Below are 72089 nucleotides of genomic sequence, written 5' to 3' on the forward strand. Positions count from 1 at the left end.
GTGGTCACCGAAGTTGTGGGTGTTATGGCATAAAACCAGATCCTATTAAATTTATTTTGCTTCATTCAGCTTGTACGCAAGAAGTTTTGTTGAAGGAAGCTCAGAGCTATTTCTAGTTTTCTATGTATGGAAGATTTGAAGAAGCTTTTGCATTATGTTTCTTCTCAAGTCTCAATTGGGGACTTGCAATTAGAAGGAAAAAAAATACGCAAGGACACTAAATAGTAAAGGACTCAGACATGAGGCTTGAGAATTTATATGCAAATATATAAATACCATATCAAGTAAGCTTCTGATGCTTAATTGAATTGAATTTTTATGTTTCTTTCTCTTGATTCTATAACACGGGTACTCAATATTTGAATAGTGTTAATGGTATCATTTAATGAAAACACTAAGCCTGGACAGTACAGCCGACAAGGTCAACTATCAACGGTTATTGAAAAAAATTCTGCTAGAAAATTTGAATTTTGAATAAAATTAGGCAAAAATTCTGAATTTGACTATTTTTTTCAAAAAGTCTAAATTGGAATGAAATTTGGTGAAAATTATAAAATTTATCCAAACCATATGAGAACATATATGTTGAGTGGTGCACCAGGGTCGACTGAGCTCTAGCTTCGCCCCTGATCACACATGAAGAAATCTCTAAATAAGGTAACTGACCAACAGTCGCTCCAGCAACCATAAACTGAGTTTGCATTTACCTGAAAAGAACATATTCAACAATATCATTATATTACTCATGGAGTTCAAATTTGCTAATTAAATTAAGAGGAAAATATATGGAAGTGCTTTTAAGGCAAGTTGATAACCACCAAGAACTGCAAATTAAGCAGAGATGCGCCATAGGCTGCTGCCTCGTTGACCATGGCCACGCTAAGCTTCAACTAGAACTGAGGAACACTATCATTCAACGGCCCCCAAAAATTCCTATCTGGTTTCAACTCGAACTTGGGACACCTCAAATTTCACAAATCAACTCGGTTTTTCAGAGCTTCAACAGTCTGAACTTGCGAACCAATATTGAACAAACTTTGAACTGATGAAATTTGACGGAGGGTTACCAGGATATGGGAAGCTACAAGGCAAACACGCGTTGCAGGTCGGGCCTTGATGGAGTTGAGTCAACTTGGACAGGTCGGAGGAGTTATGTCCGGCGAGTAACATTGCTGAAGCGCGAGAGGATGACGAAGAGCTTAGCTATTCGTCATCCTGTGGCTCCTGTCAACGACCAAACGAGAGGGAGACAGGGGGAAAATAAACTGTGGCTCCTGTGGCTTGGTGGAGGGGAAATAAGCTGGCATTAATAGATTTTTCGTTAATATATCTTTCTGAGTCCTTATTGGAGGTCATTTACATGCCGCGAATTGGGAAGTGTATTTAGAGTACGCATCAAGAGTGCGCACTGCATGGAGGACGTTACCCCATAATTTTATTTCGGATATAGATATAGTTACTAGCCTCATTTTTCTGCTGGTCTTTCTCAGTGGGTTTATTGAACAATCAATCTCAAAGAAATGAATAGTGCGCACTGCATGGAGGACGTTACCCCATAATTTTATTTCGGATATAGATATAGTTACTAGCCTCATTTTTCTGCTGGTCTTTCTCAGTGGTTTTATTGAACAATCAATCTCAAAGAAATGCATATGCACGAGTCCATGGCAAAAAAAGAAAAAGAAAGTGTTCACATGAAATGGATGATTCTCAGCCTACAGATTGTCAAGAAGTTACAAGATGAGTTGTTCCGTACTCCTGACTCATACATCAGTAGCTCACCACACCTCATCAGCAGACAGCAAACACACTGCTCTGGTCAGAACTAGTTACTGGCAGGGAGACACAAATCTCCTACCTGCTAAGAACTCGCACCTAAACAGCAAACGTTCCAATGAATCGTGTACAGAAAAGCCTATTTCAGTGACTCAGCTCAAGGGCGACGGGCTGCTCGCGTCTGTCCAGGCCCTCTTGACATGCATCATGATGCAATGACGTCATCCGGTAGTACCATGTCTTGCAGTAATATTTTCGCAATATGTGCGAAAACGCAAGTTGTCAGGGTGAGAACTTACAAGGCTCAGAAGTCCCATCGATCAAGCTGCAGTCTAGCTTCAGCCATATCCTTTGCGCCTTCCTTCGTCGGTAGAAAATTGGGCAATCCCGACTGCGATGATTGCAACAGAAGGGGTTTTGAGCTTGGTGAGTGAATATGCTCAGAGCTAACTCAAACATAGTGATAAACAGGTGTTGAATAAACGTAGTGATAAACCTTGTGCAGAGAACGTCCTGGTGTAGAGAGCCTTGGCACTCCTGGCATTGCGTCCATAGCCTCCCAAAGAGCATCTCGAGCTCTGAAACAGTGGATGTTAAAGTTCAATCTGTCATTAATCGGCTTCGACAAATAGTGTTGAGAACTTGAGAAACATTTGACAGGATATAGATAGTACCATTTGCTACTGTTTTGCAGTATAACTCTGCTTCTCTTCCCTTGCAATGTGAGCCAAGTGTCTGATTGGCACCACTGCAGGGAAAAAATGCAGTAAAATGGTTAGGAATTTACAGACATTGAGTGCATAGATATGTCCATTTGCACACTACTGCAGATTGGGCTAACACTGCGGGTTGCAAATCGGCCTTCACTACCGGTTACTACAGATCAGGCTAACACTGCGGGTTGCAAATCGGCCTTCACTACCGGTTTTGCTTCCGGTAGTGAATAGTAGGCAGTGAAAGTCGAGTGCTATCCCTGCCGATTGTGAACCCGATAGTGAAGCTGTTTCCCAGGGGAAAAAAAAAGAATCTAAGCTCGAGCGGGCACTCGAGTCGAAGCCACTCAAGCCCGCCACTCGCCGTCGTGGAGCTCGAGTCACCGTTGTGGACCCCGCCCCACACGAACCCCCCCCCCCCCCGCCACTGCCGCCTCCCGCGCCGTGGAGGGTTCACGTAGTAGAGGCCATCGTGGTCGATGTGCATGATGTCTAGTAAGCACCCGACACGTGTTCTCCATGGTGGCGCTCATCCGTCGTTGCTCGTCGGGTGCTGTCGTCTGCTCAAGCTCATCGTTCGTGTCCACTACTGGCCCCAGCTCGACGTCCTCCACCAGCTCGATGACACATGGACATCCAGATGTGGCGGCACGAAGGCTGCCACCACAGAACACGCCATGCCCCTAGCTCTCTGTCCGCACTGCACCACTGTCTGCTCCTGGCTCCAGCTCAATGGCTGCTATCTCTGCCCCTAGCGAGATCTATGGTTGGATCCCACCATGGATCCCCACTGAATCTCGCCGTGGATCTCACAAGAGGGGGAGGAGGAGGAGTGTGAGGAACGGTGACGTCCTCAGAGGGGTTGAATTATGACACTTAAAAACCTAAACCAAAAGGATTAAGAGGATTGCAACATACTCTAGCAAGGTAAATTGTAAGTATGTAAATGTGCTCTATATGGTTTAAGTCTTCCGAGTACCTTCGTACTCATGCCTGTGTTTTTAGGTGCTGCTGGTGAGTAAGAGCTGGTGTTTGGCTACTTCGTGCCTGCCGATCAGGGTGGCGGGCAAGAGTAGTTCATCCTACTCTCGGAGGTCGTGCTTTTGGGGTGGAGCCTAAGGACATGTGGCTCTACTCTCTTTTGTTGTATAGATTTATGTTTCCGCTGCGCATATATTGTTACCTTTTGATGTAAATTGTTGGAAATGGTTGCATGTTAAAGACTTGTAATATAAATGTTAATTACTTGCTCTTTTTTAAGCTATGTTCTGATGCTAAATATTGGAAGGCATGTGTTCCAATTTTGGGCACAAAACACGTGCCGGGACTACCGGGATGATATTCTGGTTAATCATCGAGGTTGTGATTATGAATAATGATCCTTCTGGTGATTAATTAGAATATTATTTGGATGGTTCCTCACAACGACTAGTATCAAGGTCAGATTAAGCTGTTTTGCTTTGGCCGACAAGATAGAGGACTCCCTATTGACTACGACTAGGGTTAAGACAGTGCTTCGACCCCAATATAAAGCGGGGCCCCAGACCCCCGAAAAAACAACTCCAACCTCTGAGCCATTTGCACATAGACAACTTGGCGCAAGCAACATCAAGCCCCTGGCATCCAATAATACTCGGAAACTTCAACCCTAGATTAGTTTAGATCTCATCTACTCCATTGTAATAGGGCTAGCCACATTGCTTGCACTTGAGAACAATTAATATACAGCAACATCCACACAGGACGTAGGGTATTACTCTAATTGGAGGCCTGAACCTGTATACACCGTGTGTCTTATCTCCTATTTGATCCCTGATCTCGCAAGGTGCCCCTACTTGATTACAAATATATTATTGATTATTAACCCTCGACATTCGATTTTGGGTGAGCGCAGAGGGAAAAAGTTGAGGATGGAGGGGATTGCGTGGGCTGCTAAAATAGTCAAGTCTTAACGGATAGCTCGAGATCGGCTTGTTTAAGCTTGCGAGCTTCAAGACAGGCTCGATTCCCAAATGCGCTGATCTCAAATCGAGCTTTTAGCGATACGAATTCGAGTAGCTCACGAGCCTCGAGCTTTTTTGCCAGCTCTAATTGGGTGGTGGGCAGGGTTCAAAAAACCGACGGTAATCGAGCGAAAATCGCGATAACCGGCCATCTCGGTCCGGCTCGGTTTCAGAAACCGAACGGTAACCGAATTTGAATTCAAAAAAATTCAAAAAAAAAGAATTTAAACAAATTCAAAAAAATCTTAAAAAAAACTAGACACAATTCTAAGACCTGCTGTGAAAAAAATTTCAAAAAAAAAATTCGTTTGCATCATATTCTATAGGGAGGAAGTTTGAAAAAAATGAAAAAAAATTGAAGTGTGCGGCTCAGTTTACATGTTAAGAAAAAGTTTAACATGCAAACACATATTTTTCTTGTATAGAACGTATCTTAAGAGGATCTTTAAAATTGATTTCATTTTATTTATTATTTTATTAATTTCTCTATGATTTTTACAAAGTTCACAAGCATAAAGTGAATATGTTAAGAAATAGCACTGTAATTATCTTTTTCATGTCTACTATTATTTTTTCTACGTAAATCATAGTATAAATAAAATAATAAAAGTGGTTTCACTAATTTTTGAGGTGTGATGAATTAATCTAGTCGCAACACATTTACACAATCCTGCATGTTATAATAACTAATTCATTAGTTTATGTATTTTTAAAAGACATACGATCATATAAGAAGACTAAAAAAATTAGTTTCATGATTTTTGGATTAGCAAAGAGTAAACTATGCATTTAACTTGATTTAAAAAATACATTTTCTCACAGAAAATTTTGAACTTTTTTATGAGTATAAATACTTTTATCATGTAGATCATGTTACAAGGAAACCAACAAAATTTGTTTCACTTCATTTGAAGCTAAGATGAATTAGTTATTGATTTTATAAGATTGAGATAATTTTTAGGTTTTTTTGTTAAACTTCACTGAAAATCGAGAAAACCGCTCCATAAATCGAGAAAACCGATCGGTTACTGACAATGCGGAAAATTCGAGAAAACCGCTTGATAAATCGCAAAAACCGCTCGGTAACTGGTCCAATTCGACCGGTTATCGAGTGGCTAAAATCACGATTTTTTCCCCGAATTTCAAATTTATTCAAATGAATTTTGTCCAATTTTTTTTTAAAAATTCGAACGATTACCGCGGTAATCACGATTTTTCGGTTAACGTAAACCCTGGTGGTGGGTGCTACGGTAGGTAATCACGATTTTTGGGGTAACGTAAACCCTGGTGGTGGGTGCTACGGTAGCCCTCAGGATGGAACAATAAATTCTTACCAGCCGCTTATTGAGTTCAATATTGGTCCGATCTGTGTTTGCATTGACAGGAAAACACATACAAGTCCTTTAGATTCAATAAAATTTGAATTAAGTTCTTAAAATTTCTAGCTAGAGCAATCTGTCTATTCAAAACACGTTGTTATTAACAAAATGCCCAAACCCAAAATGTATTTGGACATTGGTTTCCCAGTGGATAAACTGTCCAGCCGGATCTTGTGCGCGCTAAGTAGGTGACATGGAAAGAATGGAATCGACGTATTTTGACCTTGGTTCCCTAGTGGTTATAGAGTCCGGTTCTCGAGCCAGAAACGTTGTACAGTGACGGTAGGGAACTGTCTCTGCAGGTATCTAGCTTGACAGACAAAACAAATTTTGAGTCTCCTCATCATTGTCGCATGGAAGGCTTGGAAAGAATGAAATTGGCGTATCTTCGAGGCGCAGACCAAGAGAACAGCTGGACATATAGAACATTGAAGATGAGGCCCAGCCTAGGTTCAGTGTGGCCATAGTTTGTAACGTGTACCCTTTTCCTCTCGTTTGATGGAAATTGGAAGAAAACTGCTATTCTCAAAGACTAAGTATACATGGTTCGGAAAATACAAACACTCACCAGCCATTTAGTAGCATATATAACTACATTAATCTTTAGTGGCACAATGGAGGTTGCTGACCTTGTCAATAATGTGTTGTGGCAGTAGAGATTCCAGAGACTGAGGCACATTAGGGGCTGCAGAAGTGTAACAAACCGAGCAGCTCCTAAGTTAGCCATGGCGATAAAAAATCATGACACGTCCTTTCCCGCTGCATCACATTCCATGAAATGCATATACACATGTCTCATGACAGGTAGTCAAAGCCTCGTTCATCCTACTTTGGTTCTTCACAGAATTTTCAATTGCATAACAGAAACGGATGTTAGTCCAATTTGATGTGAGATCCAATGTGTTTGTATACCGCCCGTTAAATAGAATACTAAGTACTGCACCCTGAAGGCTTGAACCGTAGGCAGTGGCGTCTCTACATATATAGTGCCACTCCCTACTGACTCTTTTGGTCTTCCCCATTAGTCATGGCTCCAAAGTTTAGTTTTTATGTACATTGAGCAAATGGGCGGATCCACATTATAATAGAAGGGTTCTGTTGATCCTAGTGACTCGTTGCCGGCTCAAAGAGACAATCGTACATGTGTTATTACTGTGGTTCAGAAATGAACTATATCATGACTTCCAATATGCATTGGGCAGAGGACAGTCGTTGGTGTTAAAGCCACACTACAGATGCATCCATGTAAATGTTCCTAAAACAACGCTCAAATGCGGGAGTTTTTCCTGATTTTTTTGGGCAATGAGTAGTTTACTATGAATATTCCAAGATCCTCCCATTTGAAACAGGATCCAAAAATACTCATGACACATTTACTAGCATACAACTAAATTCATCTTTGGAGGCACATGGTAAAACAAAAATATTCTGTCATACAATTAAATTCTACACGCGTCTGCAAATCTGAATTTGTAGAACTAAATTGGAGACACGTCTGGATGTCATCATTCGTTCAATTCCTGCACAAATTTATGTGGCAGGCAAAATTCGTGGACTCAAAATCATGGCATAGATAGATGCTCTTAGTCTCAAATCAATCTGGATCCATCGTCTGCTAACTAGTTCATCCATGATCAATCTCGCCCTCATGCTGTTTCTGCCCGCACTGTGCAACTACCCGGAACTAGCTAGGCTGTCTGGCCATGGAAGCATATCCTCACGGCGCCAGAAAAGCATGATGAACACGCAGAACGGTTGATGACTCCAGCTTCGCACCGCCATTCCTTCTGCTGCTCAGCCAATAGGTAACCAACCACACGTTTCTCTATTCCCGGTGCGTCTCATTCCGATGCTGAGTATACATGACTTGCTGATTCATTGATACGTTGTTCACGACCTGCCATTTGGAAATTTTCAGCAACAGAAATTAAATAAGTTCAGCTGGACGAGGAAGCGACATAGAGTATTACTATTAATAATGGCGGATGAACTTGGCACCGAAGCCGAATAAATGTGCTCTATTGACAACATGTGCATCAACACCCGAGCTAGTCCTAGAACCACTAAACTTTTTTATTCTTTTCTCTAACTCCAAATATACTTTTTAATACTCCACCTAACTCGAAATATATAAGTCGATCTAGCCTTGTTAACTTTGTAATTATAACTCACCCTACAAATTCTTGATTACACCTGTAAATGAGCTCTTTTCCCATGCAATTAATACTTCATGCAGTGAGAAGTAAGATGAGAAAGAGTATATGTAAAAGATAGGGGGTGTTTGTTAGGAACGTAGCGGAAGTATCACCAGGATCATCAAGCCAAGCATAAGATCAACACACAAGACACGATATTTTTTAACGAGGTTCGGCCAAGTTGCCTACATCCTCAGGGCATGACTACGGGCGCTCCTCCCCAACTGTTTCGTCTTGCCATGATTACAACGGTGGTGCCTTCTATTTAAAGGCCCGGAATTAGGAGTTCGACTACAACTCTAATCGTAGTCCCACTCAATTACAACTCAAGTCTATCTGTAACCTACCATGTACACATATTCGACACATATTCCAACAAACTTCACCTTGACGAATATGCACGTCAACTTGAGTCTGCCATGTGTGAACCTCCGTGTACCTAGACTTGAGCCGTTTATCTCTGCTGCTCATCCTGAACAGTCCGACGAGAATGCCTCGCCGCTAGGAACGTATTCCGCAAAATTTGCAGCTCCCACCTTCATGACTTCACCTTTCAACTTGTATTGATGACCTTCCATCTTCTCACCTATCATCACAGTCTTGCCATCCTGCATCACATTCAAGGTCTTCTTATCTGGCATCGCCTGATATAGCCAACCTTCTCCATGCAGTAATCCAAGCGATATTAGATTCTTCGTAAGTCCCGGCACATGCCACACACCCTCAAGTAGCACTTCTTGTCCATCATACATCTTCAGTTTGATATTGCCGACTCCCATAACACGGTAACCCATGTCATCTCCCAAGCGAGCAAGACCAAAATCACCTTCAGAGTATGAAGAGAACCACTCCTTGTTTGATGTTGCATGATATGAACTCGCCGAATCTAACAGCCATGCTTCACCATAAGACTTTTCACTTGATAGTACGAGAAGATCACCATCACTATCCGAGTCACCTTTCTTGGAAACCACAATATTTGCCACGCCTTTCTTCAGTTCTGGACAATCTTTCCTTACATGTCCCCAATCCTTGCATTTATAGCACCGTGGCCCCTTCTTCTTCTTTTTCTTGTGAGTCTCCCTACCTGGATCACCTTTGACCAAAAAAGCATTTCCAGATGAACTCTCACCAGCATTGTTCTTCCTCCTTTGTTCATGAGCAAACAATACCGCAAGAATATCATCCACTTTGACTGCCTCTTTACCATACGTCAATGTTGTGACCAAGTGCTCATAAGACCTTGGCAAGGAACACAGAAGAATAATCGCCTTGTCTTCATCATCAATTGTCACCTCCACCTTCATAAGATCAGCAACAACTTAGATTAAAGACGTTTACGTGCTCAGCAAGATCTGACCCCTCTTGCATCTTCAGCCCATACAGTTTTTGCTTCAGATACAGCTTCCGAGTCAATGTCTTGGACATGAATTGATCATCTAATTTATCCCAAATCTTCTTAGGTGATGTTTCATCCATGACATGGTACATGATTTGATCGGAGAGACACAACCTTATTGTCGCCGCTGCTTGTGCTTGCATCTCTTCCCACTTGTCATCATCTACCGTGACTGGCTTCTTGTCGCTAAGAGCCTTCAGGATCCCCTGCTGCGCCAGCAAGTCCTTGACTCTTGTCTGCCAAAGCCCGAAGTTGCCAGTCCCGTCAAATCTCATCACCTCGAATTTGGAAGCCATCGACGCCATCTGCCTGTTGCCGCAGACCGCCGAATCCTGCTCACGTGTACCTCACGTGTGCTGAACGCGTCTTCGCACGTTCGTACCTGCGCCCCTCGTGGACGCACCGCCACGCACACGCCGAACCGCGCGTACGCCCGCCTCGTACACCGCCCGTGCACGATCTGCCGCTCTCAAGCCCCTGTCGACAACCACGCCGCTTGCACACGACGAAGCCGACCCGCTCGATCGCCGCCCGCCGTTCACCGTCAACCGCCACAAGCAACGGTTCACGAACAGTCTGATTGCAATTTTCGCAATCTCGTGGACTTCCTTCTCTGGTTGCCTTGCGTTCTGTTTCTGTTGCGCGCTGCACTCGCACGCCTTGTATTTATTACCCAGCCCAGTTGGCTCTTGACCAACTCCAAGTCGGTACCCAATCGGACACGCCCACCCAGCTCTCGCGAGTGCATGTCCAAGCCACCGAGCCGAACACGCTGCTGAAAGCGACACGAACTCCAGCATCACGAGCCCGCCTCTTTTTTAATGCCACAGCCGAGCTTCCTAGACCTCTGGAACCGAGCCGATCAACGCTGACTGCCGTGCGATACCAATTCGACCACCTGGACCGGCTACCTCAGCCATGCATGCTGCGTGGTAGAGCCCACCTGGGCCTTCCGTACCGAGCCAGCCACAGGCCGAGCGCCTCCTGCCCAGCTGCATAGTCTTGTGCGCATGATCTCCACGGGCTGTCTCTGTCCGCCACATCGCCTATGCTGGACCACCACCGACGCTCGTCACCACGCCTGGCCTGGCCGCCCATGTGAGCCAATGCCTGCTGGCCCTGTCCCACGCACCTGTCCGTCCGCGTCTGGCTTTGGCCGCCCGCCCGTGATGCCCAAGCAGTGGCCTGATCTGTGTTGAACGCGCCTTCACGGCTTGATCACCTCGCCACAAAACACGCGCACAAATCTCCTGGAGCTCCAGACCGTCTCGGCCTTATTCAAAGCCGCGTGCAAACTCCAGCCGATCACCATGCAATATTTTAATCCCATATGCATGCATGCTTTGCTAGAAGACACACATCACATAAGGCCATGCACGTGTGCCCTCCAAAGCCAATCACGCTGGATTTTTAAATCCAAATAGTGTGCATGTCTCCCATGCACCCTACATGCATGCATACAAGCTGTTGACCAAGCCTTGCCGATTTCCTTTTTTCTTTTCTCCGTTCCTCACCACCACGGCCCGCGCGCTGACTCCTGGGCCGGCCAGCTAAACTAATCAGACACCTGTTCGGCCACGTCTCGGAACCAGCCGCTTCCTGCTGCAGCTCCACGTGTTCCACCTCAGGCCAACACAGCCGAATGCTAAACGAGTCCGCACGAGTCCACGTCAGCCACGCCTCACGAGCCTCCGAAGTCCACCGTGACTTTCGCCATCGCTGTCGCTGCTCCACCTTGAGCAAACAACAGCCGCTCCGATCTAGATTGATCGCCCATCAATCAGACCGTGAGTGGAAGCCGCTGCCTTATCAACAACGTCTTCCAGCCGCACTGTCGAAACTGGCCGTCACGTCTGACTGACCACTATCAAACTACAGCCCCCAGCCGCTATCAACCTGATCTCCACGTCTGGACGGATCCCTATTGATGCAGCCCATCGGACGGTTCAAGCCGCCGCGCTTGAAGTGTCCGAATCCACCGACCGAATCGTTGATTGCCGCCATGCTCCACCTTGCGCCGTCCTTCCCCGGACTAGTGCAAGCCTTGCGCGGTGTGGAACATATCCTCGTGCCTTCTCTTGATCTTTCTTCATGGCTCTGGTACCACTTGTTAGGAATTTAGCGGAAGTATCACCAGGATCATCAAGCCAAGCATAAGATCAACACACAAGACACGATATTTTTAACGAGGTTCGGCCAAGTTGCCTACATCCTCAGGGCATGACTACGGGCGCTCCTCCCCAACTGTTTCGTCTTGCCATGGTTACAACGGTGGCGCCTTCTATTTAAAGGCCCGGAATTAGGAGTTCGACTACAACTCTAATCGTAGTCCCACTCAATTACAACTCAAGTCTATCTGTAACCTACCATGTACACATATTCGACACATATTCCAACAGTGTTGAGTGTTAACAACTTTTCAGAGGAAAGAAGAAAGATAATATATTGAAATTATTGAAACTGTATTGTCATTTGCCTAAATCCGTAATTCTAGTGTCTTAGTCTAGAACGGCTCACATTTCGAATTGGAGGGAGTATCAGGTGTCTTTCATAGCTCTATGAAGGATTATATTACTCAAACCAAGGGTGTGATGAGCCTATGGCTCCGCATGTTATTTCTACTTGGCTCGGTGAAAAGGAGTGCAACTCTTCAAATAAAATTCCTATTCAATTTGGTTCCATATGCCTATTTTATGAAGCAATAATGCGAGGAAACTCAAGCTGATGCTGCTGCTACTATGTCGAATAAGCTAATTTTTATTGGAGCAAATGTTTTGCGCAAGAAGGGAAAAAAAAGAAGCCTTGCATCCAGATTAGCACCATGCATATTGAGTTATATTCGGACTGTGGCTAGCTTAATTAGGAGAGTTAGACTAATATTAGCATGTGGCCGTACCATTTCAATATTTCTATACGTGAGTCTTAGCCTTTAGGATTGGTGCATGTGTCCAGGTCGGTTTCTTCGTTACGATGGAGTCCGATTAATTGGTCGAGTCCGAGTCGAGTCTAGTGCCTGCGTGCACATAAATTAGGCCGGCAGCCTTGTATCGGGGGGATGGAGTTTTTGGTGTGTGTTTGCTGTCGTTGACAGAAACCCTAGAGAAGGGCGATCCTCTCCTCGTCTATCGTGTGGTGATTATCTTTCCGATCCATCTGGGTTGTGAAGATCGTGGTCAAGTTATCAGGCTTGGGCACGTGTCGAATTCCATTGGAGTTCTCCTCTCTAGATCGTGTTCCTGGAATCACGGGTTGGAGAGCTGCTATCGCTGCTAGTTTACATCAATTCACAATATTTGTAACCCAAGTTATCTTTTGTCCTGCTATTGTTTGCATGGATTTCCCATCTGTTATTTGCGCAAGTGCATGTGTTTGTGCTGCTGGCCTTTGGTTTGCATCTATTACAATAGTTGCAAATCGGCCTGCTGTTTTCTTTCGCTACTGCTACTGCTGGTTCGGTTGGGAGTATTAGCTTCCGCCTTTGTTGCTAATTGGGAGGATTTAAGTACTATTTAATCTCTGATGCCGTGAGATCGTTACTGCTCCTTCGGTTTCTCATGTGCTGCTGTTGGTCCAGAGAACGGATTTAATATTACGGCAATACCAAAGCTAGGGCCTCATCTCGTACTGATCAGAAGATCTTCCGAACTGAATTTCAATCCCATTACCAATGGCTTCCTCAACACAGATATCAGGATCTGTGCGCATCAGAAACAATCTGTGATATTCTACCCAACCATGTATGTGTCCAATAAAGTTCGTTTCCCACTAGCCACTTGTCATGGCACCAAGGCGAGAGATGAAGACAGCAAGCGCGGGAGCGAAGCCGCTGAATGAGATCGAGCAATTGGGCTGAGAAAGGGAGCTCGGCGGGAACTAGTGAAATGGGCAAGTGGGCCGCCCGAAGTGGGCTAGCCGGTCGGCCTGTGACCGCGCTGATAAATACGTTGCTGTGCAACGCCCAACACATGACGAGTTCTGTGAATCACTCCATTCCGATATCTGTTCTTCTTCTTCCCCATGTGGGTCTGCGGACCGGCACCGTGGATTAGATCTACTGGTCCATGGTGGACTAGTTACACACCCGAAAGGGTATGTGATTTTAGTTGGAAATCTGAGATCCAACAGCCCAGGACGATTGGGGGAAGTCAGCGGTAGGCGGCGACAAGAGGATGGCAGCGCCGCCTCAGACATAGCCGGAACTTCACTGGTGACGCGCCATATCGAGCTATGGGCTAGGCGCAACAAGACAAGATGGTGACGGGGAGTCTCACCGAGAGCTTCACGGCAGCTGGAGAGGGCTCGGGGCGGCTAGCGATGGCGAGAAGGCGACGGCGGGGTCGGAGCTCGATGGGGGATCGACTGCTGGGATGAAGGCGTGAAATTGGGGGTTAGGGAAGCTTCCTCGGGGTCCTCCGGTTTCGAAGAATTTGTCAGCTGGTCTCGGGGTGCAACAGGGAGAGCTGGCGACGATGAAGGGGGAGATGCTCACCGGAGCTCACCATGGGTTGGCTTGCGGTAGCGGAACGGCGTTGAGAAGCGGCGGAGAAGGCTTCCCGTGCTCCTATGATGCCTGCGGCAACCTTAAACGCGATGGGGAAGGCCTTGGTGCGGCGAACGGCGCTTGCGGGAGCTCGGCAAGGCGGTTCTGCGCGATGGGGTTGAGCGGAGATGGGGAAAATCGGGAGCACGGTGGGGTTGGACGGCATTTATAAGCGTGAGGGAGTGCGTGCCGTTGCGGGGATGTGCGCTGACGGTTTCGGGCGAGCCAGTACGGCACGAGTACAGAAGCGAGCGCGGCGCGGAAGGAGCGGGAGGAAGGCGCTAACAGGCGGACCCGGGCTGTCAGAGAGAGAGAGAGGGAGGAGAAGCGGGCTGGGCTGCGCGGGGAAGACGGGCTGGGCCGGTGAAAAACGGGCGTCACATGCCACCACTCAACTGTGGGCTTCCCCCATGCCTCCACAGTGTAAGCATTTCCTTTGGCTTATCCATCGCGCTCGCCTCCCCACGCGCGAGCTCCTCCACCGCCGGCACATCACTGAGGATCCACGCTGCCCTTTCTGCTGCAGTGTCGAAGATCAGGAGCACCTCCTCCTCCATTGCCCTCACGCGCGAGCAACCTGGGAGTGCGTTGGAGCAGCTGAAGTTACCCAATGTGGCACCCTAGCGGATCTTTGGAGTGCCCCGGTCATTTGGAACTCGGAGAAGGGGCGCATTCGACATACGGCGATCACTGTCGTCTTGTGGAATATTTGGAAGAACCGGAACAGCAAGGCGTTTCGCAATGAGGTGTGGACCGTAACTCAAACGGCCCGTCAAGCAGCCGCAGACCTAGCCATGTGGGCTCATCGTGCTGCCAAGCCGCAAGTGATGAACTCTCTTAGATCGTGGAGTGACAACTTGTTTCGTGTAATTAGCTCTTTTTTATGCTCTCTTCACTCTCCCCCTCTTTTCACAAATCCTGGATGTACTGTACCTTCATCCATTAATGGCAATGTTCAGGTCCGCCCTGCGCCTACCGTAGTTTTCCTCAACAAAAAAAGAAAAAAAAGAAAGGCAACTGCGTGACATGTTGAATAAAGGAGTCATCAGACCGAGCTACAGTCCATTTGCATCCCCAGTATTGCTGGTGCGCAAAAAGGATGGTACATGGCATTTTTGTGTGGATTATCGCAAGCTGAACTCCATCACAGTCAAGAATAAACGCCCAATGCCTGTAGTGGAGGAGTTGATAGATGAACTTGCTGGAGCTCAGTGGTTCTCTAAGTTGGATCTTCACTCCGGTTCCCATCAAATCAGGGTAGCACCTGCTGATATAAGTAAAACAGCATTCAAGACTCATCAAGGGCTATATGAGTTTTTGTCATGCCATTTGGCTTGACAAATGCCCCAGCAACATTCCAAGGGCTGATGAACACAATTTTTGCTCCTCTATTGCGCAAGAGTGTTCTTGTATGCATGGATGATATCTTGGTGTATAGTAGCACTCCTGAGGATCATTTGCAACACCTCACTGGAGTCTTACAGATCTTACAACAACACTGCTTATTTGTTAAGCAATGTAAATGCTCTTTTGCTCAACAGTATCTTGAGTACCTTGATCACATTATATCTGGATAAGGAGTGGCAGCAGATCCTTCAAAAATTCAAGCTGTTCAGGACTGGCCAGTGCCCACAAATCTCAAAGAGTTAAGAGGATTTCTTGGTCTCACAGGATATTACAGGAGATTCATCAAACATTATGGGCTAGCAAGCCACTCACTGAATTGTTGAAGAAAGGCACTCAATTTGTGTGGTCTCCTCTATCTCAAACAGCATTTGATACTTCGAAGCAATCTTTGATTTCTGCACCAGTCCTTACACTGCCTAAGTTTCAGAAACAATTTGTCCTAGAAACTGATGCAAGTGAGTATGGAGTTGGAGCAGTACTCATGCAAGACAACCATCCTATTTCTTTTCTTAGTAAAGCTCTTAGTGTGCGCAATCAAGCTCTATAAGTTTATGAAAAAGAATGCCTTGCAATAATGATGGCAATGGATAAGTGGCGCCCATATCTGCAGGCCGGGCCTTTTCTGATAAAGACTGATCATAAAAGCCTTCTTCATCTAAGTGATTAGAGAGTTCATACAGAAATTCAGCAAAAAGGCTCTTCTAAAATTGATGGACCTTCAATTCACAATTGTATACAAGAAAGGCTCTACAAATCAGGCAGCTGATGCTCTTTCCAGGAAGCATGTTCCCTCTCCAGTGATGGCTATCTCAGTGAGAACCCCTGCATGGTTAGAAAATCTGAAAGCGGGCTATATGGATGATCCTTTCACCAAAGATCTCTTGACCAAACTCAATGTCTCTCCCGATTCTTCCAAAGGGTTTACACTGACTGATGGTATTATCAGATTCAAAGATAGTATGGATGGGGAACAATGCATTAGCACAGCAGCATATTCTTCAGGCTTTGCATGGCAGTGGTATTGGAGAACACGGATTTCATGCCACTTATCATCGAGTGAAACAGCTGTTTGCCTAGCCTAAGCTCAAGGACTTTGTTAATTAGACACTATGTTCAGTCTGCCAGCAAGCTAAGGTTGAACATGTTAAGCTCCCTGGTCTGTTACAGCCATTGCCGGTACCCTCTCAAGCATGGGAAGTTGTCAGCCTTGATTTCATTGAAAGACTACCCAGTGCTCAAAATTACACAGTTATTCTCTCAGTGATTGACAAATTTTCCAAGTATAGCCATTTCTTACCTCTCTCTCACCCATATACTGCACTGCAAGTTGCCAAAGTATATCTCAATCAAGTCTACAAGCTCCATGGCCTTCCCAGAGCTATCATTTCTGATAGAGATAAAGTTTTCACAAGTGCAGTCTGGCAGGAATTGTTTCGTCTCTCGGATACAAAGCTCCTCATGAGTTCAGCTTACCATCCACAAACGGATGGGCACAAATGGATGGGCAAACAGAGAGAATGAATCAATGTGTCGAGGCATTCTTGTGTTGCTTAGTCCACTCTTGTCCACACAAATGGGTTGACTGGCTTCCCCTTGCCGAGTTTTGATACAACACTAGCTTTCACTCTGCTCTGGGATGCTGTCCATTTGAAGTCTTGTATGGCCAGCAGCCTCACCACCTGGGTCTCTCTGATGCAGTCACTTGTTCAGTGCCCGATTTTTTTTCTCGAAACGGCGGTAGGAGTTCTGTCGTTTTTATTAGAGAAGGAGTAAAAGGTAGTCCGCAAAACAGAGAAGGAAAATACAGGCAAAGAAGACAACCGGGGCCTCAGAGGCTCAGAGCAGGGCACAGCTCGCTGCAACTACAGGGGGCAAGGGAGGAAAAACAACTGGAAGGGATCTACAACGATTAGCCTAGGATGAAAAAATCCAGGAGTAACTACTGGAAGCAACCCGCCCGGATCAACCTGAACAAAGAAAAAGCCATAACACAGCCCAGACGGCTCCCGGATCAACCTGAACAAAGAAAAACCTTAACACAACAGCATGGCCTTCTGAAAATCTTCAAGTTGTTCCGACGTTCTCTGAGCTACTAGGACAGCGTCTGCTGATTTGTTTTGGAAAGTTCTACGGTTCATCTCCTTCCAAATGTTCCACCAAAAGGTTTAGTGCCCGATTTGGATGCGTGGTTAAAGGAGCTATCACTATTGACAAAGTTGATTGAGCAGCAACTTCTGCGTGCTCAGCAGCGCATGAAGCATCAAGCCGACAAACACCGTTCTGAGCGGGAATTCAATGTTGGTGAGATGGCCTATCTTAGCCTCTCGCAATAATCAGAAGCTGTCCTTCAAATATTATAGACCATTCAAGATCTTGTCTCGCGTGGGGAAAGTGGCTTATAAATTGGAAGTACCACAATCCAGCAAGATACACCCCGTCATTCATGTCTCACAACTCAAGCGCCATGTGCCTCCTTCAGTTCGGGTCAGTCCCGTTGGATTCTATCAGTACTGATCCCTTTCGCGATGTCGTTCCTATAGCAGTGCTGGATCGTACTTTGGTCCCCCATGGCGGCCCCTCAGCGTACCGTATCAGTGTTTAATGGGACGGCTTTCCACCTCACTTGGAAACCTGGGAAGATGAAGCTGATCTGGTGTGCCCGTTTTCCGGCGGCACCGGCCTGGGGTCAGATCGGCTCTGAAGGGGAGGGGAATGTCATGGCACCAAGGCGAGGTGTGAAAACAGCAAGCGTGGGAGCAATTGGGCTGAGAAAGGGAGCTCAGCGGGAACAAGTGAAATGGGCCAGTGGGCCGCCCGAAGTGGGCTAGCCGGTCGGCCTGTGACTGCCGGTTGTGCAACGCCTAACATACAGGGATGTCAACGGGAAATTATCCGTTGGGGAATGGTTCCCTATCTCCGTCCTCAAATGAAAGAAAATTTTTCGTCTCCGTCCTCGCACCCGCTCACGGGAAATATTTTCTCTCCATCCCCGTTCCCGCGCGGGGAATGGGGACCCGACGGGGTCTCCGTCCCCGCTACAGCTCCCATGTAGCAGTAGGCCGTGCTCTGGGGCGTCTCTGCCCTGTAGCCCATGCGTCTGGGCCAACTCCCGTGTTGGGCCGCACCACCAGTCTCAGCCTGCTTCCACTCCCGCATGGGCCTCGCGCCAAAACCAGCTGCTCGGCCACCAGCCGAACGCCCACCAGACCACCCGCCTTGCTCCGCTCCCGTGCCTGGGCCGGCAGCCTCAGCTGCAGTTGGACCGCGGCCCTGCGGGGAAACGGGGACAGGGGGTGAGGAACCGTCCCCGTCCCCGCCATACCCAACGGGGGAACTTTTCCCCATTAAACCTCCCGTGGAAGGAAAATTGGTCCCATCCTCGTCCCCTAATAGAGGAATTCCCCGTCGGGGAATAGGGATCGAGGCCCATTGACATCCCTACTAACACATGACGAGTTCTGTGAACCACTCCATTCCGATCTCTGTTCTTCTTCCCTATGGCTCCTCCCGTGGTCTTCCTTTTCTTGCCCAATTTCCAGAGATTTATTCCCAGAGTACCTTGAATTGAGAAGAGGAACGTGACACCATTAATCACCTTACTGATCTTGCCATTGGTGTACCACTGTTTCACTGATTGTGGACCATGCCAAACCAAGGCCCTGTATTATCTTGAACCTGAAAAATACTTCTCTCCCAGGCACTTGTTCGTAAGAAAATTTTCTCTATCCTACCGGTCTACAGCCACCGCTACTCCGCACTCTGCTCGTGCAGTCGTGGTTGCTGTTCGTTCCCTCGCTGACATGAGAGACAAACGTGGGAAAAAAACTTCAATCAGACAGGAAATTAATTATCCGACGCGACCGAGAACAGGACCGAGAGGGAAGAGAGAGCGCACAGGAAAGAATGAGCCGTCGAAGAAGCACCCCCTGCCGTGCCGGACATGTGCTGCTACTGCCACCCAGTTTTCGCCACCACTCGAGCTAGACGTCCCTGTTGCCAGAGCCCAGCCGCCCCAGCTCCCCGGTTGCTTTCGCCACGCCCACGCACCTCTTTTGCTTGATATTGATATAGCTGATGTCGGCTCCGTCCCGGATGTCGTCTACGCCCTCGCTCTCTGCCGTGGCGACACCAACGCCTCCGCCTGCGAGAGCTGCGTCGCGACCGCCTTCCGGGGCGCACAGCAGAGATGCCCGCTCTTCAAGGACGTCACGATCTTCTACGACCTCTGCCAGCTCCGCTTCTCCAACCGGAATTTCTTCCTGGATGTTGACTATTTCGTCAACACGTACTACCTCCAGGGCTCCCAGGTCACGAGCACGCCGGTGGAGGCGTTCGACGCCGCCGTCCGCCTGCTCGTCAATGCCACCGCCGACTACACAGCGGAGAAGTCGTCCAGGAAATTCGGCACGGGAGAGGAAGGCCTCGATAAGAGCAACCCCAAGATTTACGCGTTGTCGCAGTGCACGCCGGACAAGACGGGGGACATCTGCCGGACCTGTCTCAGCACCATTATTGGGCAGCTGCCCAACTATTTCAACGGGACGAATGGTGGGGGAGTTTTCGGGGTGTGGTGCAGCTTCCGGTATGAGGTGTATCCTTTCTTTCTTTTTTTTTTTTGAACGGAGAGTGATCTCTGCTTCTATTGAAAGCAAAGGTGTATCCTTTCTTCTCCGGCCGCCCACCGCTGCAGCTTCCGGCGTTCGTGGCGACGCCGCCTGCGGCACCGGCGACCAGAATACAAGTTGAGTACAACAAACAGCAGTGTTTTATATTTATTTATGGAGGCAGATAACAAGCTTTCAGTATAGCAGCCCGCCTATTCTTCTTCCTCCCAAGTCCCACCTCCTTGTCCTCTTGCCAGCGTCTCCCCCTCAACCTCTGGCCCTGCCGCCAAGGTGTGGTTTGTGATAGCATGGCCAAAGTTAGAGCAATCTTTGGAATTAAAACATCATCTGAAGTATAAACTTTTTGTTTCCAAAAGGCATAGAACAAAAATCGCAAAAAAAATATTTAAGCAAATGGTTTATTATTCGAACTAATAAGTTGAAGTTCTAATTAATTAAGACTTATCCCATATGAAATTGACGGCATTATTTGCAGACAAATCGAGAAATAAGACAGGTATAGTCCTAGCAGTTGTGATGCCTACAACCTGTGCACTACTGGCCATAACCGTGATATGCTTTTGGAGGAGGAGAAGATCAGCAGCACAATCTTTTCCACCTTGTAAGTCCACTCAACCTTTTTAAAATATAAAATAATAGCAAGTCATAATATGGACTTAGCCGAATTTCATTCTTGTAAATCATTTCCAGAAATGCTTATGTAGTCTTACTTTGCATCATTATGTACATGTTTTCTGACAGACTCAACTAGCTCAGATGATATTCAAGGAGCTGATATGCTTCTTCTCGATTTATCGACACTGCAAACTGCTACAGAAGATTTTGCCGAAAGCAAAATGCTTGGTAAAGGAGGGTTTGGAATGGTTTATAAGGTAAAATCAAACCGTAAGTATTATAATGGTTATAATTTTTCCAATGATTCGGTATCTTATTTGGACAGGGAATCCTACCTGAACGCTGAAGGTTAAGAAATAGTGGTGAAAAGGCTTTGTCAGAGTTCTAGGCAAGGAATAGGAGAGCTGAAAAGTGAGCTAGTTCTGGTTGGTAAGCTTCACCACAAGAACCTTGTGAGGCTTATTGGTGTTTGCTTGCAAGAACATGAGAAAATACTTGTGTATGAATATATGCCCAATAAAAAGTCTTGATACCATTCTTTTTGGTAAATTGCTTTTCTAAATAATACTATTTTTCAATAAAAAATAGTCAATGGGGCCATTGCCCACCAAAAGCTTGGCTACAATTAATGCAATGTTAATTCTTGTTTGAATGACAGATTCTGAGAGAAACAAAGAGCTAGATTGGGTAAAGAGATTCAAGATTATCAGTGGAATTGCTAGAGGCTTGCAATATCTCCACGAAGATTCTCAACTAAAGATAGTGTCGAATATCTAACTATGGGGTATATACGCATAAGAAATACGCCGTATACGGACAGGATACACCGTGCATATACTTAACAATTTCGGATATTGCGGAACCAAATCTGCAATACATAATGCACCCTGAAATCTAGAAGATGTATACTAGGAAGGTCTCAATTGGTTGCCCAACTCGAGGACGACTAGTATCCAAGTCAGATTTATCTACTTTATCTTGGTGGATAAGATGAAGGACTGCCTATCGATTACGGCTGGGTAGGAGGCAGTATATCAGCTCTATATAAGGTGGAGACCCAGACCTCCGGAAGGGACTTTGAACGACGACTAAAGGAACACACGAGAGACAACTCGACGCAAGCAGACATCAAGACCCTAGCAACCCAAGGGACTCGGCGACTTCAACTCTAGATTAACTTAGATCCAATCTCTCCATTGTAATAGATCTAGCCACATTGCTTGTACTCGAGATAATACATATACAACATCCTCCACACAGGACGTAGAGTATTACTCCAATTGGGGGCCAGACCCTGTCTACATCGCGTGTCTTGTTTCCTGTTTGATCCCTGATCATCGAAGGTACCCCATTATTTACGGATATATTGTCGAGAATAAATCTTCGATGGTTGGCACGCTAGGTAGGGGCCTTCATCTGCTTTTCAAAGTCGATCATGACTCGAGCACATGTTCATACTGGATTCTCTAACGATGGCTTCTGCAACCACTTCGGGTTGGCGGAAGTCATCTACGCATCACCTCCTACCGGATCTGAGATCACTTTTGGAACTATGGTGTTTCACTGGAACGATCAAGGTAGTCGGATCCACACCGGTATCATCAAGTCCAGTCCTTTGGACGTATACCGCGAGGTGGGACGCCTCGACTGGGATCCCGAGGAGCCTAATGTTCTCCAGTGTATGGACACTGACAGCGACGGTGAAAGTCATGAAAATGGCAACAACAACTCTATTGACAGCCAAAGCAGTTGAACATATCGATTCATGTTTATGGCCAGAGGAGTCGAAATGCCACCCGCTGACCTGATGGCGGTAGATCCAAACGCTGTGGAGAATAATGGCGTAGAGATTCCCGAGGAAACGACGGCAGCTGCTGCTGCAGGACACGGCGCCACGAAGGAGTCACCGCCGGTTGTCGTCCCTGACATAGCTCTTCATCATCGGACCGCAAGAGGTCAGGCGCTTCCTGGTCTTCAACGACGACTTTTGGTGGGCACGCCTCCACAAGCAGTAGCTCCCAGATCGAGGAACGAACCCCCTCGAGACAGCCACCACGGGCCAACGTCGGTGCGACCACAACCAAGTCTGGGCAACGATGTTTTCAGTACTTTGGAGGCTAACATCCAGGGGGCTCATCTGATTCTAAGATCCTTCCCCAAGTTGGATCCAACGAATCCCTTAACCCCAGTGGTCAACCAAATCAAGACTTTACTCTATGCAGTACAAATCCAAATTGCTCAAGTAAACAATCCTAGCGACTTTAGGCACCCCAGCAGGCAAAGCACTGGTTCGAGGAGCCACAGACACCCCCAAGTTGAGGGGTTACAAGCAGGAAGCTCGGGTGGTCGAGCTCGAGCACGTCCATGCAGGTCGAACTGCAACTGCCCCCTTCATAGACGCAGGAACCAAGAAGACTTGAGGAATCTCATCCCTCAAGACAGACATGACTTATGGGAATTAATCAACAACAACCGTGAGGAGCGCCATGAAGATGATCGTCGTTATAATGATCGTAGATCTCCAAGATAGCATGGTCGACGTAACTCCCCTGTTCGGAGGAACAGGCGTGATAGTCCTCCACCATCACCTCCTAAGGATTTCGACGGAGTTCCGGTCGATACGATGGCCCGAGAAGTTTGAAGCAGGTTCAATCCAGAAGTACGATGGGAAGCTCAACCCCAACGAGTGGTTACAAATCTACACCACTGTTATTCGAGCAGCCGGTGGTGACAACAAGCTAATGACCAATTATCTGCTGACCATGCTCGATGGACCGGTGAGGTCCTGGTTGTTGAACCTACCTCCCAACTCGATCTGATCGTGGGCCGAGTTGAAGGCCCAGTTCATCGCCAACTTCCAGAGCACGTTCGAGCGCCCTAGAACGGAGAACAATCTTCATCAGCTGAAGCAAGGTAAGGACGAATCCCTTCGTGATTTTATCCGTAGATTCAGCGATAGGCATAACACGATCTCGAACATCTCCGACGAGTTGGTCATCATCGCCTTCAAAAGAGGCGTCAAGGACAGGGATCTGGTAGGGAAGCTGACTGCCCGAAAGATCCAAACAGTTAAAGAACTCTTCAAGTCGGCTGACAAGTCTGCAAAGCGTGCCGAAGCTCAGACACATGCCAAAAACCCTCAGCCTGGCAAGGACAATCCCGAGTCCTCGAAGAATGGAGGGAAGAAGGGCAAACCTGGTGACAAGCACAAGGGTCCAGACACAACTGTGGCAGCGGTCGATATGAGCAAGTCACGCAACACTGGAGATAACAAGGGCCAGAGTTGTGGTGGCAGGAAGTGGTGTATCGTTCATCGAACCAACCAGCACGACTTTGATGAATGCCATGTTATCAACAAGAAGCTCAATGAGAAGCTCAAGGCCGCTATTGCTGATTATCATAGCAAATAGGCCAAGCCATGTGCTGACAATGATGAACCCAAATTCCGCGGTGCCGATCAAAGCTTGGTACACATATTCAGAGGATCCACCATGTATGAGTCCAAGAGGCAGTACAAGGCGGTCGAAAGAGAGGTTAATTTGGTTCTTACAGGGCCTACTCAATACCTCAAGTGGTCGGAGGTCCCAATCACCTTTGACCAGACTGACCACACAGCCGCGGTTCTGCACCCAGGTCGATACTAGGTTGTGGTCCAACCAACCATCCTCAACATCAAGGTTCTTTGAACTTTGGTTGATGGCGGTAGCTTGCTCAACCTCATCTTCGCGAAGACGCTAGACAAGATGGGGATCCAGAGGTCAGAGCTCAAGGCAGGAGTCGAGCCTTTCCATGGCATAGCTCCCAACTCATTGACCATGCCTCTTGGTCAGATTGAGCTGCCAATTACGTTCGGCGAGCCTGACAACTTCTGCACTAAGAAGCTAACCTTTGATGTCGCGGATTTTGAGATGGCTTACAATGTGAATCAGGCACGTCATTCAATTAGAATTTAAAGCCTCTAATAATGTTGTAGAGTATGAAGGACTGGTAAACGGGCTCCGCATAGCTGCGTCACTTGGAATCATGCGACTTCTCGTGAAAGAGGACTCACAGCTAGTCGTAAACCAAGTGCAAAAGGAGCACCAGTGCTCGGACGACAACATGGCGGCTTACCTAAACGAAGTGCGTAAACTCGAGAAAAAGTTCAAAGGGCTAGAAGTAACACTCATCAGAAGGAGTGATAACTCTGGTGCGGATAAATTTGCTAGACTCACCTCTTCTCGATCACCGGCACCCATGGGAGTCTTTATTGAGAAACTCCTCAAACCATCTATCCCGACAGTTCGGCATACAGATGCTACCCAATTCGACCAACAGTCTGGTCAAGTCAGCGAGGCAGAACCAGCAGACACGGCTGCTGCACTACTCGAATGCGAACCAACTTGGATGACTCCATTTCGAGCCTATCTCGAAGGTCAAGACATCCCTGACGATGATGCGTTTGTAGAGAAAATTGCGCGTAAGTCCAAGTTATACGCTTTGGTAGGCTGCAACCTCAACCGAAAGGGGAGTAACAGAATCTTGATGAAGTGCATTACTCAGGAAGAGGGCAATAAGATATTGCTCGATATCCATGGATGAATGTGTGCTAATCATGCGTCTTACCGCACCTTGGTTGGAAAAGCTTTTCACTAGGGATTCTATTGGCTGACTCCCCTCCAGGATGCTTATGAGCTTGTCAAAAAATGCGAAAGCTGCTAATTTTTTGGAAGTCAGACCACTCGACCAACCCAAGCTCTGCAAATAATTCATCTTTCTTGGCCTTTCTCCGTTTGGGGTTTGGATATTCTTGAACCGTTCCCAAGGGCCCAAGGTGGTTTCAAATTCCTTTCGTGGCTATTGACACGATCACTAAGTGGATTGAGGCCGAACCCATGGGAAAGATAACCATAGAAGCGACCAAGAAGTTCATGAGGAGCATAATTACTCGATATAGTATACCGCATCAGATAATTATAGACAACGGTAGCCAGTTCAGAAGCGGAACCTTTACTGCGTTCTGTGATGAATTTGGCATTAAAACTTGTTTCGCTTCAGTAGCTCACCATCAAAGTAACAGACAGGTTGAGCGTGCTAATGGTATAGTCTTGCAGGGTATAAAAACTCGAGTTTTCGATAGGCTAAAAGCTTATGCAAAACGTTGGGTGAAAGAACTTCCCTCGGTACTATGGGCCATTCGTACCTCGACTAACAGGGCCATCGGTGAGACTCCTTTCTTCTTAGTCTACGAAGCAGAGGCAGTGCTCCCGACTGAGTTGCAGTTTGGATCGCCTCGAGTGGAAAATTACTAGGAGAAAGGGCAAGAGCAGTTATGAGTAGGCGATATCAATCTACTCGAGGAGTACAGAGATCAAGCATCCATTCGAGTGGCTAGGTATCAATAAGCATTGCGTAGATATCACAGTCAGAAGATTCAGCACTAGAAACTCACTATTGGGGACCTCGTTCTACGTAAGGTGCAGAAACAGGCCCGGCATCATAAGTTATCACCTAAGTGGGAAGAGCCCTATATAGTAGTCGAAGTTACTCAACCTGGATCTGTGCGGTTATCTACTCCAAATAGTGAGATACTCAAAAACTCGTGGAACATCGATCATCTCTGACAGTTTCATTCATAAACAAGATAAATTGAAGGTAGGTCGATTACATTTGATTAGACTGCCTACTCAATTACATAATTTTTCTTTTCCTTCTAACTTGCGTGGCTAGTGCAAAGTTGACAAAAAGGATTTTCCTAGCTCTTGCAAACAGTACAGGTCCTACTTGCCCTCGAACGAGTCAAGAACCTTTTCAACTCCTCGGGGTGACAGCTGATCGTTCCGGGAACCGGCCGCCATCCGGCATAAGGGCCAGGGAGAGTGGACGATGCGAAGACCCTACCCGTGCTGGAGCTACTAACCGACACCGACGATACCAAAGGACCCTCCGCGAAACGTGGAGGCAATCTGGCGATTGTCGACGGAGAAGACGACCACGCTTTCTTCATCGCCGGGGGCTCGGGGGGCTTCATCGCGGAAAACTTCATCGGCAACCTGGTCGATGATCTCATCAAGATCATCATTATCTTCATCCTCCTCCTCCTCTTCTCCCTGAGACCCTTCACTCAAATCCTCCTCGTCGGAGGAGATGGTGATAGTTCCTGGCGAAACTACAGCAAGAGGTTTGGGAGAGGGAGGTGCAATTTCTCGGTATGACTCAGGAGACGACGGTGGAGTGGAGGCCATGGCTTTAAGGTCTACAAGTTCTACTGAGCAATGTGCAAAAAAGAAGGAAGGAGTCTGGGGTGAACTCGGACAGCCTTGTGTCCCCTCTATTTATAGTCGTGGGAACGGGTCGAATTGTTGAAATGGAGCCGTCAAGATCCGATAGCACCAGGCGTGATAACGAGGTCACCTCGGTTGCATGGCGCATCTGGTGGAAGTCGAGGCATCACAGAAGTGTTATGGCTTGTCTAATCTCTGCAAAGTGGGATGCAACGTTATTATGATGCGTCAAATCAAAGGTTGCAGTGAAAATGAGCACGACTAGGAATGGGTTTTAAATGCTCACCTACCCGACTGTTCGAATTCATTTGATAATTGTGATAAAAATTTTAGTCGTGTGCTTGGGGGCTGACGCCTTCGAGCGCATGGTTGGTGCAGCAAACATGCCCTTTGGAAAATGGTAGCGTTACATCTTAGGGCATGTGTGTGATTTTGGTGATTAATGACAACATATCAATGGGACTAATATGTTTGTCAAATATATGTTTTAGTAGGTCTCATGGATGCTATACATAAAGAAGTCACCATAGCCGGAACAAAATTTAATTGAATTAGAGAAGTCCCAAGGAATTTGTTCTCACCGGATGTTCCGGTGTTGAAGGAGTTGCACTCACCAGAGCATTTTGTCCAGAAGCAAAGAGAAAGCTGAAGACTTCATCGAAAGGTCTAGTGTTGGCGTTGTACACACTGGAGTATGACACCAGAGCTTTTCTTTGGGACACATGTCCGAGAAAAGATGAAGTGTAACACCAAATGGTCCGGTGCTCTGCGTGTTAAACTTACCGGAGTGTTTCTAACAAAGGGGAGAAGGCTAAAGGACTCACCGGATAGTTCGGTGCTCGGAATGTACACACTGGATTATTACACTGGAGCATTTCTTACAGAAAAGGTTGTAGCCAATGAAGATTGAAGGTTAACTCACCGGATGGCCCGGTGCTTGGATTGTAAACACCGGATGGTTGCACCGGAGCATTTTGGACAGAGAAGCCGGGACAAAGAGAGAAATGAATCGGACTTGTTCCATGAATTTTGATTTGATCAAATGGGATGGATTTCTGTACAATCATGTAGAGCTCTTCACAAGCTTTCCATAGAATCCAAGATCATCAAAATCGGAGTTCGGAGCAAAAAAATATGCCCAAAATATGAATTGCTAGTCGGCTGAAAATATACACGGTGGAAATTCTGGCGTGCACAATTTGAAGAGCAGAGGATATTCCGGTGTTCAAAAAAATGAACACGCTGGATGTTCCGGCATTCACAAGAAGTTTTCAGCGGTTTGTTTTTTCTAGAGAGCGTCCAAATGGGGTCTAATACACGCCGGATGTTCCGGCGTTCACAAGAAGTTCACGCCGGACCATTTTTCTCAGAGGGGTTGCAAAATGGCTCGGTTCACGTAGGATGTTTCGGCGATCAAATAGGACATCACGCCGGACCTTCCGGCGTTCAAAAAAAAGTGGAGTTCCAACAGCTAGTTTTCTAACAATACACGCCGGATGGTCCCGCGATTGTAATGTTGCACACGCCGGATCATCCGGTGAGTACAACAAAAATGTTGACTGTTAGAGAAACGGCTAATCCACGGGGTTGAGGCTATAAATACCCCCTCCACTCGTCCATTTGAGGTTGCCTGAGTGTGCTGGAGTCCAGAAGAGCCCTTAGACACTTGAGAAGACATCCAAGCCACAAAAGTGCTTAAAGTGATCATCCAAGGTGATTAAGCACAAGATTAGTGAGTGATTAATGTTTAGGCCTAGAGAGAGTGTTGCTAGATGATAGCTGCCTAGACAAGGGATCAAGGAGTGATCCTAGCTTGTACCAAGAGGTATATCGGTGCCTTAGAGTCTTGGTGACTCGTTGGCACTTGGGCCTTGGTGGCTCAAGCTTGTTGACCCTCCGACTTGGTGTGGAGCGGCGGCAAGACACGTATACTGGGACACGAAGACCCTTGCCTTGGTGCTCAAGCTCCGAAGTGATCACGACAGCAAGTGACCGAAAGAGAGACTTGTGGTGAGATCTTGCCTTGGTGGCTCAACCTACTTAGTGGAGCTCCAACGTGGACTAGGGGTGGCATTCATGCCATCGATACCATGGGATAAAAATCACTTGTGCCGAGTTTGCTCTCTCTATCTTGTTTACGTTTCCGCGTTTACATTCTTGCAATTTACCTTCCTAGATAGGTTGCAATCTCTTTTGAACGGTAGAGTAGACACACTAGATAAACCTAGAGCACATTTAGATAGAAATTGATATAGCTTTATCTTATGTAGTTTTTGGAGCCAGCTAGTTTTTTAAGTGTCCTAATTCAACCCCCCCTCTTAGGACGTCGCCGATCCCTACAGTCGGGAAGATGTAGTTGATGCTTTTGCTCTACTCTCCGCTCGATCCAGTCATCGAGTGGATAGTCGGGGGCTACATCATATATTTTCGATGCTTATGCTCTACTCTCCACTCGATCTAGTCATCGAGTGGAGAGTCAGGGGCTACATCATATATTTTCAATGCTTATGTTTCACTCTACGTTTAACTATCATGTTAACCAAAGAGCCGGGAGTTACATTGTTTAATGCCAAGTGCTTATGCTCTTTTCTCTACTTGAACTCAGTTATTGAGTGAAGAGTTAAGGGCCATGTCGGGTATCTCATGATATTAAAACTCTACTCTCTGTCTTGATTATCACATCAAACAGAGAGTCAAGGGCTACATCGCATACTTTCGAGGCTAAGGCTTTACTCTCCACTCGATCCAGTCATCGAGCAGAGAGTTGGGGGCTACATCACATATTTTCGATGGTACATGTATGTTTTTTCATACTCTCCGATCGATAAATCTTTTCCTCGACCAGAGAGTCAGGGACTACATAGTAATACCATATTTTTTATTTCGTAAACAGATGATTTTTGCAAAATTTTATTTGGCTTTGCGTCGATCATGTTGGATAGAACCAACGGAGGTATGTGTTGGGTCGACGACGGACAACTACACCTCATAAAGCATAACGGCACAAGAGATTATCAGACATCTCACGCCTAATAGCCAACAAGGTTCTAAAGTCCAAGTCGGTCACGTATGTACTCTCTATCAAGTTCATGTTCGTATGCTGATTACATACGCAAGTTTGTAAAAAATTGCAAATAATCATCATGTTACTTCCTTTTCTAGTTTTCTACTGGTCTTTTCCTATTTTTTGTGGGTTCCTCGAGTGGTTACTCGAGGGCCATGCATTTAATGACATGTCAAGTTAAGTTTTCAGGTGTCAACAGATATTCAGTCAATTTCGAGGATGATCATAGCATGTACTAATCAGTTTTGTATCTACTTATGCTAACTCTATTTCATTGATAAGGAAATAGTAGGCAATAGCATATTAGACAAGTAAAATAATGGTAATGTTTACAGGCTTCCCCAGATCACGGAACAAGTTTCAAATGTTTAGAGCCAGGTCAGTTCGAAAGACTACCCTCACTCTCGTCGTCAGGCAAGCTAAGCGCTAAAGCTTCGACGAAGGTAGGGATCACAGGCTCGACGGTTTCCATAATTTTTGCTGCCTCCTCTGCTGGACATCCGAACCCCTCTGTCACTACAGAAGTATTGAGGTTGGGGTCGTAGTTCTTGAGGAGACCAAGCATCATCTTGGCGCTTATGGTGGCCGACTGGTTCATGTGATTGAGGGTTTGATCCCTCAACTCTTGAAGCATTGTCATTGCAATGTTCCGATTGGTAGCTGCAGCGTCTCGATCATTTTCTGCTTTCTTCAAAGCATCAGCCATGGTGTCTCATTCGATAGCCATTGCCTTCCTTTCGGTTCTCGCTGTTTGCAAGTCGCCCATGAGTTTTTCCTGATATTTGGAATTATTATCGATAGTCTTCATTGCCTCATTGATAATAGCTTCCTTGTCCTTGATAATGACCTCGAGAACTGGGAAGGCAAATGAAAAATAATTATCATCAGTTGCCCAATGTTTGAGTCACATACTGGTGATCTATGGGTAAACTAACCTTCAATCCTCTCCAGTTGAGAGGCCAGTAGAGCATCCCTCTCCTCAAGGGCCTTTAGATGACTAGCCCTGACGATTGCTAATTGAGCACTTGCAGCCTTGAAGAGATCCCCAAGCACTGCCCAAGGATCTTCCGTTGAGGTTGATGCCAAGGCCTCCACTTTGTCGGCTTGCGGGCTTGGCTCAGGGGCATCCGTTGAAGGTTGCTCTACTCGAGAAGGCAGAGGCGGCGCGACAGTAGAAACTGGAGCTGGTCGATCGATTGAACTGCTTGTCGTCTGCTCTTTTGACTTCTCTAGCGAGTACGGTCTGCAATTAACAGGGCCAAGTAAGGAAAAGAAAGCCGCAGATCAAGACGAATATTCACATCTGACCTCGTGGCAACCAGGATGTGTGCATGAACTTTTGACTTCTGCTTCTTGATTATTCTCTTCCTCATCATACCGGCAGCAGGAATTGGTTATGTAGGAGGAATGGTCTGAGGGTGCGATGAAGCCAAAGCTATCATTGCCTACAAGAAACCAGCCCACGATGATCTGTCATCATTCTGGACTCATCGAGCCAATGCTCACAAGAATGAGTAGTGTGAGAGGGGCAACTTGTTGAGAGTTACCGCTCTTACCTAGTCATCAGACGTGTCGGTTACTCGAGGAGGCGATCGAGGAGGGGCTCCGGCTGTCTCCTGTAGAAAGGCCACCCACATAGACCAGGCATCAACAGGGAAGTGTTTGATAATCAGAATAGTGGCTAAAATAATCACCTGGCAATTCGATGTCACTGCTAGTTGGCTTCTCCTTCGTGTGCGCTTGAGGGGCTCCGGATCGTATAGCAGAGATGATCTCTTGGATCAAAGAGACCCCTTTGGCTCCTGATCGATTTGTTTTTTTCCCTTAACGTCGGCGCTAGAGGAGGAAGTGCCATCACGATCAAGGACCTCGGTCATGAGGATGTGTTCTTGATGGGAGATTGGAACCTATGATCAAAATGACAAATTAGATCAATCAAGCCACAATCAGTACTGCTTTTCTTGCTAAAAAATTATCACCTCTGGTCGAGGATTCGTGAGGGAGTAAGGCTGAATAGAGCATTCTTGTGCCTCTTCAGAGAATAGCTTGCTCAATCGAGCAACAATGTCTTGCGGAGACAGCGCTGAGATAGGAAAGAGGAAGTCACTCGAAAGAGCCCTGCAACATCAGAAGCAGCAAATTACTATATAAAACTTACATCCAATTGTGTCCCTGGAACTATCCTTGTCTCCTGCATACTCCCAGGCAAAGCGATCCCGCGCTTTCAAGGGGTTTGACCTTCGATTGATGAAGTCTTTGGCCACGTGCCACCCGGTTAGGCCGCTCTGCCTGAGTTCACCAATCTTTGTGACATAATAGGTGGTGTGGTTGGACTCGCGGTGCCTTTTCGACCCGGACGGATTTTGGTGGGGGAGAAGGCCTTTATATGCTAAGGGGAAATGGATTGGATCAAGATTAGGGATATAGAACCAATGCTTTTTCCAATCTTTTTGCCAGGAGGAGGTTAGAGCAACTGGGATGTAAGAATTCTTCATTCCAGGCCATAGCTGGAAACTACAGCCTCTGACACACTTGTTCTCCTTATTCTGCTTCAGGTGGTAAAAGTACTAGAGCAAGTTTAGACTTGGTTCGATACCAAGGAAGGCTTCACAAAGGTGGATGAACACACTAAGCATCGTGATCAAGTTCAGATTTAGATGGTGGAGCTCGATTTGGTAGAACTCGAGTACATTAAGCAGAAATTTAGAAGGGGAACATTGAATCCGTATCGAAAAAAGGATTCAAAAACCACAAGCTCATGATCAAATTCATAAGGAAATTCCTCACTCGACGCAGACCTCTAGCCAGTCAGTACACGAGGAGGAACGATACCTTCGCTTTCAAGTTCCTGGAGCTTTGATTCTTGCATCATCGAAATCACCTAGATATCAGGTATGAGCCTCATCTCGTCCAGCTGTTCGGGTGAGGCGCCGGAGGTCTTCGCATCGGATTTTTTCTCAAGCAAGGTGGGAGCGGCGATATCTGCAGTTGGGTTGGAAGCCATGGATCTAGGTTTTTCTTGCGGCAACGCGCGCTTGAGTAGAGGAAGGCGAAAGCTTTTGGAGGAAGATTGACAGCAAGAGGGCGAAGGAATGGCTACAGTCCAAGTTCGTACGGATAAATAGCCCAGGACTTAACATTTCTTTGGTAACCACTCACGTTACTGTAGCACCTCGTTCGGCGTGAAAGGTGGGTTTATAGCGTCACGCGAATCTTAGCACACCCATCAGCACGCATTAAATGGTGCCATACCCAATGGTTCAAATTTTGAAAGTTTTTTTAACTCTACCTAGAGTCGGGTGTCGGTCAGTCGAGTTTTAAGCCTTTTTTGAGTTTCGAGTGCAGTTAACGGCAAGGCGCTCGACCCAACTACGTTTCCACTCGATACTTGGAATCAGACCTATTCTATTCGATTCTTTCGACCGCAAGTCTGATCCTCCTTACTCGACCAGGCCTAGCCTTGGTGGCATTCGAGTGGGCGCTTATGGAAACCCTTCATACTGAGCAAAGTTAGGGGGCTACTGTCGAATATCTAACTATAGAGTATATACATATAAGGAATACATTATGTATGGACAGGATACACTGTGCACATACTTAACAACTCCGGATATTGCGAAACCGAATCTGCGGTACCTAATACACCCGAAAATCTACAAGATGTATACTAGGAAGATCTCGATTGGTTGCCCAACTTGAGGACACTAGTATCCGAGTTAGATTTATCTCCTTTATCTTGGTGGATAAGATAAAGGACTCCCTATCGATTACGGCTGGGTAGGAGGCGATATATCAGCCCTATATAAGGCGAGAACCCAGACCCCTGCAAGGGACTTTGAATGACAACTCAAGGAACACACGAGAGACAACTCGATGCAAGCAAACATCAAGACCCTAGCAACCCAAGGGACTCGGTGACTTCAACCCTAGATTAGCTTAGATCCAATCTCTCCATTGTAATAGATCTAGCCATATTACTTATACTCCAGATAATACATATACAACATCCTCCACACAGGACGTAGAGTATTACTCTAACCAGGGGTCCAAACGTGTCTACATCGTGTGTCTTGTTTCCTGTTCGATCCCTTATCATCGAAGGTACCCGTTATTTATGGATATATTATAGAATAAATCTTCGACAGATAGTGCACCGGGACCTAAAAGCAAGTTACATATTAGATTTCGATTACATACCTAAGATCTCTGACTTCGGCCTAGCAAAGAATTTTGGAGGAGACCAAACAGATATGTCACTCATCGTATTGCTGGGACATAGTAACTACGTTCAGCCTTCTCCCTAATAAGATTTATCAAAATAATAGATCGGGCTGTAAAGTTATCCTCTTGTCACAGTGGATACATGGCACTGGAATACGCCATGTGTGGTCAGTATTCAATCAAGTCAGACGTGGTTAGCTTCGGTGTTTTGGTTTTAGAGATTGTTGCAGGAAGAAGAAACAGTAGCTCCTATAACTCCGACCAAGATGTTGATCTCTTAAATCTTGTGAGTACTTGAAGACTGCACGTAAACTCTTGATGCCGCTAAATACTTATCATAATACTCATATGATTTTCCAACTTGGTACAGGTGTGGCAGCACTGGATCAGGGGAAATGTCATGGAGCTGATCGATCCATAACTGAGCGACCATCCTCCCTATGAGCAGATGTTGAAGTGCATTCACATCGGGCTACTGTGTGTTCAGAGAAAACCTGCAGCTAGGCCGATGATGTCGTGGGTAAACATCATGCTTAGCAGCAGCACGGTACGTCTCCCTTCTCTTTCCAGGCCAGCCTTCTGCATCCAGGACCAGGAGGTTAGTGCGAGTGACAGCTCGCGTTCGTATTCAGCAACACGGCCAGGAGCATCAGATAATTCAGTGGTAATGTCATGTAACGAAGCATCAATCACAGAGCTCTTCCCACGATGAGTCTTGACTCTTGAAGCAGATGATTGCTGAATCAGTGCGTGCTAGAATTTGTCACACCCGTTTTAAGGACAAAACCAGATATGGCTATATTTGTTCCCAGGATCAAGTTACACAAGCAGGACGTCATAAGTGGTAAAGCAGCAGCAATACTTTAAAGTACATCGTTTAACCCATACATCGTCTTAACTGAATGTAGCAACCGAAATAAACTAGACTAAGACAACTAAATAGTAGCATCTAAGATAATTATGCAACTATAGCAGCAGAATATAAATGTCGACGTCCAAAGCACTCCACATGCACCGACTGAAAGACACACTCCTAGAATGATGGATCATCCTCTTGATAGTCTTTGAAATCTTCTACTGAGCAGTCTTTTTGTGATTGGAGATAGCAAGAGTAACTATATATCATACTCAACAAGTGTGAAAAAATAATAACATGCAGACTTATATAAAAAAGACTGATATATGGTATATTTGCATGAATGCGAGTAAAGTAAAAACAGTTAAGTAAAAGTAACTTAATTAACTATGTGAAAGTCATCCCATAACCAAAGCCATTATCAAAGGTTCCATCCACACGTCATTAAAAAAACAAAGGTTCCATCTACCTCAACAACTAGGTTCCATCCACCTCAAAATCTAGGTTCTATTCACCCAGACCAATCATTAGCCATAGTTCTCACCACCACGATTAACCAAAATAACATAACCAATATCTAATCATGCGAGGGTTTAAGTATCTCATGACCATGAGCACAGCTGATATATCAGTTTTACACTCAAAAGAGTTGTATAAATTTACCCACGAGTAGTGATTCATCCCCCGCATTAACAGGTGGCTAAAAACCTCCATTGTGCCGTGGTTGCAAGCCATTTGCACACTACCTAAGGTGTGCTACCAAGAGATCACTATGAAGCCTTTAAAAAAAACCCATCCAGCACATATATGTCTACTAAGGTTGCAACTGCCAGGTGAAAATACATCCTTTTCAACCTAGAAACCCCCTCTTGTGCCTTAGCTTTCAGAAGTAAATCCCTTCCTTAGATACCCAACCAATTGACACATACATTACTGGACAGAACCTAATTAATTAGCCAAGTCTTACCATATCAGTCTTGTGGTTAGTATGGTACTGCTTGGATGGTCGCTTCATAAACTAGTCCTTAGATCTAGAGCAAGCTAGTCTAATCACAAACCCACAATATGCAACTGCACCAGCCAAACATCCACTTGCTCAGATCCCTAAATTCCATATTGCTAAAACAATTATCATATTAATCATCAATATTACATATGTCTATTAGTCAAGTTTAAGACACTTCCCAACATCCCATAATAGCAAGGCTAAGCAATTTTACCCATGACTCAACCATAAGCATCACTTAAGGCTTCAAGGAATATAAAGGAAGAATCTAATAAACCCTAACAATAGGTAACTACCCATCAAACTAAGACACTGCATGCAATTTGATAAACAAAAGCATTTAAAATAAAACATAGGTTTAGAATGATCAAAGGCACTTACCTTCTCCTTGCTACTCAGCGTACTCAAAATCTTGGTCTTGAAGTCCCTCATATGCTTCCGGAACGTTATCGACTAGTTGCACAATTACCGACAAAGCAAACAAAAAAATATACTAAAACAGTATAAAAAACAGAGGCAAAATAATAAAAACTAGTCTAGAAAGATAGATCATCAAATTTGAAAACCAATGGCGCAAGAATCACTTAAAAAAGGAGTTAAAACAAAAAAATTATGATAGTTTTAAGAAACAGGGACTAAACTGCAAAAAGACCAATTAAAACAGATTAATATTTATTATAAAAAATTAATTATTGCATTATCAAAAAGATTATTGCATCATATATAATTTATATGAATTTTAGAAAAAGAATTTAGATTTATTGCGTAATATACAAGATTTATTGCATCATAAAAGAATTAAATTTATTTAAATCTGAAAAGCTCTGCTGACATCAGCCTGGCAACTATGCCATGGACCGGGTGCATAGACCGGGGGCACTCAGGTCCATAGGTGCACCGTGCACCAGACCCGTACCCCTTCGATCTGATCTAATCCTAGCCACTGGATTTGGATCTGATGGCTGGCAATAGATCGGGGAGGGTAGCAGTGTCGTAGATGGTGTCAATGGCATGGCCGCCAGAATGCGACGATGAGCAGTGGAACACGATCTAGATGACACGGCGATCTCACCTGAGGTAGAAGGAGACTCGGGGAGGTGCCGATGGGGTCGCACGGCGAAGTGGAAGGCGGCAATGGCGACGGCGGTGTGGGGACGGCGCTAGGGCATGAGTTTTGGTAATCTTTCGGTGAAAACGAGTTGAGGAGGCCGGGGGGGGTCCTCCAGGTCACATTTACAGGGGGAAAATGCCATGCGAAGCGAGGAGATTGGGGCGGCGGCGAGCTCTTTGGCTCGGACACGGTGGCGCTTGGGAAGAGTCTCTGTCGGAGACGACAGAGACGGGAAGCTAAGCTGGGCCGCTTGGTTGGGCTAGCTACGGTGTTGGCTGACTTGGCCCAAGAGGGGAGCAGGTGCTGCGCGCTGGAAAGGAAGTGGGCCGTCAGCCTTCGGCTCATTGCAAAGGCAGGGTGAGAGAAGGGAGAAGGGAAGGAGGGGGTGGGGTGGGGTGGCATTAGGCTGAGGGGAGCTGGGTTGGGCTAGGGTTTAGGGGTAGGCTTTTTTTTCCTTCTTTTCTTTTCTATTTTTCTTTTCTATTCCTTTTATTTGAACTAAAGGCAACCAAAATCAAACAAAGATGCAATTCAAATAAAGACCTAAATTCAAACTCAAGAACCAGCATGCAATGCAATTCAAACACTTATCCTAATTCAAATTTGAATTTAATTTTAGAAATTAGGGTTTTTCCTACTCTACACATTTAGTCATTAAATAAATTCTTGAAAATTTTAAATATTTAGGAAAAATAAGAATTTAAGGTGTTACAGAATTTCCTTTTTTTTTCCCCTTCTCGGAGATAAGGTTGATGCAGGGAGAGGCCCTGCTGCAGCCACATACTGAATTGTCTCTGCAGTAGTGCAATTTGTAAAAGTCTTTGTGATGTTAACGTATGGTGCTATGATAGAGTACGAGTGTCACAGATGTCAATTTTGATGTGATATATTATCTAACCAGATGTGGAAAGCACTGCATTTTCTACGAGTGTCACAGATGTCAATTTTGATGTGATATATTATGTAATCAGATGTGGAAAGCACTGCATTTTCTACAGAGCTATTGCAGGGAATGACTTATTCTTTTCCAGTTCCAGGCGTCTAACGACTCACAAAGAAAGCTGTGACAATGACACTTTATGTTCGAACGGACGTGGCTGGCCATCGCTGGGTCTGCAGTTTGTGGGGGACGTACCAAGTGAGAGTTACCTGATACATCCCGCTGTTAGTAATCTGATACATAATGTAATTTATTATTTTTTTAAAGGATAATGTTCCTATATTTGTGTGAGGCTATCCACGTTGGATTGGGTAGGCCGTTCTTTGACTTGTGTTCAGTAGCTGTGCCTGTGCCCTCCTATTTCAATAACACTTCGCTTAGATTTATGCACTGCAACTGTCAGGCCCTCACTTTGATATCTATTGCGCATTATGTATTAGTCTCTAAATTAATCTAAATTAATAGTTGATACATATAGAATCTAACAAAATAATATCAAAACATATTTTGAATAAAGTAAATTACCTGAAACAATATATTCAGTGGCGACATGGCTTAGGATTCTTTACATTCACAGCCAGAAATCGACAGTGGAGAACTTGTTAAGCATGATATCTTAGGCTAACTCAGGTGCGGACATAGCCTTACTCTTCTAACTTCTTTATCATTCTTGAAGTAATGCTCTTCACTGAAATAAACAGTAAGATTGAATATGAAAAGTACTCAACAATTCCTAACACTAATGTAGGTGTTTGATAGATGCTTAAAGGTTAGAGCAAAGAATAAGGCCATAGGGTTCAAGTTTAAGCAGAAAGCCAATTTTAAATGCAGTGGAATTTATCTGTAACCTACAGTTCAAATCTTTTTTTTTTTTTGAGAAATTGCATACAAACACATCGCACACCTAACCACCCACGCCTCACCAACCGAGCGTCGAACTTGGGTCGGCACGCTCCCAGCCAGGAGACGTACCAACCGAGCTGAGCTCGGTTCGTGCAGTTCAAATCTTTTTAAGAAAGACAAGTTTTAGTTATTAATTAAGATTGTTGGTCTTGTAGGAGATATAATCCATCCTGCCAGTTCTTAAGTTTTAAGCTGGTCAGCACCGGACCAGTTCAACAGCACAAGCCGGCATATTCCAAATCACGGGCCCCGCACATCAGCGGCCCACTCACACCACAAGGAGTACTCATGCCATGAGACTAATCATTGTGAGCTTCACCGTAGCTTGTCAGTGACCGTGACACGGCCATCCGAATAGATTTAACTCTGTAGAGATTGTACACTGTACCTACATGCTATGCTTTACCTCTCACCACCGTCGTGGTTGGAGGGGCATAACAAAACCTATCTTCTCTAAGCGACTCCACAATTTCACCTACATGACCTGAACCAGGGGGCTCGTTATCAACATGACTCATGACAGTCTCTAGCTGGATCACAGGCACTAGCTCGTCCGAGTCTTCTCCTGACTTCCTGTTGCCTCTGCCTATAGGTGGGTTATGCGGTAGGCACCAAGAAGGTAATGTCAAGTCCTACCCATAACAGGACCTATGGTTGCACGGGGTTCACTAGGTGTCAGGTCACAACGAACCAGTCCTTATACGACCAAGGCGAGCATCTCCCAACAATCCTCCCAAAGGACTTACCCCCATGAGGCACTAACAAACAAGCTATCTTGCTCGCCCCACCACAACAGTTTTTTCCTATCCAGGCTTCATTAACACCAACCATCCAATTTTTACACACACACCCCCACCAAGTACTCAACACCACACAACAAACATATTTGTAGAAAGCATGTGTCATAATTAAGTGAATAATGCGTCTCCGAAGAGATAAGGTAGCAACCCTAAGGATACTAGTATCAATGCATCAACTATCATTATTATAGCAAATGATGGAACATCCTAAGTTTAATCATGGCATAAAGTATTTTGTAGATAAGGCATGGCTTAATCAAGATAGGTCATAATTAACATAAAGCTTTAAAATAATCAAAAATAGCATACTTGATCAAGGAGTTAGGACTTGCCTTTATCGGGGTATCTCTTTATCTTTCCTCGTAATCCGAAATCTTCTTCCATTGTGGTTTGCCTTTAGCTCCTTCATCGTATCCTCACTAGTATTCTTGTACTTCTAGCCTACATAGTTTATCGTCAATAAGTGCATAGTCGAATAAACACAAATTCGAATTCAAGAACAACACCAAACAGAACATCGAGATAAGGCTCCATCATTGAATTGTAGAGGAAGGGAATTTAGTTATATACTACTATGTGAATATTAATTGTGAAAATTAAGTGTAGTTATCTGGTAAAAATTAGATCAAGTTATTATTTACACTATTATATGAACATGAAGTGTGAATGCTACATGTTGTTATTTAGCAAAAACCAGATCAAATTATTATGTTGTACTTTTAGTTATTCTTAGAGGAAATCTGAACAAATCATTATAACTATTTTGGTGTGATTCTATAGATTATAGAGGCATGCAATGACCACTAAGATTTAGTGTTGCTACGTGCATGTGTGTTGGTAAGTATATGTGTGCTACATACATACATACATACATACATACATTGTATGTGAGCATATGTGTGTATATACACAAGTATACATTTATAAGATATCTTATGTGTGCAAGGAGTCATAATTAATTATTCTTAGTTAACAATTGTTATCTACAATTATCTAGTTGTGAAAAGGATATTAAGGTTTTCTACGTGCAAGTGTATATATGTGTGCCGGTATATTTCTATGTGCAAGTGCGTGCACATGCAAGACCTCGTGTATGAGCATGCATGCATAGGTGTGGGTGCGGGTAGGAATATCTATGTATACATATACATGTGCTCTTAAAGGTTTAGGTATACTAGCCATCATCACATGTAGGTGGCATATACTATGTCAAAAAACGTTTTTAGTGACAGGTGATAACGGTTATTAGTGATGGGTTCTGTGTCCATCATTCTGAACGTGTCACTAATAAAAGATCATTAGTGATGAGTCATAACTGTGATCTGTCACTAATATTTAGTCAATAGCGTGACCCATCACTATTGACTAAATATTAGTGACGGGTTGTAATCTTGACATGTTACTAATGATTGATGAATGTTTTTCGCGTTTTTTTGACACGAAAAAAGTTAAAAATATATTTTTTCACCCGAGCCATCCCAACACAGACCCATTGCATATTCTTCACAAGCTACGCTATTTTTCATATTGTTTTCAAGTCTTACATTCCGTGGGAATCGAACCCACGACCTCCCCTCGCACGCATAGCCATCTTACCACCTATGCTATCACGTAGTTGTGATAGAGATCCGATATTTTATCGTTTTAACTTTTTTTGGTGAAGGTCATTAGTGACGGACGAGAATGGCGACCTGTCACTAATGACTGAATAGTGACGGGTCAGAACTGTAACATGAACATTAGTGACGGGTCGTAATCTTGACTCGTCATTAATGACTGATTTTGCCAAATTTTGTCGAGAGTTATAATTTACATATAAAATTTTTTCTTCACCCAAATTTGTATTAATATGTGATGAGTTTTTGTATCTCTCATGCAAACGATCGCAATTTGATAGGTGACCCAGAGTGTCTTCGGTAAAATAGGCATAACTTTTGCATACGGACTCCGATTTTGATGTTTTTATACTCTACGGATATCTACAGAAAAAATTACATCCGTTTCTCTCTGACTTTGTCGGGTTCAGCAAATTTTTTGAGACCAAATTTGGCCTGAAAGATTGAGTTCTCATCCCCTAAAGTTTCTACACCGTTTTCAAAACACACGATTGTGTCTATAGCCGGCACCCCTTACATCAAACTTAAGTAGAAATGTAGAATAATTCTTATTCTAGTGCTGCTGAGATGAGAAAAAAATAAAAGAAAAATAAAAAATATTTGTAAATAACTTAAGATCAGATTTGCATTATTGAGTATTTAAATGGAGAGCTAAAATAACATGTTTTATTTCAGCAGGGAACAATTGTTAAGTAGATGAAGACTAGCATGTTACAAAACAGTCGTATGATTCTATTTTCATATTTTTTTTATCGATGGCAAATACCACAAGAGCCCTTACCAAAGTTCTGCACTGATGAATACCATCATTAGTGACATGTCACAATTTGACCCGTCACTAATGACTGGTCCAGAATGACCCGTCACTAATGACTTGGTCATTAGTGACGGATCACAACTTGATCCGTCACTAAAGACTCGCCTAGGACGACCCGTCACTGATGACCACTCATTAGTGACGGATTTATGTCTGGTTCTGATCAGAAGGTACATTACTGATGATTGTAGTAGGACCTGTCACCAATTTGTCTTTAGTGACGGGTCATTAATTTCGTATCTTCTTTATCTGTTTTTCACACACACACACACACACACACACACACACACATATATATATATATATATATATATATATATAGGAAAACTAGTATGTACTCCTGGGTGTATGTACTCCCACCTTTCATATACCACTTTTACACGTGTGTTATACTTCTTTATCACTTTAAATATACTTCATTAGTAATTATAAGATACTACAATACAAATCCCACAAAATTTTTTATGAAATTCCATGATTTTTATCTTAATTTGCGTATATACTTCTTTTATGTATAAAAAAGAGTATATAGCAAAAATGAAAGGCTAACATTGAATTTTTTTTCATACAACTCATATTGGAGTATCTTAGAATTAGTATTAAAGTATACTAAAAATGATAAAAGAGTATAAAGTGTTTGTTTAGGTGGTATATTGCATGTAGGAGTACATACTCCTAGGAGTATAGAATAGGTGTCCTATATATATATATATATATATATATATATATATATATATTGTAGATAAAGATAGCTATATATGTATATTTGTATATAAGAATATATACGTACATACGCAAGCATATGTCTACAAGTATCCTCGGTGTAAAGTGTGTCATCATTAATTATTCTTAATTTAATAATATTTTCTAAGGTTATTTAACATCTAAACCTAATTTATGAGCATTTATCAGTTTACTACTCAAATAAAACCATTATTCAAATTTACTTTGATTATACTTACGGCCAAGAACATGATTAAACAAGATTCATCTATCTCTAAACTATTCATGATATGAGCAAAGAGGTTATGTGTAAATCATATTAAAATAGAATCAAACATGCATAAATTCAAATAAAATTAAAGCAAACTCCAAAAGTTATGAAAATAGTATGAATGGATAGATCATAAATTTAGATGAATTTTGGTGAAATAACCATTGAAATTGGATTGAAACGGAGGAGAAATAGCTCTTAAAAATAGTCAAAAAATTAATTCCAGAAAATAGAAAAGGGTAGAATATTCTTTAGAATTTTGGAAAAATAATTCTAAAATTATTAAATAATTTCACAAATTCTGACTGAAACAGTGGCCGACATGTGGGCCCTGGTCATTAGTGCTGGAGTACTGTGGACCGGGTGCATGAATGCGGTCTACGGGTTTGGTGGATGGGACGCGGAGCACAGACACGGCTCACGGTGAACTAGGACCACGAGAGGGGGTGCTGGGGTTGCAGTCACAGTGCTCCCGCAGCGGCAGCTCGCCGGAGGGCTCATCGGAGTTGGGCTGCGGGTGTCGAGCCTCGACTTACACTACGTGCCGGGGGTCTACGCGGGTTGACGGAGCTAGATAGGGGGCCCACGTTCTCGGGAACTGGAGTTCTGGAGAAGTAGAGGGGAGGCAGGGGTGCTTACCGTGGGCTCGCTGAGGTCACAGAGGGGCCGGAGGTGGTAGATCGGAGACGGCGGCCAGAGATAGGGAAGAAACAGAGGAGGTGTTGCAGCTATGGATTGGGCTCGGTGGTGGAGAGGAGTAGGGGAGCTTGTGGTGGCGTAGTGCAGTGGAGGGGAGGCCTCGTCGGCTTTTATAGCCGTGCAAAGGTGGTTCTGCGGTTGGAGAATATCTTGCTCCGGCAAGATACTTCTCTCGGTGTCTAGTCGGGGCGGCGGAGAATATTTTCATCCAGCATTAAATGGAGGACAGCTAGGGAGATCAAAAGGTACAGCGCCGGAGAAATAACAATTGCCACCCTGTTGCGGTTGGTGCACTGGACGGCGGAGCGAGCTTAGTTGGACCTGTTACATATGTGGGGAAAAAGAGCACAAGTTGTCTGAATTTTTTTTCAAAAGGACGGCAAGAGTATTATTAATTTATTTTATAGAAGAAAAGAATTAGCATAATTTATAAGGGAAATTGAACTTAAAAATCTCATAACTTTGCGGTTTAAAAGAAAACCGGCAGACAACCCTAAAACGACAATACGACCTCAACTCTACAGGCGACGCTCACACAGAAAACACAAACCAGATAACAGATAAGACCAACCTAACTCAACTTTCACGCTAACCAATTAAAACAACTCTCACCCTCACAACTCGGTCAGTGGAGCTCTGCTCCCACGCCGCACATCTCTGTCACATAAGTCAGCAGCACGTCATTTCGGAGGAGCGCACATTGGATCAAATCTCTATCGTGAAGCGTCAAACAGAATGAAGAGCTGCCATGAAGTGAGGACGTAGGGGTGAACCTACAGAAAAAGCCGGCAAAAATGACCCCGAACAACTCAACGATGCTCACAAACACACGGTGCAACCAATAAACAGCCGCGCCCAACCTAACTCAACTCGCGCATCAAACCAACATCATGAGCAACAGGCCGGTGGAGCCCTGCTTCCATGTCAGCAACAGCTTGATTGGCAGGGCCCAGCTCTCACATCGAACCAAACCCCCAGCTAATCAGCGGGCGCGTCACTTCGGAGGAGTGTGCATCAGGCAACAACTGTTACTGGGAATGCCACATGAAAAGGAAACGCTGCCGCGCCCAGCGGAGGCGTAGGGGTCAACCTACAAAAGAAGTCAGAGGCATCGACGGTGCGGTACACCCCGAACAGAAGAACTGGTGTCGCCAACTAGTGCAGGAGGGCTTCCGGAAAACGACACCTTCAGGAAGGTAGCGACGTCAACGCCGCCGTTGCTCGACTGGAAACTGGGGCAAGGTTTTCACCCAGAGATGTCCCTTGGGTAGGAGAGACGCTACAATGTCACCTCTACAGAGGAAATGGCACCTGTGAGCATCATCGACATTGGCACCAGCAGAATTTTTGGACTGAGCTTTCGCTCACGACTTCCCACCCTGAAGCACCTGCACTGAAGTCTCGCCGCATCCGCCACGGCCGCTATCTTCGCGAGTGCGCGCCACCTAGAAAAGCCCTCACAGGACAATCAGGCTCCTCGCAAGCCGGCTCCAGGGGTAAGCAGAACTGGCAAGGGGAAGAGCCTGATCAAGGAGGGGGGGGGGGAGGGGTAGCACAACACCCCACACCGGGCCAACCACAGTGTCCCACAGCCAACGCAAGGCCACAGCGATGGGACTGACCGTCCTGTCGACACGCGCCAACGCCGCAGCCACAAGGCTCCCAGGCTACCTTTCACCAACGTCGTCGCCGCTGAGCATGACGGCCAAAGGACCTCGGAGCCGGCGGCAACGGGCGGTCCAATAGGCGGACGCGAGGGAGCCCCAGGTCAAGCGAGCGTCACAGCTGTGCCTCCTAGGAGGCCGCCACATATGGGATCCGCCGGTTGCAAGTTCCCACCAAACGGATCCGGCCGACTCACAGCCGGATCTATCAGCGCCCACGCATAGAGGGACCGTGGTCGAGTACCAGAGTACCACGCAGCCGACGGAGCGAAGCGAGCTAGGCGGCGATGGCAGCATAGCCCTCAACAACCGCGCCGCCAAGGCAGAGTGCGTGACACACGTCGTAGAGCCGCGATGCCTTGTCCATGCACACAGCCAGCCACGTGGCACCGCCGGGGAGGTGGAGTGACACGAAGAGGCGTGGGAGGCCCACGTGCGTGGCATGGAGTAGGGCCAGAGTGGCCCGGGGGGACGGCAGTGATAGGAACACCATAGCCGGCAACGATGATGCCAGAGCCGCACAGAGCAGCTGAAGGACCACGGAGCCGGCCGCAATCGGTTGGGTCGATGGATTTCCCGGCAGGATTGGAACCTCCATCAATAAGTGCCCCCATCGACTGGAGCTTGCTGTGCTGACGTGACGGTGGCATGCGCGGCGTACAGCTATGGCAAAAGATCGAGGAGAGAGGGAGAGTAGAGAGAGAGAGCGCCGGCGCCGAGGAAGCCTCAGGAGGGCTCGCGCGCCGGGATATATGATGATGGTGTGGAGCTGGGCAGAGTTGGGCTAAGACAGGCCAGGGGGAAAGAGAATGATTTCAGCCCATCCTGAAAAATGAAAAAGGAGGGAGAGAGGAAGTGGGCTGGGCCAGCTTGGCAATAGGATAAGGTTTCGGCTCGAAGGAGTTTAGGGTTTGGAATAGGGCTTTTCTTTTCCAGGAATTTTGGAAAAGTTCAAATTTGAATATAGTTCAAATTCGAATATCAAACAATATCAAACAAAAACCAATTGAAATCCTAAAAATTCAAGTGCAAAATGGTGTAGTTTGTGCATGTTTTCAACATTCAAAAATTTTAAATTTGAGGTAAATTTATGCTACTTTAAATATAAGTAACCAAATTTGTTTTAAATTGTTGTAAATTCAAAAAGTTCAAATTTTTAGTGAATTTTAGCAAACATCAAAACTAAGAAAGATAATACAACGACCCTAACACAACTTAACCTGTAGCTCATCCTTATTAATGAATTGGCTGAGCTCCAGCCTTATTCGCAAATAAAAAACAGTGACCCTATCACCCACCATTCGTAGCTATGGGTGGCATTTTATGTCATTATTTACGGTGCATTTACATATGGGCAAAACAGAACAAAAAAAAGTACCTCGTGCAGATGTACTTCTTTTTTAGATAATAGATGAAACTATGTAGATGGGCTTATATTCATCGAGGGGAAAGAAAGGCTAAACGAATATATATTTGAACTCCAAAGGAGTTATATTGTTGGCTGCCCTACAGAAAGTTGAACAAAAAAAATGATATCTGCACTTAATTACAAAAAGGATGGAGAGCTTTCCATGAACGGGCTGATCTTAAACCTAAGGAATACAGCTCGCAATACTAAGCCTGCATGTTGTTCAATTTATGCTGCTCCACCAAGATGGATTTCGAAGAGGATTGAATACCACAGCAACCGTCACTAGCTCAACGACAATGACAGTATTATACATTACATTTATTTGACTGTTTGTATGATAGATGGTATTGACTGTTCAAGGGTATGTATCTTCTGCAACACCCGCACAGTTCGCTTAAGAATGGATAATTCTGCTCTTCCTATTCCACCGTGTTATTGTTCAAAAGAAGAAGGCCAAGAAACCCAATATCATTGCTAAATATATATGTTGAATACTGTCACATGGAAATGAGGTCCGTCTAACGCCAAATATATACTATGCAAGTGTTTGCACCACGAATTATACTACTGCTTATCAGTCGAAGATGGCAGTTCAACCTGCTATAATAATATGTAATAATATTGTATTATATTTGAACGCAGCAACTTCTCCCTAATGTACAGAATTTATAATTAACAGTTATTGATTTTACCTTTCCAATAGTACTATTCCCTTTCACCTACCTAGCTTTTCCCTTTTCAGATTATTCTGTACGCAACACTTTGCCAGTTAAGTGATAGGTTTGCATTCCAACGGTGCCCTGACAATTTCTAGCGGTACAGTACAATCTGGTTATGGTTATCATAATATGAATGGTCTTTCCCCGTTCAGAAATGACTAATTGCCTTTAAGATTAATGGGTTATTATCCATATAGATGGAGAATATAAATACAAGAGTATCATATTTCATACGTGGAAGAATTCAGAAAGGTCAATCGGACCAACTCTTTTGTGTATAATTAGTCGGTTGATGCGTGGATTCACGCTGTAGCAACATATGAAGGACCAGAACGGCGATTAGAGGGAGGGTGAATATGAGCTTTAAAAAATTCTTAACTAAAAATCAGACTTATGTCCAATTCGTACCCAACGAACCTCAAGACGAATCATCACTGAGCGCAACACAATGCACAACAGAAACAATACGAAAGTGCGCTCACAGTAAACATCGAAAGTTCTTCGATCGGATGAACAATAACTCCGACCTGTACTGATAAACAGTACTCCAGTCTGTACTGATGGACAATACTCCGACCAGTACTCCAACCAATACACCGATCTACAGGAAGGTCCGAAAAAGATCTGGTTGCAAAATAAATACTGTTCATGGATGTTCTGGATAGGAACCAGAAGTTACAAACTGGTTGCAGTACTGAAAAACTGCAGCTCAAAACACAAGATCCAAACTAGAAATCCAACTAAACATGGTCTAAATCCAACAAAATTTTAGCCACAGCTTCTCACGAACACTGTGAGTCTTTATCCAAAAGATCTCCTCGAAGAGATCAAGATTTCAACCTCTATTTTGTGGATTTGACCAAAAACAAGTTGAGAGGAAAATGTTTAGAAAAAGGATTTCAAGTTGCTCGTGTGAGAGAGATTATATGGGATCACCCTAGATGTTCTCACACAAATCCTAACAACTTTTTGACCCAACAAATCACTTGAAATCGCTGTCAAAAGCGAGGAGTGAAAACTCAACTAAAACTTCAAGAACAACCGATAAACAGGAGGGAGATTGAAAGCATCACAAGTTTGCTAAGCAACTGATGAATAGAAATATGAACTTAGCAAGATTCATAGATACATGACTTGGAAGCCACCCTTCATCCTCCGCTATGAACCCTAACTTCTCTCTCTTGAAATCCTAACCAAGCCTATGAAAATATCAAGAATGAAGATAGGTCCTTGAGAGGTGTTGACGTGCTTTGGTTGTCCTCCTGGGGTCCTCTTTGCACCAGCCCTCTCCTATATATATATAGGCAAATGGATAATTCCCAATATGCCCATAAAGACTAATACATAGGTATTATCCCCGAAGGGCAAAGTAGTCCACCTATTTTGTTGTCCATCGGACGGACCCAGCGCCTTCATGACTCTGCTTCATCTCCAAGCAAGCTTTGTGATGGTGCCACGCATCCTCCGACTCCGCCCTCGGTTTTGAGGAAAAATCAATAAACTTGCCTTGCATGCTTCTCCAAGCATGACTCCTCGATGTCGACGCATGTCCGACCTCCGTCATGACCTTTGACGCCTTCAAGCCTTCACGCTCCCGCCATCGTGCCGCCTCTCGACTTGCCATTGTCTTTCCGTCTTGACTTGGTCGACGCCATCTTCATCACCTTCTCTTCCCATCATGTTTTCTTGCACCCTCCATGTGAGCGATGCGGATCACCCATGGCTCCACCTGGCCTAGCATGGTCCGTCGGCATCAAGCCTCCACTTGCCCTTCACCGCCTTGCCGTCGACCGCTATGTCGCATCCATACACCTACACATCATGAGCCAAGAAACATGTCTCTCCGCGATCCTCTGTTTTCACCCCCGGTTAGCTATAAACATAATCAAACACAATTGAAACATGCTATACAAACCGAAGGCTCCAAATCAACGATTACATCAATCACTCATCATCAACAACACAAATCTCCCTTGTGTTCTCAATATGAAATCACAAACTTCATTAATTATACTGCATAGATTCAATTGATTGATGACTGTTTGGGATTAGTGAGTAACTATAACAATTGAGACGGGAACCACCTCTTGGTATGGTTGTGGAGGCGCGAGCCTACGAGTCCACCCACCATGGTTCAAATGCTGGTGTCTACGATTTACACATACACGAGTACTTTTAGCGGATTAATTTATAGATGTGTGATAGCAGGAGCACATTTGTGGGTACGTGAGTGTGGTGTGCGCGCGTGTGCGTCACTTTGTAATAAAAAAAATAATAACAACTGAGGCAATTAAGCATTTTTCAATGGACAAAATTGAATCACGTAGTTATAGGAGGATCCTACTTTGAATTATATATAGTATGTCATTGCATTTGCATAATTATTTGTGATATTTCAGATTTGCGTTAGTACTTTCATTAGTATAGATACAATTGTTAAATACCCTCTTAAATCTCCTACGTCATTATGACATTTCTGGAAGTATATTATTCTTTGTTAAACTTGACTCTTATTTAACAGTCGGTCACGTATGCCACAGCTATCTTTCTTTCTGAGTCTCCGTGCTACACGATAAAGGCAAAAGTCCCCTTAATTGACAAGTTTAAAATGCAATGCAATTGCATCTGGGTTTGTATCGTCTACCTTCGAATAGCAAAGGAAGAACATACGTTTTTGCTAATATTTTTCTCTGTTGAACTTGACTCTTCTTTAGCAGTGGGTCCTGTATGCCATAGCTATGGTTTTTTTCTATGTACTACACAATAAGCATAAGCCTCCTTTGTTGACAAGTGTCAGATGCTATGTAAGCTATCTTTCGATCTCAGCTCGTGTACTGTATTGCACAATACAGCTCGTGTTGCACAATACAGCTCGTGTACTGTATTGCACAATAAATACAGAAGCCTCCTCAATTGACCCGTTTGAGCTGCCATGCAACCGAGTCGCACTTGGATTCGTATCTTCCGCCCTTATTTTCTGTAGCAAAGGTCTCCATCGTTACCATTATGCTTGCATTTTTCTTCGTTGATCTTGATTCCTTGGTCGGTCCTATACGCCATAGCAGCTATCTTTCTTCACCGGTCCATACATCACATTAACTGGAGAAAGCGTCCTCTGCTGACCAGTTCCCTGCGCCTTGATATATATGTACTTATTTGCCAAGGCAAAGAAGTGCCACCATGCCTTTCCCTCTTCTCAACCTTCAGATCAAGCACACATGGAGCCAAATTGTAAATTTAGATAACATACTGTGACGTATTTACAAAAATAGACAACAGATAAGCGTATTTGTAAATTTAGCACATGTATTCGGAACCTCAAAATCCGAAATCTTATTTTCGGTTACTAAAATACAGAAAAAACGCCGGTCCCACAGTTTTTGGAAACTGAGGTGCCGAATACGGCACTGTGCACCATATTCGGCACCTCAGTTGCCGAATACAGAGGTGCCGAATACGGTGCATAGTGTCATATTCGGCACCTCAGTTTTCGAAAGCCACCCACGTCGTGTCATGTGATACTTCCTCTCCGGCTTACTTACGTAGTTAATTAGTAATAGTAATTAGAATTTTCTTAGTCCGTTCAAAAGTATATTAGTCCCTTCGTAAGTAGATTGTTAAATCTATTAAGTACATTTGATTAATTATATTATTTTGATAAATTAGAGTATTTAGATTATTTGTTTAGTTGGATTATATGAATTTTATTAGTAAGTGTGATTAGATTATTTACTTAATTTAATAATATGAATTTATGTAATTTAATCAAGGTAATTAGTTTTATTAAAGTAATTTGATTATTTCAATTAACTTGATTAATTAGTTTAATCACTTAGATTTAGTAGAACCATAGAAGATAGTGTCCAATAGCAACAAAGATGCATATTAGTTGTATATTAGTACTTATTCACAATAGTTGTATATTAGTACTTACATATTGTTTAATTAATATTTTAATTTGATCTTTATTATTTTAATTAGTACTTACGCGTATTTCCAAAAAGAAAGCAAGCCGGAGAGGTATCACATGACACGACGTGGGTGGCTTTCGGAACCTGAGGTGCCGAATACGGCACTGTGCACCGTATTCAGCACCTCAGTTGCCGAATACAGAGAGTTTTCGGTAACTGAGGTGCCGAATACGGTGCACAGTGCCGTATTCGGTATCTTAGTTTCTGAAAACTGTGGGGCCGGCATTTTTTCGGTATTTCAGTAACCGAAAACAAGATTTCGGATTTTGAGGTTCCGAATACATGTGCTAAATTTACAAATACGCTCATCTGTTGTCTATTTTTACAAATATGCCGCAGTATGTTGTCTAAATTTCCAATTCACACATGGATGATAATCGCTACGGTACCTTTGCTGCCCTTCCAGACTCTTTTCTGCTACCCTTTGCCGTAAGGCAAGGCACAGATCCATCGATTTCGACATCTGTATACTCCGGACCGGCTCACCGCAGTTGTTGGCTCTATTTGTGTACGTTGCCATCCCTAGTCTTTTTTTTTTTGATAAAGAAAGTTTTATTTTAAGATGAAATAGTGTTCTAGCCTGTGCACCCTGTAATGATGATTTACCCAACCATTACAAAAGAAAAGAAGAAAGAAAGAAAGAAGAAAAAACTAAAATTAGGTGTGCACAAATCAACACCAAGTCTCAAAATTAGACCTATAACTCAAAGTCACCCTACGCTCCAAAACAGAAATGCTTGCTTATGCATTAGCACATATTACCTTACATCACAGATCGAGGGGATCTCGAATATTCTCTAACAACCGACGTCCTCCCACAAATAGGTGGCGAACAACAGAGGCAACTAAAGCAGTTCGCAGCATTCACAACCTAGCAAAGCCTTTGGCAACTGGCTAGACATTGGCCCTAAAACTGCACATGGCCAGCTGCCATCGAGCAGTTATAGGTGATTGTCGGATGGTGAACTCCTCAAGCGGGGATCTGGAGGGACCCCCTTTGAGATTCGGTCGGGGGATGATTCTGAATCCGCCTTGGGTGCGTATAAACGGGAACCAGTCGGGCTGGTGGACAAGGAAAATTTATACAGGTTCGGACCGCACTGAGCGTAATACCCTACTCCTGTGTGTGTGTATTGTATTATGAGGGCTCTTGGAATGCCCTTCTCTGGATCTCCAACTCTCTAGAGCTGGTATGTATTACAAAGGTATTTCTATCTATCTATCTTGAGCCCGGGTCTTCAAGTGCCGGACTCTCTGTCTTCTTTCTTCTCTATCCTTCCATCCTTCGGGGTCCTCTCAGAGAGAGCCAGCCAGAGTCAGCCTCAGACTGCCCTTTTCCTGATGAAGTGCTCCCCTCTTATACAACCGGGGGAGGCTTGCGTGCCCAGCCCTGGGGCACAAGTTCCCGTAAACCATAAATGGAGAGCAACCATCATGGCGCTACAGTTTGATGTCATAGGGGTTGAAAACACACCCCCTGAGCTATCCCATCGGCCTTCACGTCCCAGCTTTAGTAGGCGCAGGGGAGGGGGCCCGCCGGGCAGCCTCTGAGCCGTCTCGCACGCCGCTCGATCAGAGTGGGTCTGACACAGCAGGGGGGCAGGCGATAAGCCTCGTTGCATTAAATGTCCCCACGCCTCCCTGCTAGGCGGTGGCAGGATCTGACGATAGGTGTGGGGGGAGTGTTCGGAAGTGACAGGCCATGCTCCTGTTGAAAGCAGCATCGGGCCTCCCACCGATTGACACCTCACCGCTGAGCCCTTGTGGGGTCCAGCGGCAAGGGGCTTCTAACGTCGTCGGGGAACTGTGGGTGCCCGGGGCCACGCCCCGAGCACCCCCTCCCGGCACTGTTCAGGTCCTCGAGGAACTCGGGCACCCACAGGTCCTCGAGGAACTCGGGTCCTCGAGGAACTCGGGCACTCGGGAGCCACTGTTCATGGCCCCAAGCGCTCTCTCCCAGATATGCCTTTCCTTGGTCCTCGGGGGCTACTGTTCACGGTCCCGAGCACTCTCTCCCGGTCTAACTGTTCGGGTCCTCGGGGATCCGAGTGCTCGGGGGCCACTGCTCGCGGCCCCGAGTACTCTCTCCCAGAACTGGGTAATTGGGTCCTCGGGGAACCGAGTGCTCGGGGGCCACTGATCCTGGCCCCGAGCACCCTCTCCCGATACTGTTCATGTCGGGTCTTCGGGGGACTCCGAGCACTCGGGGGCCACTAATCCTGGCCCCGAGCACTCCTTCCCGGAACTGGTTCTTGGCTCCTCAGGGAATTCGGGTATTCGGGGACCACTGTGCATGGCCCCGAGCACCCTCTCCGGGAACTTATCTTCCTTGAGCACTCGGGTGCCTCCCGGGGAGGCGACCCCTAAGGCATGGCTCCACGTGGCACTGTTGTTGTCCTGGCCTCGGGAGTCGGAGACCCCCCGATCCCATTTCACTGACAGTGACCACCCAGCATGACCAACGACCCGATCGATGAATTCTTGAGCCTCAGTCAAGCAACTTCCCTCCAAGAGAGCTCCATCAGAGAGGGCAGGAACTCCAAAGCAACGCCTCCAACAAGGACACGACGTCAAGACACCATCATCGCTCAATCCAACCTGAGACCTGAGTTTTCACCTAAATAATCCACCGAGGATGGAGGGAAGCAACGGCACCGCAGTGACGTTTCCAAGGAGGAAAACGATGCCTAAGGGCGACGTTGTCGCAAGGCTTTCGCATAGAGCCACTACACCACCCACCGCATTAGCCATGCCATTGAATCCGCTACGTGGTGGCCGCCAACAGCATGAAGGCACCCATGGGATCACCGAAATCGCACCGCTGCACACCGGCCACAATCGTCTGGCCGCCACTGCGCCAAACAGCTATCGCATAGATCAGGAAGGGTGATGCCCATGGAGGGAAGACCACACGATAGCTAGTGGCGGATGGCCTCCGCGTCGATCCACCAGCCGCCGTGTGGATCCATCCAACGTGGGAACGCGCGTGGATCACGCCCAACCGATGAGGATCCCGACGGTGACCGCGGCTGTCACCACGAAGTCGTCCATCCTCACACGATCTGGCCATCACCACGTCAAACCTCGCACGGCTGCCTCCAAGATCACCTCGTCACATGATCCGGTAGAGGAGACGAGGAGGTGGGAAAGGGGAGAAGAGAACCGAGTCGCAGCGGACACCACTCCTACTTAATGCGAAATTTTGTTACAAACTAGTTTTTTAGGATATATAATCAAAAGATAATCTACTTCAGATATATTATCAAATAATGATCCACTTTAGTACATATTATCAAATTTCCAGTTATCAACCCATAATAATATTTCCCGTCAACTCCTTAGCAGTCTAGCCCCTGTCACTCACTCCTCTTTTACTAGTACATCCCTGTTGGTAACCTGCTCCTCCTCACAATCACGGCACGGCGATGACGATGACCTTGCGACGCCATCTTACACTTTCCTACTGCCTCGCTGCCTCTGCCGCCGCCCTCCTCCTCGTCTTCCCCCACGCGCCGCTAGCCGCCGCGCAACCGCTGCCGTGGCAGCTGTGCAACGACACCGCCGGAAATTACACCGAGAACAGCGCCTACCAAGCCAACATCCGTCGCCTCGCTACCGCTTTCCCGGATAACGTGTCCTCGTCCTCCCCCCCGGCTCTCTTCGCCACCGGCGCCGCAGGCACGGAGCCGGACGTTGTCTACGCCCTTGCGTTCTGCCGCGGGGATGCCGAACCCTCAGTGTGCGCGAGCTGCGTTAACATGGCGTTCCAGTGGGCGCAGCAGCTCTGCGCACTCAACAAGGGCGCCACCCTGTACAACGAGCTATGCACCCTCCGCTACGCCGACTGGGACTTCCTGATCAACACCACCGACAACAGGGGGAGATACATCGCCTGGAGCTATGAAAACGTCAGCGCGACGACGGCGGCGGCGTTCGATGCTGCCTCCGGCCGGCTCGTCAACGCCACTGCTGACTACGCAGCGACGGACGCAGTCAGCCATTTCGGCACAGGGGAAGCAGGTTTCGACGAGACTTATCCCATGATTTACTCGCTGGCGCAGTGCACGCCGGACATGACGGCGGCCGACTGCCGGACATGCCTCGGAGACATTATTAGGAGGACGAGACCCAAGTATTTCGCCTGGAAGAAAGGCGGGAGAGTTATGGGGGTGCGGTGCGTCTTCCGGTTTGAGACATATCCTTTCTTCATTGGTCGCCCGCTGCTGCAACTCCCGGGTCCGCCCGGGCCGCCGCCAGCCAACATGGCCCCACCGGCGACCGGCCGAGGTGAGTCGCTTAGACAGAAATCGCTTATGCTGCAGTTATGATTTTCGGCGGATGATTTCTTTTGTAAAAATAGCTGGACAGAGAGGTGTACCAAAATAGCAATCTGTAATTATTTTCTCTTGAAGATCTGTGAACTTTCTTTTCTATATGAGTTGTGCTGGATATTCAAAAAACAAATATGAGATGTGCTGACAATGCGGAGCCGATGGGCAATCCTCACATTTTATTGAAATTCTAGCTAATATATGTCCCTTCTGATACTGTTTGCAATTTAACAGGACGGGTCTTGGCCATTGCAGTGCCTTTAGCTGCTGCAATATTAGCTCTCACTGTGGCATGCTTTTGTTTTTCGAGTAGGAGAATACAAGCAAGGAAGACCTCAAGGATACCATGTAAGCCCGGTTAAGTTCCTTAATCATTAACTTATAGCAACGCATACAGTTAATGAATCAATTGGCCTACCAGCAGGGGAACGGTGATTAAACTTCCTTGTACTCCCAGTGTTTTATTTTACTTATTGTTTTGGACAAAGACACGGTTTCTCCACTACATATATCTAAGCATAATTATTCTTAATTATTAGAAAATACATTTTGCTGATTTCTTTTCCTTGAATTTTCTTGAGAAACTTATTATTTTTCCATATTAGTGATCAAAGTTCTAAAATTATCAGTTGCACGCATTCTAAATGGCATTTATATGAAACTACACATTCACTGTATTATACAGCTTATAAGTAATAAAATTCCATGAAAATAAAAACCATGTTTTTGCGATTACAAGATGATACGCGTGCGCACACTATGCACGCACACCACACTTACACATCCACGAGGCACTCATTTGTGTGTAGATTGAATATTGCTGAAAGTACTCGTTTGTGTGTAGATTGTGGATACTAAGATTTAAACCTTGGTATGGATATAGTTGTAATCTCACGTCTCCACATTCATAAGCTGTATCACCGTGTATCTATTCTCTTCCAACAGATTCCACTCATCCAGATGGCATTCAAAGCATCGATTCGCTCCTTCTTGACCTATCGACGTTACGGGCAGCAACGGATAACTTCGCTGAAAGCAATAAGCTTGGCGAAGGAGGGTTTGGTGCGGTTTATAAGGTACCGATCATATCTTAAATCTAGGCGTGTTGTTTTAAGCTTAGTTGATGTGTGTCTTCACACGTGCAGGGGGCACTTTCTGAAGGTCATGAAATAGCCGTGAAGAGGCTCTCACTTGGCTCCAAACAAGGGGTAGAAGAGCTGAAAACTGAGCTAGTATTAGTTGCCAAGCTTCAACACAATAATCTTGTGAGGCTCGTTGGCGTCTGCTTGGAAGAAGAAGAGAAACTGCTAGTGTATGAATACATGCCAAATAGGAGCCTCGACACTGTTCTTTTTGGTACATTTCTCTCGCTAGCCGTTTCTCAAATTGACTCATTCACGCTGGCAGCATTTTGAGTGTTTTTATTTTATTAGTGACATAAACCATTTCTTGTTTGGATGACAGATTCTCAGAAAAGCAAAGAGCTGGATTGGGAGAAGAGACTCAGGATTGTAAACGGAGTTGCTCGAGGCTTGCAATATCTCCATGAAGAGTCGCGACTGAAGATAGTTCATCGAGACCTCAAACCAAGCAATGTGCTACTCGACTTTGATTACAACCCGAAGATCTCTGACTTCGGCTTAGCAAAACTCGTCGACAGGGATCAAACCCAAGGTGTCACTTGTCACATTGCTGGAACATAGTAAGCCTTTTCTGCAGTTCCTTGACAAGAAACATCATGGTACCATGGGTATAACAGCCTATGGTAAATGTTTGGCTCATGTTTCAGTGGATACATGGCACCAGAATACGCGATGCGTGGGCGGTATTCAGTCAAGTCCGACGTGTTCAGTCTTGGTGTTTTGATCTTAGAGATTGTCACAGGGAAGAAAAACAGTAGTTTCGCTAACTCAGAAGAATCTGTTGGTCTCTTGAGTCTTGTGAGTACTTCTGCAGCTCACAAAGCCTATACAGAGTTACAGACTAGACCTAATTTCCAAAAATAGTCCAATAACTTACCACGTATGTGCAGGTATGGGAGCACTGGACCACGGGAACAATTGAAGAGATGCTGGATCGGTTCCTGGGCCGCCAAGCTCCCCAAGACCAGATGTTGAAGCTTGTCAACATTGGGCTACTGTGCGTTCAAGACAACCCTGCAAATAGGCCGACGATGTCGTCAGTAAACATCATGCTTAGCAGCAACACCGCCTCCCTCCAGGCACCATCAAGGCCAACATTTTATTCGGATGCGTATCCCAGGGCGTTTCAGTCCACTAGCAAATCGAAGGCAATAATGTCGCCGAATGAGGCGTCGCTCACAGAGCTCGAACCAAGATGAGCATGAGCCTTCGAAGGAACCACGCAATCATCGTTTGCCGTTCTTGATAAATAAATCTTCCGGTGGACGGAGAAATCCTACCCGATGCATTCGTGCCTTTAAAATTTGTGTTATATTACGAAGAAATTGTGAAGTGGAATTGCACAGCTAGTACGTATATTGTCCAAAATGATTCAAGCTGTGAGTTGTCTCCACTTTCTGAAAAAGAAATTGGTTTCCTTCTTCGTTTGCTTTAAATTACGCCGCATGGTTTTCAGAGAACATTCATGACGATTTTCTCGCACAAATGTAGATCTCCCGTTTCCAAAAAAAATAAAATAAAAAATTGACAGTGTAGGATCGAGAATGATGATTAGAGTGGGTGAATAGGCACCTCGCAAATTCCTTCGATGGCATTCTCCTATTTTAGTCACCCAACACACCTCAAAACCAAAAGCAGAAGCAAAAACCAGAGAGAGACAAGTTGCTATGAAAATTTTCAAGAAAAGATATGACTCTCATGAATGTACATGAACCGTAGATTTCATCGAAACTCATCCTACGAGTCATTGTCACAAAAGATAGGAACTAGAAGGAAGAAACATTTGAACCAATCGATAAGATCACTGGAAGAAGAAATTCTCTAAGTTGATAATCTAGAGGCAATGAAATTCAAGACCAATTCAATATGAATTTTATGCCTCTAGCAACAAGAAGAACATCTTTCTAAAGTGGAAAAATCTCAGCTCATTAACAAAACGAATATCACAACAAAAAGGAAAAACTCGCAACAAAGCAAGGGAAACAATAGAAGAAAACTAGAAAAAGATGAACACAAACATCGGAGGAAACATGCACTTCATGTTTAGCAAATTTCAGCCCTCTTTTCGACAGATTACAAGGTATTTTCCTCAAAAAAACTCTCACAAATTACAAAGGCTAAGCGTTCCTCTCTCCTTTCCTCTAAAGTCCTAGGCTACAAACTTAAATGGCTGGCTCAAGCCTTCCACAAAGCTCTACCCCTATATTTATAGGCATAGGGAGGTTGCTTAGCCCTTAAGCTTCCTTGTTCCTAAAATACCTCTCACTTCCAATAGCCTTCTACCTACACCGAGATATTTTGGTCTATTTTTTCGCTCTGTTCATCGAACGATCATGGCTTCTTCATGACTTAGCTTCGCCGAAACGCAAGCTTCACGATGATGCCATGTGCACTTTATCCTTTCACAGTTTTGAGGCCAAACCAAGAAACCATCTTGCACACTTCTCAAAGCGTGACTTACTGCCACTTGCGTACGTCTTAAGCAAGCATCCTGATATCGACACGTGTACTCCGTCTTGCGATCTTGACCGTCGGTAAGTCTCTCCCGCTGCCGATCATTCGGGCCATCTTATCACTTGCACCGGCATCCCCTTCGCTTGACTTTGTCAACACACCGTCTTCATCCATCTTTACACGCTTTGCTTGAACTCCACATGCACAGCTAGGATCACCCTTGACTCCGCCCAACCTCCTCGATTGCCCAGCATCAAGCACCCTACTTAGACCCGACCATCCTGCCGTCGATCGCCAAGTTGCATCCATCACCTGCACAACATTAGACAAGCAAACATGCATCTCCAACACTATTAAGGATTAGTCAAAATCAAAATCCCATTGAAAAAGATATCGCACAGAACACTAGACAAGCAAACATGCATGTTCCGACGTTGTCACCTCCTCAGCGCCGGATCATCCAGCATGTTTAATCCAGCAGACCAGCCATCTTGCAACCTCTCTGCAAGAAATACTCCGGTGTATTCATCATCTCATCGCCGAACCATCCAGCATGTACTTCTTCTCCGGACCAGCCATCTCGCAACTTCTCTGCAAGAAATGCTCCAGCGAAGCATCCGATGTTCATCCCTTTGAGCACCGGACCATTCGGCGAGTACAAGTCAACCAGAGCCAGTTTGAAATCTCTCTACAAGAAAAGCTCTAGTGTTCACTACTGCCCAACGCCAGACCATCCAACATGTACTTCAACCTTTTCTTCTGAGTTGTAATGCTCCGGCATGCAATCCTTCTGAACGTTGAACTATCCGACGTGTTCAATTTCCCGAGCACTGGATCATTCACCATGTTCAATTTTTCTGGACTCAGAGACAAAAATACTAACTCTGTTTTCTCTGCAACTTTTGTTAGTCATGGTCATAATTGCAACACATATACATGTTTATGCAATCCCACAAATCAACAAACCAAATTAACCACCTTGTCAATCACTTATCACATATAAACCAAGACACATTTCAACTTGGTTTCTCAATCTTCTCCTTGATGAGTGCATTGATAATCCTCAAAGCACAAAGATTTTGGTTTGAAGAAATCCAACAAGAGAAGCTCATCTAAGTGACCAAAAACTCAAGAAAGAGCAAAAAATGTCACTTGGCATTATAAGGATTGCAAAAAATCCGAATAGAGGCAAAAAAAAGCTCAATGAAATGCTCCCCTTGATGAATGCACAGATTCATGATGCAAGATTCTTCTTTGTGATTTAGTTCATATTTTCTCCCCCTTTAGCAGTGCAAATATCAAGGACAAACACAATGCAATATATGAACATGCAATTCTAATGAGCTTTCACAAGTATACCGTAAAGCATTTGCAAAAGCTAGAAACATCAAAGTGCTATGGAGAGTAGAAAGCGGAGCTCACAATTGCACAAAGGCTCAAAAAGATACAATGTCACAAGAATATGAATCTACACAAGCTAAACCGGAAGAATTATTGGCGCATTTAAATTCATATAGCCGAATCATGTTAAAAGTGACCACTACATAAGCATCCACTCGTCCCGAGACAATACAAGTATTAACAACTAGCAAACTTCAATCTCGAACTAGGCATAAAAATATTCATGACAGTAGGCTTTGCAAACGCTCACATATGAAACTAAAACTTAGTTAGATCAAGTGATTAAAAATGGAACATTTAGGCACATTTTTTTTAATTCATTTTATCCTCAAGTTGTCTCTTATCCAAGCGAAGTGTCGCACGACTGGGTACGGCAAACACCTCGAGGCTTCAAGACAACCGTATTGGATCACATCTTAGCACAAGAAACTTGATTGTTCAAGATTATTCAATTTGCACAATTTATCAATTTTTCATAAGATCAAGTCAAGTAGTGTCTTTGCGACACAAGGAACACATATTCTCCTAAGGTTCTATCATGAGTTAAATATTTGACAAAGACAGAAAATATAATACAATGTTCTCAAATCCTCTATCTTGAACCAAGAAGCTTAGAGCAAGATATTCATCAAACTAGCCTCAACTCAAGCTTTGACTAAGCCAAAGCAATTACGAACATGGTGATTAAGAATGTAGTATTTTATAGTCTACATGATTCATAAAATTGCTAAATTTCATCTTTAGAAAAGCTAGCTTGCTTGAAATTATTCATGTCAAAGTATCAAGAGAAGCCTAAGATTAAAAGCTTGCTTCACACAACTACTCAACTTAGTCCAAATTCAAGACTAGCAATAGAAAATGCTAAAGACATACAAGTCAAAGCTCAATTACTATGATTATCTTATATGATGAAATGAAATGCAAATGCAACAAAAGTAAGATAGAGTATGTACAAGGATAACTCCCTGTTGGGGATGATCTCCCACCCCCCCCCCCCCCACTTCGGAGGGAACCGCGAAGCCTACTGAAAATATTGCGTGCTTGCCGTTGTGGTTTTGTTCCAGGGACTTCATCTGCAAGTGGCAAAGATCGTAGAGCTACATCGGTCGAAGGGTGTAGGCGCGCCCGCACCTTCGATCTTCCATACCGGAGAAGACGAAGGAGACATTCGGCTGATGGGCGAAGTTCGGACCCGCAGTCCGCAGCGTTCGCAGCGGGCGAAGATGCAAGCCGACCTTCGCTCCAGGGACGAAGGCTATCCGACGGACATCCGAGCGGAGGAGGCTTTGATGCCCTTCAGAGACAGGAATCACCTCGAGACAGTGGGCCCGATTTCAGTCGCCCGGGATACTGCTGTAATTATGTAATTATGCTCATTTGTACCATAATGCCCTCGGATATTCCGGGAATGTAGCAGGTGAGGGGGTAGAATTTGTAAACCGCACCTGTGGTTGCTAGGTACAGGCTATAAATAGGGCCACGGTGTACCCAAAATTGGGATCAAAAAACTGTTCCTCCTCCAATATGTGTCGCTCTGAGAGCCCTTCAATATCTCCGTATCCGAAGGCTCACCCTGTCTGGGATTTCGATCCCAATAGTTGGCGCCGTCCATGAGGATCGAACCCACAAAGACATGCCACCCAAGAAGAAATCGAAGCCAGCCGGAACAGTGGAAGCGTTGCCGGAACCTCCAGCCGTAGCTGGGCCTTCGACCGAAAGACCCCCTTCGGCCATACCAGGATCAAGTAACGTTTCAGCCGGAGGAACTTCGAGTGGACGAGAACATCATTGCAAAGTTGAAATAGCACCACAAGGACCCAGTGATGGCCGACAGGGCGAAGCAGTCTGGGTTAACACGGAGCAAATGCGGGTCATGGAACCAATAGATCGCACGCACTTCGAGCCTCCGAAAAAAGAAGGCGAAAGGGTGCGAAATGAAGAATGGGACGACCTTGACGACTTCACAGAGTTTGAGAACGAGGAGGAAACAAATGAAGAAAGAACAACAAGGCTAGAAGCTGAAGAGTTGGAAAGGCAGATAGCGCAGAAGAAGCGCATGTTGGATGGCCTAGCAGCAAGTCGGAAAGCCGCAGAGTACCGCAGGCGGGCGAATGAAGCTAGGAAAACATTGGAGAAAATCCAGGAGGAAATCGATATGCTCCACCAAGCGGAAGGCATGTCTCGCCGGCCGACGCCGCCGGGAGACATGGTACGAGCTTCGCCGGATCTTCAGCGAAGGTCGTCCACGGGAGACCCGGAGTCCCCATTGGCCATGGATCTGCAAAATCAGCCATGGCCGCCAGGGTTCAAGATGCCCAGAGTGGTTATATTTGACGGAGAGTCAGACCCAAGGAAATTCGTAATGAGTTTCGAAGCAGTTGTGGAGTCTACCGGAGGGGATTGTACAACCTTGGCGAAGGCCTTCGTATTGGCCATAAAAGGGATAGCAAGATCCTGGTACTCCGTGTTGCCCCGGGGATCCATATATTCATGGGAGCAATTGCATAGTGCACTGTACAGCAACTTCCAGGGGAATTGGGCAGACAAAATCACTGCAACCGACCACTTCGCGCTGAAACAGCAACCAACAGAAAGCTTGCAGAGCTACATGCGCTGCTTCGTACACATACGTTGTCAAGCGAAGGGGCTGAGCAAAGATACAATCATCGATGTCGCAATACAAGGCATCAAAGGCGGGCTATTAGCAGGAAAGCTCACGAGAAAAAGACCCGGAAGCATGCAAGAGCTGCTCAACAAGATGGAAGAGTACTCAAGATCTGAGCTCGATTATCTCCGAAGGAAAAACAAAATGGCAGCTTCCAAAGTAAAACCACATGCACCAGCTAGAGAGCAGGCAGCAGCAATCCTAGAGACAGATTGCACCATCCAAGAAAGCTCGAAGGTTCTAACTATCCAAGGCAAAAAGAAGTCAATCAAATTAATCCCAGCCCGCTCGAAGCCGCTCAAGGAGTAGGCGAAGCTTACAGTGTGGCCAATAGGGGAGGCCGAGCCGGTAGAGGAAGAGGCCGCGGAGACCGAGGACGGGTTCCGCAGGACCCAACAACCTTTTACTGTGAACTGCATGGCGAAGAGCCGGCCACCGGACCAAACAGTGCCCGCAGGTCGTGGCTATGAAAGAGAGCTTGGCGAAGCAGTCTCTTGATCACGCAAGGACAGTGCACCATGCAGCAAGTTTCGGAAGAAGCGAAGGGTGGCAGAACCACAATCAGAACACGGCGTTTGCGAACTAGTGGCAGCAAATTCCTGCACCACAGTATACACCTGCAACTTCAGCTTAGTTTGATCAAACTAGGCAAATGAACCTCCAGGGGGAGCTACCTCCACCACCACCGAGACCCGCAATTGAAGCACCACCAGAAAGCAGCAAATCAGTTAACACGATAAATCGTGAGCACAACGTGGTGTTGGCCATCTCAGGGGGATCTAACCAGCAGATAGAATCTAAGAGACAACGAAAAGAATATGTGCGAAGGGTCAACCACGTCGGAGTGGGACCAACATACATTAATTCAAGATGGTCAAACATTCCCATTACATTCTCGCAAGAGGATATGAGGGTCTTAGGCTATCCACACACAGATGCCTTTGTCATTACAGCAAACATCTCGGGAAATGAAGTACACAGGATCTTGATCGACGGAGGAAGCTCAGCAGACATCATCTTCGCTGATGCCTTCGACAAAATGGGGCTACGACGAAGTGACTTAAAGCAAGATGGATTGTCGTTGCTAGGCTTCGGCGGAAACACAATCAACGCTCTGGGAAAAATAACAATCCCAGTGTCGTTTGGTGAAGAGATGAATTTCCGCACAGAAGACATTACCTTCGATGTGGTGGACATTGATTACCCATACAATGCGATATTTGGAAGGAGAGTCCTCAATACATTTGGAGCAATACCGCACCATGCATACTTGTGCATGAAGATGCCTGGCCCGGAAGGAGTCATAAAGATATTGGGAGACCAGCGAGTGGCCAGACGAATCGAAGTGGGAATAGCTCCAGGAAGACGAAATGTCCACATGATAACAGACCCTTCGACAGATCGGGAAGAAAGTTGCAACCAGTCGAAAATAGGCAAGGCAGCGAAGGCCGTACCAGAAGGAGCGACCAGAATAGTACAGCTACATCAAGAAAAACAAGATAAAAAAGTCATTATAGGAGCGGAGGCTCCTACGGAGGACCAGCAACAACTTATAATGTTCCTCCGCGGTAACGACGATGTTTTCGCTTGGTCTCCTAAGGACCTGCAAGGAGTAAGTCGGGAAATCATTCAGCACAACCTAAATGTGGACCCTAAAGCAAAGCCAAAGAAGCATAAGCTTAGGAAAGTTTCAAGCGAAAGAGAAGAAGCAGCGAAGGCTGAAGTGGAAAAACTACTCGATGCCGGAGTCATACGTGAAGTAATGCACTCAGAGTGGCTGGCTAACCCAGTGTTAGTACGGAAAAGCAACAGAAAATGGATAATGTGCATCAACTTCACAGACTTAAACAAAGCTTGTCCCAAGGACGACTTACCATTGCCTAGAATTGGTTAGCTGGTAGACTCCGCGGCTGGTTGCGAGATGTTAAGCTTCCTAGATGCATACGGAGGGTACCACCAGATATGGATGGCGAAGGAGGACAAGGACAAGATGAGTTTCAGAACCTCCTTCGGCATATACTGCTTCATGAGGATGCCCTTTGGACTCGGAAACGCTAGCGCAACCTTCACCAGGTTGGTGCAGACAGTATTAAGATCACAGCTAGGACGAAATGTCTTGGCCTATGTTGATGACATAGTGGTCAAGAGTACCAGAAGGAGCCAACATCTCGAAGATCTGCGGGAAACCTTCGAAAGCCTGCGAAAAGCAGGGTTAAGGTTGAACCCAGAGAAATGCGTCTTCGAAGTACAATCCGGAAGACTACTAGGGTTTTTGGTGTCGAAGAGAGGCATCGAAGTGGAACCTCAGAAGATACAGACAATTTTAGATATGAAACCCCCACAGAACAGAAAGCAAGCTCAACGCTTGGCAGGAAGATTGGCGACATTGACCAGGTTCATTGCAAAATCTGCAGAGCGAAGTTTACCATTCTTCAAAGTGTTAAAAATCTCCGACTCTTTCAAATGGGATGCGGAGCAGCAAGCAGCCTTCGATGAGTTAAAAAGCTACCTGACGAAGCTTACAGCACTGACCAGCCCAGATCCAGGCGCGGATTTGTTGCTATACATAGCAGCATCCCCTACGGCAGTCAGCGTTGTACTTGTGCAGGAAAACCCGAAGACAATAAACTGCGCCAAGTACCAATATATTATGTATCGGAAGCTCTGGCAGGCCCAAAAAGTCGTACACAGAGTTGGAAAAAGTAGCGTATGCACTAGTAATGGCATCCCGCAAGCTTCGCCACTACTTCACATCTCACAGGATTACAGTACCAACTTCCTTGCCCCTTCGCGACATGTTTGAAAACAAAGAAGCCATTGGAAGAATAGCGAAGTGGGCCACGGAGGTCGCTCCATTCATGATTGTTTTTATGGCAAGAACATCATTGAAATCGCAAGCATTGGCAGACTTCATGGCGGAATGGACGCCCTTTACCGAAGCCCCGGAAGATGAACCGCCAGAACCTGTCTAGACCGCATATTGTGATGGAGCATGGGGAGCTACAGGAGCAGGAGTTTTGGCAATATTATTCTCACCTTCGGGGACAAAGCTAAGATATGCCGCCAGATTAGAGTTCCGCTCTATAAACAATACGGCAGAGTACGAAGCAGTACTCCTGGTACTTCGCAAGGCGAAGGCTTTGGGCGCCCGGAGAGTGCTGGTTAAGACAGACTCGAAGGTCATAGCAAGTCAAATTGACAAGACATTCCATGCAAAAGAACCAGAGCTGATTAAGTACAGAACAGCGGTGCGAAGAATGGAAAAATACTTCCTGGGATTCAGAGTCAAAACTATATCAAGAAATGATAACTTTGAAGCAGATGAGCTAGCAAAAGCGGCTTCACAGAACCTGCCTATGCCTTCAGATGTTTTCTATCAGAAGCTGAGTGAACCAGCCCCTGAAGACACTTTGAACCAAACACGTCCCGTTGCGACAATTGAAAGCGAAGACTGGCGTTCTCCAATACTGGCTTATCTTTGCGGTCAGAGAAACATCGAAGATCATGTCGAGGAAAAGCGCATGACCCAGAGAGCCAGAAACTACAAAGTTATGGGAAATAATTTGTACAAGGACGGGGTCTGTGCACCGTTCTTGCGATGCATATCCCAGAAAAAAGGACAAAACCTGTTAAAAGAAATTCACAGTGGGTTGTGCGATTCTCATGTCGGCACAAGGGCTCTAGTCCGAAAAGCATATAAGCAGGGCTTCTATTGGCCGACGGCTGTAAACAATGCGGATCAAATGGTCCGAAGTTGTCAGCAGTGTCAGTTCTGGGCGAAGGGGTCAAACAGACCCACGACGAAGACACAGCTCATTCCGCCGATTTGGCCACTAAGGCGGTGGGGAATCGACATTGTTGGCCAGTTGCCACCAGCCCCAGGAAATTTGCGATATGCTGTAGTTGCGGTAGAGTACTTCTCAAAATGGGTGGAGGTAATGCCACTCGTAAGCATAACATCAAGAAACATACAGAAAATCCTATGGTAGAATATCGTATGCCGCTTCGGAGTCCCAAGCGAAGTAACCGTGGACAATGGCACTCAATTCGATAGTGCCGGTTTCAGGGATTTTTGCAATAGCCTAGGGATAAAAGTAGTTTTTGCATCCATATACCACCCACAATCTAATGGGGCAGTTGAGAGAGCGAATGGCATCATCTTCGCTGGTGTCGCAAAGCGTCTTCAGGGGTTGCCAAAAGGGAAATGGGTCGAAGAATTACCCAATGTGCTATGGTCATTAAGAACAACGGTTGCAAGACCGACCGGGTACACGCCATTTTGCCTCCTCTTCGGCGAAGAGGCCATGACCCCAGAGGAATACAAAACCAAATCATTCAGGGTCGGAAACGAACCAGAGCCAGGCGAAGAGTTACCATCGAAGGATGCCCTTGAAGAAGTAAGATTGCAAGCCGCCAAAAATCTGGCCAAGTATCAACAGGAGACAAGAAAATGGAGAGATAGGAATATATCCGAAAAAACCTTTGCCCCTGGAGATCTGGTGCTGCGAAGATTCGGTACAACAACATCGGTGGGAAAACTTTAGAGTAAATGGGATGGTCCTTTCTTAGTCAAAAGATCGTTAAGACCTGGCTCATATCATCTAGCTAATATGGAAGGTGAGGAGCTTCCGCACACCTGGAACGCAGACAATCTTCGCAGGTTCTACGCCTGAAAGTCGGCGGCCAAGTCGAAGACTTCAATGTAATTTTTCTTTTGCAACATTTCTTGTAATCAATTTGTAAGGGAACTGCATTCTTTTCCTCACAGGGGGACCCCTTCATTAGGGGGTGAGGTTTTTAACGAGGCAGGAACCCATGTAAATATTGATATAGTAGTACCCCCAGAAAATATTGCTTGTCTCGAGTACTAGTAGTTTATCGTCGAAGTGCGCCAACCTAGGGTGGATTAACGCACCAATTGACGATGCGAGGGCGGTGCGAAGTGTAAGCAAAAAGACGTACACTTTCGACCTTTTAAAAAAACAAAAAAAAAAGAGAACGGGAGTACAAAAACCATCTGGGGGCTAAGAGTGTCTGCCCCCGCACCGAAGAAAAAACAAACCTTCAGAAGAAAAACTGAAGTGTCGTTTGACCTACAAAAAGGCGGTGCACTTCGAGCAAAAGTCGGGGGCTAAGAGTGCCTGCCCCCGCACCGAAGGAAAAACAAACCTTCGGAAGAAAAACCGAAGTGTCGCTTGACCTACGAAAAGAAGGCGCACTTCGACCAAAAGTCGGGGGCTAAGAGTGCCTGCGCCCGCACTGAAGGAAAAACAAACCTTCGGAAGAAAAACCGAAGTGTCGCTTGACCTACGAAAAGGCGGCGCACTTCGAGCAAAAGTTAGGGGCTAAGAGTGCCTGCCCCCGCACCGAAGGAAAAACAAACCTTCGGAAGAAAAACTGAAGTGTCGCTTGACCTACGAAAAGGTGGCGTACTTCGAGCAAAAGTCGGGGGCTAAGAGTGCCTGCCCCCGCACCGAAGGAAAAACAAGCCTTCGGAAGAAAAACTGAAGTGTCGCTTGACCTATGAAAAGAAGGCGCACTTTGACCAAAAGTCAGGGGCTAAGAGTTCCTGCCCCCGCACCGAAGGAAAAACAAACCTTCGGAAGAAAAATTGAAGTGTCGCTTGACCTATGAAAAGAAGGCGCACTTTGACCAAAAGTCGGGGGCTAAGAGTGCCTGCCCCCGCACCGAAGGAAAAACAAACTTTCGGAAGAAAAACCAAAGTGTCGCTTGACCTACGAAAAGGCGGCGCACTTCGGGCGGAAGTCGGGGGCTAAGAGCACCTGCCCCCGCATCGAAGGAAAAGCAAACCTTCGGAAGATAAGTCGAAGAGTCGTCCAACCTAACAAAAGGCGGAACAAATGACTAACGCAAAATTGTTCGATCAACAACATAAATCTCTACAAGCCGAAGTTACCTACGACTAAAAATGGGGGGGGGGGGGCAACGTTTAAAAAAACTACTGTGCAATCGCAGGAAACAGCGGCAAAAATCGGGGGGACGACGTTGCTCGGTACGTTGTGCCCGAAGCCCCACCCCTCCATAAGATTTGGAAATGTCTCAAATCGCAAACGCTGCTTCGGGCGCGATGCCACCGAAGTGCAACAAAAGAAAACAAGTGGTAATGTAAATACAAAATTTATTCTACAGAGCGATCAATATTTGGATCAACGAAATCCTTACACCAACGGCTGAAAGCAAATTGAAAAACAACGCCTTCGCTGGCGTGAAAACGCGTCGTTGGGGCCAATGGGGCCCCAACATGAGTCGAATACGATGGAGATGCTCGAAGATTATCTTTGCCACCATTGTGTTCTACTACTTGCGAAGAAGGGCCATGACGATAGCAAAGTTGCGGCCAGCGCAGAAGGGGCTCTTCGTCTTGAGGCTCAACCTTCGGCTCAAGGAGCACAGACGGACTTTCGACGTCTCCTCTTGCCATACGGCGCAGATCGCGTTCAGCTCGGCGATTAGCTAGCGCTGAAGGGCTAAGGGATTTCCAAAACACTTTCGTCCTAGCATTCATATCATCATACGATCTACACTTCGCATGCCAATACCGCTCCAACTCAATATCGGCATGACGATGGTGAAAAGATTCCCAGCAAGACCAAGACACATAAAAATTGTCCCTCATCATGGTCAGGGGGATAGCCTCTTCGGCTACCTGCGCAGTGTCCGAAGGAAGGACCTGCGCAGGGAGCGCAATAAGTCAAAAACACTTCGAAGAAAATATAAGATATATTACGCCACCAATGTGTTACATTGCCAAAATCACAAAAGCGAAACCAAAAACAAAACGACGCTTCGCGCTGAATTAGCCCACCTTTCCAGTATCGTCGGCCGTCGCGGTTGTCACTTTGGACGAGGGATCATCCTTCGCCTTGGCCTGGAAAAAAGATATTTCATTACAAATAATTTATTTATGAGCTTCGACCAGATAACAGAATATGGAAAGCAGCGTACCTGTTGCCAGTTCATCTCCGCTTCTCGAAGAGAGAGCTCGCGACCGTGCTTGCACCACTAGTTGGTGGTAAATGATCGAGCGGTGCTCTTCAACGCCTTCATCACGGCCGAAGTTGACAAGTCCACCGGATACTGGAAGGAGGGCTTCTGAAGGGCAGCATGATGGTCACAACCCGTCATCTCAATAGACTGCACGAGACTTCGGGCAGCAACCATCGCGCAGAAGTCGCCATAAAGTTGAGCATCAGGTAGAAGGCTTCCGCTGGTTTCATTGATCCAACCTATGAGTCCCCCCAACCCGATAAGATCTATTGTTGGAGGAGTCGCCGAGGCACCAATACCTTCGAAGGTATGGCTGATGGTTTCGCATGCGGCAACTGCCTTCGGCTCGAGCTCCCCAATAACATTAAGAGCATCCTCGGAAAAACCCTTCACCTCGCTCAATTCGGATTGCAGCCGTTGCGCCCTTGTTTTCTCCGATGCACAAAGTGCCTGCAGGTCGCACACTTGCGCCTCGGAAGACTGTAGGTTTTGGTGCAGGCAATTCACTTCATCTTCAGCAATTTGCTTCTCTGAGCGAAGGGTGCTGAGCTCTTTTTCAAGCTGTTCCAGGTGCGATTCAGCATCCCTCACTCGACGTGATGACTCGCGTTTTTGGCCTTCGGCTTTTTCGGCCCGCTTTTGCAACATATCAATTTGAGACACTGTGTAACATCTCTATGAAATTGCCACTAATTCTATAGAGATGATTCACAAAGTGCAACTACTTTCCTAAGTCAATGCATGGGAAGGCATGAGGTATTTTACAAAGTGCCTTTATGATGGCCTTGAGACAAAAAAAATAGCTCTACTATACGTCTATATAAAAAAATTCGCCTCTACAAGCCAGTTTTTCTGTAGCGATGACGTGGCCGAGGGATGCGGCTTCGCTGCTCCCTTTTCTGCTCCCGTCGCTGTTCCTAGTACGTGGCACATTCCCATTGGATCACGTTCTTTGGTGGCCAAGCACCGTGGAGCGCCGCCCCCGGTCCGCACGTAACGACGTTAGCTCCCGTTAGCTTTCCCCGTTGCTTGATTCCCACCCGCGAGCTTCCATCTGTTGACTGCTCTCTCTCTCTCTCTCTCTCTCTCTCTCTCTCTCTCTCTCTCTCTCTCTCTCTCTCTCTCTCAGCAACCTGTAAAGGCATCTTCCAATTGAGGAGGCCGTCATGTGTTTACCTTCATATGATAATTCGGATGATTATCCTGATTCTGGTTCTTTTCATCGGTCGCCCACAAGCGATGCTACTATTTTTCCTTTTGTGAAATGTTTCCAAAGCATCATTTCTGACCAACATGTATTTGTTTTATTCATCACATAATTTCTTGCATCTATACAGATGCTAAAATAAGGGACCGCGTTAACGTACGACCTATTGCGGAA

The 72089-nt window shown here is 45.6% G+C and overlaps 3 protein-coding genes and 1 pseudogene across 14 annotated transcripts in view; 3 read left to right on the forward strand and 1 right to left on the reverse strand.

The window, feature by feature from the left end:
* Positions 1 to 1287, reverse strand: part of LOC133886821 (uncharacterized) — an 8635-nt gene extending 7348 nt beyond the window's left edge. For 6 of the 12 annotated variants that reach the window (XR_009903434.1, XR_009903435.1, XR_009903429.1 and 3 more), the window contains exons 1-3: positions 1068 to 1285; positions 819 to 963; positions 1 to 707 (exon numbers count right to left, since the gene is read on the reverse strand). The exon at positions 1 to 707 is cut by the window's left edge. The gene's annotated coding sequence lies outside the window, so the exon portion shown is untranslated. Of the gene's footprint in view, positions 708 to 815; positions 964 to 1067 lie in introns of all 12 variants that reach the window. The other 6 variants (XR_009903440.1, XR_009903439.1, XR_009903430.1 and 3 more) reach the window with 6 other exon arrangements.
* A 17925-nt stretch (positions 1288 to 19212) lies between these two features.
* Positions 19213 to 21161, forward strand: LOC133886286 (cysteine-rich receptor-like protein kinase 6). The gene is made up of 5 exons (XM_062326039.1): positions 19213 to 19994; positions 20067 to 20153; positions 20513 to 20638; positions 20779 to 20909; positions 20978 to 21161. The coding sequence occupies exons 1-3, from the start codon at positions 19213 to 19215 to the stop codon at positions 20526 to 20528; spliced, it is 885 nt and encodes a 294-aa protein (XP_062182023.1). The 3' UTR covers positions 20529 to 20638; positions 20779 to 20909; positions 20978 to 21161.
* LOC133886287 (cysteine-rich receptor-like protein kinase 6) lies at positions 20554 to 35159 on the forward strand (annotated as a pseudogene).
* Positions 35160 to 55103: 19944 nt separating this feature from the next.
* Positions 55104 to 58589, forward strand: LOC133887490 (cysteine-rich receptor-like protein kinase 10). The gene is made up of 7 exons (XM_062327465.1): positions 55104 to 55994; positions 56273 to 56386; positions 56984 to 57114; positions 57184 to 57394; positions 57503 to 57740; positions 57828 to 57978; positions 58071 to 58589. The coding sequence occupies exons 1-7, from the start codon at positions 55133 to 55135 to the stop codon at positions 58377 to 58379; spliced, it is 2016 nt and encodes a 671-aa protein (XP_062183449.1). The 5' UTR covers positions 55104 to 55132; the 3' UTR covers positions 58380 to 58589.
* Positions 58590 to 72089: the final 13500 nt, after the last annotated feature.

The sequence above is a fragment of the Phragmites australis genome, chromosome 12, assembly GCF_958298935.1.
Source record: "Phragmites australis chromosome 12, lpPhrAust1.1, whole genome shotgun sequence".
Classification (NCBI taxonomy): Eukaryota; Viridiplantae; Streptophyta; class Magnoliopsida; order Poales; family Poaceae; genus Phragmites; species Phragmites australis.

Bases quoted from the DNA above. Each gene is read 5' to 3' on its own strand.
- LOC133887490 (XM_062327465.1), top strand. From the start codon at position 55,133: ATGACGATGACCTTGCGACGCCATCTTACACTTTCCTACTGCCTCGCT. The intron at 57,115-57,183 runs GTACCGATCATA...TCACACGTGCAG, and splicing joins GGTTTGGTGCGGTTTATAAG to GGGGCACTTTCTGAAGGTCA. The intron at 57,395-57,502 runs GTACATTTCTCT...TTTGGATGACAG, and splicing joins CCTCGACACTGTTCTTTTTG to ATTCTCAGAAAAGCAAAGAG.
- LOC133886286 (XM_062326039.1), top strand. From the start codon at position 19,213: ATGAGAGACAAACGTGGGAAAAAAACTTCAATCAGACAGGAAATTAAT. The intron at 19,995-20,066 runs GTATGAGGTGTA...TTGAAAGCAAAG, and splicing joins GGGGTGTGGTGCAGCTTCCG to GTGTATCCTTTCTTCTCCGG.